The sequence below is a fragment of the Lacerta agilis genome, chromosome 9, assembly GCF_009819535.1.
Source record: "Lacerta agilis isolate rLacAgi1 chromosome 9, rLacAgi1.pri, whole genome shotgun sequence".
NCBI lineage: Eukaryota > Metazoa > Chordata > Lepidosauria > Squamata > Lacertidae > Lacerta > Lacerta agilis.
In genome coordinates this window covers 63244461-63316549 of record NC_046320.1, presented here as the reverse complement: position 1 = coordinate 63316549, position 72089 = coordinate 63244461, and positions in this window count along the sequence as shown.

Sequence of the window (72089 nt, the reverse complement as noted above, 5' to 3'; positions counted from 1 at the left end):
TTCCGGTTCTTGTAGGGATAACATCAAATCATCTGCAAAGGCGCGTAATTTGTATTCTTTCTCTCCCACCCTAATTCCTTTTATCTGTTTCTCTTTTCGTAGCATATTTAAAAGGACCTCCAGGACCGTAATAAATAATAAAGGGGAGATAGGGCACCCTTGTCTTGTTCCTTTTTCAACTTCAATTTCCTCCGATATCACACCATTTACTATTATTTTTGCTCTTTGTTCTGTATAAATGGCTTTGATACCATTTAAAAATCTTTCTCCAACTCCCATCTTTTCCAAATTCTTTTTCATAAACATCCAAGATACCTTGTCGAAGGCTTTCTCCGCATCAATAAACAATAGTGCTGCCTCTGTATTTATGTTTCTTTCCAGTTTTTCTAAAATATCCACAATAATTCTTGTATTATTACTTATTTGTCTTCCTGGAAGGAAACCCGCTTGATCTTTATGTATATAGTCTTTCAGCACTTTTTTAAATCTTGTAGCCATAACATTTGCAAAAATTTTATAATCCACGTTCAAAAGGGAAATTGGACGATAATTTTTCATTAGCGTTCTATCTGTATCTGGTTTTGGGATCAGTGTTATAAAGGCTTCTTTCCACGTCTCTGGTGCCCTATCTCCTTCTAATATTTTGTTGCAAATTTCTTTCAAAGGCTGCGAAAGCCAGTCTTTAAGAGTCTTATAAAACTTTGCTGTTAGTCCATCTGGTCCTGGTGCCTTTCCTAGTTGCATGTTCTTAATTGCATCCTCAATCTCTTGGGTCGATATTGGGTGGTTGAGGGTTACTAGTTTATCCTCTGGGACTTTTTGCAGACTATTTTGTTGCAAAAATCGGTCTATCTCTTCTTCCAGAATCTTTTGTCCCACATGTGGCTCAAACCCACAACCCCGAGATTAAGAGTCTCCTACTGTATTGATTGAGCTATCTGTCCAACCCATGCATTTCTTCTGCATGTTGCTTTTGCTAACATATGCAATTTTATGCACACTTCCCACCAAAATGCACATTTTTTGGCACACATCACTTGGCTGGAGAAGTGCATCATGAAATATGAAGAAATTGGAATTTCAAAGGATAGCTGCGTTTTTGGTTTTCACAAAGTTTCAAGAAAGTGTGAATTAGGTCATTCAAACTGAATGAAAATTATGGAAGGTCTAACTATCCATTATATGGTTAGTATAGCTATTCATCAGTGGAGCAAAACAAGCCTGACATCTAGGTGATTATTGCCACCCCACAAAAAAACCATTATGGGGTAGTAAGTAAAGAGAACTAGTGTGGTGTAATGGCAAAGTCAAGCACGGAACCTTCTCCCCTGGAACACTGAAAATCTTGCTCAGCCTCCCGAGATTCCAGCATTCTCAAGCCAATCTTCACCTTCATAAGGACTAGGAACCTGAGGGAGTTGTGCTCCATCCAGACTCCAAGTGTCCTCATTTTCCAGTGACAGCCCCAGCTTTACAGATGCCGTCACGGTTTCCGATTTGATCCCGGAATGTCCCGCTTTTCCTTAGCATGTCCCTATTTTCATCGGAGAAATGTCGGAGGGTATGGAGTTATGCGACCCCCGAGCCAAAGAGATAAGTAACTATCCAATCTTTAGAAGACACCTAACGGGTAGCCCTGTACAGCGGACGCTTGGGTTGCGAACGCAATCCGTGCGGGAGGCGCGTTTGCAACCTGCAGCTCCGCGCCTGCGCACGCGCGGGTTGTGATTCGGCGCTTCTGTGCATGCGCAAAGTGCGATTTAGTGCTTCTGCACATGTGCGAGCGCCGAAACTCGGAAGTAACCTGTTTTGGCACTTCCGGATTGGGCGCAGTGCACAACCCGAAAACGCGCAACCTGAAGCTGCCGTAACCCGAGGTATGACTGTATAGAGAAGTTTTTTAAAAAATGTTTTAATGTTTTGTTATGTTTTTATATATGTTGGAAGCTGCCCAGAGTGGCTGGAGCAAGCCAGTCAGATGGGCAGGGTACAAATAATAAATTTGTTGTTGTTGTTGTTGTTGTTGTTGTTGTTGTTGTTGTTGTTGTTATTATTATTTATGTGCCCCTATTTTTATTGGAGAAAATGTTGGAGGGTATGTGGTACATCTCCCAGGAATTACGCACTGAAAGACATGTTGGGCTTTTCCTGCAACCAATTGGCATATGAACTTAATTTTTTTTTAAAATGTGAGCTTATTCGGCATCAGGTTGCACATCAGGAATGCAATAAATGTCTGTTTTGACACCTTCCTGGAACTGCAAAATAAGGGCTTGTTGGCAGACCACAGCACTTGACTATTGCATTGGTAGCCCTTGCCTGATCTCCTGATGACTGAGTTGCTGCTGTTTGCAGGGAAGGAGAGAGAGACAGCGCTGTGTGAGTGCACCGGCAGGATAGCGTCATTGTGTGAACACAGATTAAAAACACAGTTCTGGAAATGCCGTGAGTGCGTAGCAAACAGGAGGTAGAACGCAGCCTAAACCAGCGTCTTCTCCGAAGAGAAAACAACATCTTCTGATACCACCATTCCTCTCTGTTGTTTAACCTAATTGTTATGTACTGAGTTGAATAGGATCCAAAATGCAGCAGCCTGATTGGTCCTAGCACAATAGGATTGAGATTGCAGCAGTCTGATTGGTCCTAGAACAATAGGATTGAGATTACAGCAGTCTGATTGGTCTGCAGGAGCCACCCAATCCAGCTCCAGGTGGAAGTGAATCCGCAACCTGATTGGCATACAGGAGTATCCCGGAATTAGCCAATCACGTGGGGCCCATTGTGTAAATAGTGTATATAAAGCCAGATGGGCGGGGTACAAATAATAAATTATTATTATTATTATTATTATTATTATTATTATTATTATTATTAAAGCAAACGTTTTGGGGGAACTGCATTCCTCACTACTATGAGCTGAATAAAGAGCATGAAATTCACACTTGACTCCGAGTATATTTCACTAATGCAAGGGCCCACTTTCATGGCACAGCGGCTATGGGATATGCCTCCCCCCCCCCCAGTTTTTAAGGAAAACGAAACGCCGTCAAATTTCCCTGACCACCATGTTTACACATCGAGAGCATGCTGTCAGGGGCAAAGTCTCGAAAGTCTTTGTGGGTTATGACATTCCCTCTTAAATGTGCTGAGCTTTCTTTTTAACCTTTCATAAAACGTTGTGATCTTTATGGACTGTATCATATTGTGCCGTAATGTGCTTTATTGTCCACAGAATAAGCTTTTCTTAAAGATAATTGGAAAGCTGGAAATGGCTGCTATCGGATGGTGTTTTTTTATTATTTAAAAAAATACATTATTTCTGAAATGGGGCTGGTGTGTAATAATGACCCTATCTGTTCAAGATTTAAGATTTGCCTTGGCAGAGAAAATTGATCCATTTCACCTTTGTCTAATGGAAATTTTTATCTTGGATTATCTGTTTATGTAAATGAATGTTCCTATGAAAAGAGAACTTGAGGGGGCTGTAAATCTCACTGACACTTTGGTTTCATGGGGGGGAAATTGGAAAGGAGGCTAGTATTTATCTGTCTGAAATTGGTTATAAAAACAAAATTATCTGCATGTACTTCAGCATCTGATGTTCTCTGGAATTTCATTATGCTTTTGAATAATGTGTGGCTACAATATGAACAGGAAGGATTCTTTCTCCCGCTTCCTTTTGACTAGGTTACAAGTCCCAGCCACACCACGCATCCCTTACTAATACCAGCAATTTCATGCTTAACTGTCTCTGTAGCGCAGCCATTGCCAACATGGTGCCCTCCAGATGTGGTGGATGACACCTCCCACCATCTTTCACCATTGGCCATGCTGGCTGGGGCTGATGGGAGTTGTAGTCCAAAAGATCCACAGAGCACCACATTGGGTATCCCTGCTACAGTGTCCAGCTAGTAGAGCTTTAGTATATTATGACATCATGACATTCCACCTCCTGCATGAAAGCCAATCATATGTGGAGCCCTGCTAGTAGAACTTTAATATATTTGACATCATGACATCCTGCCCGCCAGGGTCGCATTTAGGTTTGATGAGGCCCTAAGCTACTGAAGGTAATGCGGCCCTTTATATGTCCAGCTGTCCTCTGTCAACAACAAATTGTCGCTTTTTTGTGTTGAATATATGCTGTATGGTAATTTATGGACCTAATAGGTATCTAAAGCCATTTGCACATAACAAAACAGGTATTTTATCAAAGTAATTGTTGAACTGAAATACAGTTAAGAAGAAGTATATTAATAGTGAAATACAATTAAGAAGTATATCTATAGTGAAATAATTATTAAGCTCCAACTTAAAATGATTTTTTTATTCACAACAAACTTATTAATGCAAACACATTGGCATCATTTGGCAATAACAAAAGTTCCTTTAGAAACACAATTTACAAAGACTCATAGCCTAGTCTCTAGAAACTTGCTATAACGTGATATAATAATAGCAAACCAGTGATATTTTAGGGAGCAGGCTAGCAGACGGGGCCCATTACTTACATCATAAGAGCCTACCCAACACAAAACGCTGTTGCTGTATGTAGGTTTTATTTTATTTGTTTTTTATCTTATATTTTGGAAATGTACATCCAGTTTTTTTCCCCTTTAAATTTTTTTGGGAGCCCCCAAGAGAGTGGGTCCCTAAGCTATAGCTTGTTTAGCTTATACGTAAACCCAGCACTGCTGCCTGCTCCCATGACAGTCTATCATATGTGGAACAAGGACAGAGAAACTTGGAAACTGTTTTAGAGTCTGCACTGCTATTGAAGGTCTGAGAACTGCCTGTCACACTTTGCATTTGACCATCTTGTTTCCAGTGGCTTCCACACTTCTTTCCAGAACTTTAGCACAGCGGGGTCCTTTGGGGTTTTGTTTAGCAGAGCATCCTGAATACTCCCAATTACACTTGGCTACCATAGTTCAACTTTCCACATTTTCCCGCCAGGGAGTTGCAATGACACTCAGGCAATGTGGGCAGCATTAATTGTGACCTGAGCGCTTGGCAGGTGAGACGGACACCGACAGAACAAGTAAAAAGCAGTCTTGAGATACAATTGGGGGCTTAACATTCCATTTGTGTACAACCAAAAAAGGAGGCTGGGAAAGGACAAAGGGGAGAGACAATTCCTGCTATTTTCTTGAGCTAGTAGGTTCCCCTGCCGCAGGGACTCTGCAATGCTGCAAAGAGGGGTGGCCAGCCTGCTGCTAGAGACACTTCTGAATACCACACAGTTTCTGGTCTTCCCACCTGGTGTCCTCTGGGCTGGGCACCCCTGGGGCCAGCACAAAAACAGCCTCTGCTACACTTTGTCTGCCGTGGGAAGCTGAATTGCTTCTCACTGTGCACAATCGCCCAACAGGTTATTGGGCACAAACATTCAACGTAGGGGTAGGGAAGGAAGGAATTGGATTCAGTTTTCCATGTAAAGGTGAACCTAATTTGCCAGTGTGGTGTAGTGGTTAATAGGAATAGGAATAATTTATTATTGGCCAAGTACATTTTCCAACATACTTGGAATTTGTTTCGGCTACATTGCAATGTAAACATACAGACACTGCTCCTCTCACAATACAAAGAAGCAAAGAAACCCCACCCATATTTTACCTCCCCTTAAGCTATACAACTACGAATTAAACAATTTAATGGCACAAGGGAAAAAACTATTCTTGTGCCTGGCCGATTTTGTATATGAAGTCCTGTAGCGATGTCCAGATGGAAGTAAATCAAGCAGATGATGACCGGGATGTAAAGGATCTGCTACAATTCTCTCTGCTCTCTTCCTAACTCAGGTAGCATAAATTGTCTCATGCAGTGTGAGAGCCAGTGTGGTGTAGTAGTTAAGAGTGGTAGACTCGTAATCTGGTGAACCTGGTCCACGTCTCCTCTCCTCCACATGCAGCTGCTGGGTGACCTTGGGCTAGTCACACTTCTCTGAAGTCTCTCAGCCCCACTCACCTCACAGAGTGTTTGTTGTGGGGGAGGAAGGGAAAGGAGAATCTTAGCCGCTTTGAGACTCCTTCGGGTAGTGACAAAGAGGGATATCAAATCCAAACTCTTCTTCTTCTTCTTTGCGGATCAATATGTGAACCAAAACACTGCCATCCTTTATTAGGGTAAAGTGTGAAAATAAGTAAAAATAGCATACAGAAATGCATTATATTTTGTTTTGCAAAAATGTGTATAATACATTTGTTTTAAAGTGTTGAATTGTCATGAGGCCTTTTTTCTTAAAAAAAAAAAAGCAAACTGCTGTAGAAATGTGGAGAACTGAACTTAAGGTTAGAAAAATGGAAAACTGAGAAAAAGCTGAAATTGACAAATTCGCTCATTCCTGCTTAGGGCTAAACGCTGGAATTTGTTTTCAGTGGTTTAATTCAGCCCTTGTTGATAATGAAAATGAAAATAGTGTTCTTAAGTACACACAGAGGGCCTTTCTTTTACCACCTAATAACTACCATGATATAGCACACATAAATATGTCTGTCCGGTTTTTGTTTTCTAAAACAGTGTTGATTTGATGTGCTCCAGACCTTAAATTCATTTTTTTTAAAAACTGATGTTAGCTAGGAAGGTGGGATGGAAATCTCAAAATCAAACAAATAGTATCCAGGATTAGAGATCAAGGCTTTGGGTGGTGGTCAAGTAAGGTACCTGTGGAAGTTAATGGACCTTAACTTAGCCATGTTCATTAATTTCAGTAGTCTACTCTGAGTTAACCTTAGTTGAATGCCTCTGAACATGTGCAGAATCTTTTCTTCTTAAGAAATGGCGAAGGGCCATCATAGCTCAACAGAAGAGAATCCACATTCCATGCAGAAGATCTTAGGATCATTCCCCGGTTGGCATCTCCAATGGGACTGGGAGAGACCCCTGCAAGGAACCCTGGTGAGTCACTGCCAATCAGTGTAAACGGTACTGAACTAGATGGACCAATAGTCTGACTCCTATGCTTAATTACAACCAGCTGACATTTTGTGGGCGGGGGATTGGATGCAAAAAGGCTGGTCCTTGGCCTCTTCCATTGCAAAAATACGAGTACCGTTGCGTTCTAGGTCATTTCTGCCAATGAGCTATTAAAAATGGAGCAGACGTGCGGAGGTGGAAGCAGGTGGAGGGAGAGCTTGGGAGGTGGAAGAGACTAAGCCTGGCTCCTTTCCATGGCTAAAGACTGGGAGAAAGAGGTCCATCATTTCTTTGAACTCATCTTGCATTCAGCCGGCTGCATATAAATTTCCTCCGAACTCATCAAGCCCTCACTGTTTGGCCTCCACTGACTGATACTGCCTCATCATACTTAATCTAGGGTGAAATTTCCTCGTCTGAGCTAAATTACTCGCAGCCATCAAGGGAAGCGATATTTATTTTTCGCGGGGCTAATGACCTGTCCCCCGGACCCACCCACTGATGGTTATTTACTAGGCCCCAGATGCTTGAACTCAAAATGAGTGCTAATGTCAGCAGGAACCATCCCTCATCCAGCCCTCTGATTGAATTGGAGCCTTCCCATTGACATTGACTCGGTGACTTTTAAGGCCATTAGCCTCGGTGAGAGATGAACCTCTCGTCATCGCTTTGACGCTGACAGCTGATTAGCAACAAAAGACAAGTCGGAAAAGGGGGCTTTTCTTGGGCAGGGGGCAGCTGGAGAAGAACGGGTGGCCAGAGGCAGAGGCTGAGAAAGGCACAGAAATACTTGGGGGTGTAATATCACGTAGCCAATATGCGTGTGTGTTTGAAGTGCATGTTTTGCAACAGCAGCCCTGTAGGGTAGGGCAGCCCCCATCTTGCAGGTGTGGGGGCTGAGAGAGAGGAGCTTATGCACTGCGTTCAGAATATGATGCAGAATATGAACGAGGGGATTTCCCCCTTTGTAGCTCAGGGGCAGAGTACCTGTAATAGTGACAGAGCTGTTTGCTGGAACCCTAACCTGCCATGACACACATGCAAAATGGAGAGCTGGGGGGTGGGGGTGTTCAAACTAGATGTGCCAGTAAATGTGTGACTGCATACAACATAACAGCCATGGGGTTAATGGCCAATGGAAGCATCCCTCCTTGCCCAACGCAAGCTGATTTGCAAATATAGCTTCACAAGTGGGATTTAAAGTGAAAAGTCGAACCACACCTTACGTTAAATGTGCAACATCCTTCCCTTTTTAAAAATGCAAATTGAGTATGTGTGTGTGTGTGTGTGTGTGTGGAGGGGCAATGTGAGAGTTTTAACTCTTTCCTAGTGAGTCGTGACCCCCTCAAAAACTACCCTTGCACATCAAATTACCCTTAGGAATAAAAGTTCTCTGTGGTGTCAATGATGGCATTTTTCTAAGGCTAATTGCCACAGGGGGCAGTTTTCATGGGGGTGACGTGGTGGAGAAGAGGAGGATTAGACAGTAGTAACTGTCCCTCACCCACTACTCAATATCAATTAAAAAACAAATAAACCTGATGCTAGGCTGACACTTGCTGTGTGAAGTGCTCCTCTTCAGTGTACCAGCCAGCCATGCCTTCCATCAGAATACTCCAATCCGTCCCCACCCCTGACACTAGGTATGTTCACTCCTCATTGTGCAATTGTTTTTGGAGGGGCTCCCACATCTGATCCTCACAACAGCCCTGTGAGGTAGGTTAGGTGGAAAGGTATTACCTGACGCAAGCTCACTTCTGTGGTTTTCATAGCTGAGCGACTCATTCAGCCCCCATGACTGTGTAGCTTCGCTTGCCTTCTTGCCAAGAGGATGGGGAGCTGTCCAGCAGGTCAGAAAACCGATTTTTTTTTTTTTGCTAGAGCAAAGGAGCTGTCCAATTATAGGCACAGTGAGCTGAGCTAGATAGAAATAAAAAATGCTGCTTTATACGCCCTGTCTTCTTCTTCTTCTTCTTGGCATCTGTCTGTCTCGACAGACAATGGAGTGCACCTTCGGGGTGAAGCCAAACCACTGGAGAGACACAGTGCCTGCTGTGGCTGCAGAGACCGGTAATTCATAACTGCTGCCTTCTGTGTTGTTTTTGCTGCTTTAGCTGAACCAAAGTGACCTCCCTGGGGTACAACCCTGGGCAGTGTGCATGGAGGTCCCGGGCTCCCCAGACAATACAAACCCCCTCTCGACTTCACTGATGTGGGCATATTAACATCGATCCTGGTCGGACTGCACTGGCTACCAGTTAGTTTCTGGGCCCGATTCAAAGTGCTGGTTTTGACCTATATAGCCTTAAACGGCTCAGGACCACAATACCTCAGGGACCGCCTCTTTCCATATGAACCTACCCGGACCCTGAGATCATCTTCTGAGGCCCTCCTTTTGTGTGCCTTCTCCTTGAGAGGTCCGGAAGGTGGCAACATGAAAACGGGCCTTCTCTCCAGTGGCTCCCCATCTGTGGAATGCTCTCCCCAGGGAAGCTCGCCTGGCACCTTCATCGCACACCTTTAGGCGCCAGGCAGAAACATTCCTTTAAAAAAAAAAAAAAGTATTATTAAAGATTTTCTTGATTTACAAAGCTATGTGCAATGTCTCTCTTCGTATTTTTTCCATGTAACGTTTTTACAAATCAGTTTCGTTTGTTGAGACATTAGGAAGAAAAGGGGGAAAGAGGTGGGCATGATGGGGAGATGGGTGGGGTGGGGTGGGGTGACGATGTTTCTATTTTACTTAATATATGTAGGGTTTTAACCAAGCCTTTGGTTGATCTGATGGACATCCTATACCCTTTTAAAATATGGCTTTTTAGGGGGGGGAGTTATGGGGTTGTTGTTCTTATTTTGCTTTAATATATTGTGATCTTTTCTGTGAACTGCCCTGAGACCTCCGGGTATAGGGCGGTATATAAATTCAATGAATGAATGAATGAACGAACGAATGAATGTTGAGCAATACATTTGGCACCAGCATGGCTGAACGAGTTGCCAGAAGGAGGCATACAAGGTGCCCCCCAACTTTCTTAGGGACTCCACTCTGGATTTGTGTAATGTTTACTCCTTAACCCTTTCTTCTTCTGAAGGTGTTCTGCAAGGCCTCATCTGCAATGTACAGTTGAAGCACTTTAATTTTAACAGCCACGGCTTCCCCTCAAGACTCCTGGGAATGGTAGTTTGTTAAGGCTGCTGTTAGGCGGCTCCTCCTATTTCCTTCACAAAGCTACAATTCTCAGAGTGGTTTAAAAGCCAGTTCCTCTTCCCAGGAAACTCAGGGCTATATGCCAGTGGTGGGTGGAGCCAGAGATAAAAGTAGGTGGAGCAAAGCATCTAATAGGCTATTTTCTTCACACACACACACACACACACACACACACACACAACCCTCTCTGTCTTCCATCCAGGCAAGCAAGACACATTATCTGAGTTCAAGGACACAGTCCAAACAGGTGAAAATGCTCAAGGAAAATGAGAAGCAAGACCAGTGACCTTGGGAGAGACCTTGTGGCCTGTGGAGAGATTCAAAGAGGGCTCCTGTGTCCGAGGATCCCCTCTCCTGGTATAGATCCCTCCTAGAAATCATATGTATTTTTTTTGCAAGCAGCAGGACTTGGGTGGCGTCCTATGAGCTGATCACCATTATATCACCCAGCTGCATTTCTGACCACATTTGGCTCATGACAAACTCTATGCAAATCAGTCCTAAAATATGAGATCAGCAAAGAACGAGTGGCTGGACTTTGGCGGGCGACCAGGATTTTATGAACGTGGAATGCGCACATATTTTCAAAGGAAGCGTAGCCAGCTTCCCACCGTCCTATTGAGAGAATCTGTTATGGGCTTCCCTGCGTGTGGCCATGCAAATCCTGGATGGGTTTTTTATCTCGCTCTTCAGAGTGGTGGCAAACATATTTATGGGGCTCAGTACATCAGTTGGTTTTCAAGGGCCAAATCGGATCATTTCAGATGGAAGGCATACCCAGACCCAGCTGTGCTGCACTCGTACAGAACCAGCGAAGCCAGCAGATTGGTTCAGTGGCCGCAACAAACTTATTTCAGAACCCAGAGGTGCTCTTCTGGAGTTGGGGTTTTTCAAGCTTTTTGTTATTTATTAAATCAACAATCCCAGGGCAGGTTACAGCATATAAATATAGAATGACACAATCGTATTCAATGTAAACAACCCGCACAATTAAAACCATCACTGTATAACTCCTAAGTTGTCATAAAACTTCTCCATTTATCTTCTGCCCACCTGCAGTGCCAGCCTCTGCTACCGCTATTGGCCTGTTGTTTCACGGCTGTGGCTTTGCATATTATTGTGCAGAGAGTTGTATGTCAGGGGTACAGCAGAAAGTACCAGGTTCAATCCCCAGCATGTCCTAATAGGGCTGAGAGAGACTCCTGGCTGCCCCCCGCCCCCCGTAACTCCCCCAAGGCTTTGGAAGCCCTGCTGGGCTTGCTTACTGGTCCCTGGAGCCTCATAAATCCCTCCTGCACTGAGGGCATTTTGAGCAGAGATCATTATTAGCCAGGACTTGCCCTCCACCCAAAAACAAATAGATAAAATGTGAAGCCAACCTGATAAAAGTGCAACCAATACTATGACTCAATATAGAACTCCTGGCGGAAATATAAGTTCCCCTCCCCTCTCCTCTGAGAGTTCTCTGAAAATTCTTGTAATTGTGGATCCTGTGTTGTGTTCTTTTTAAAACGAGGATGGGTCTTCTTTGGTGATCACTTGTAACCGAGTAAGATTGTCTTCCATAAACACTGTTTTAACAAAATAAAAAAATAAAAAATTCCTTCCAGTAGCATCTTAGAGACCAACTAAGTTTGTTCTTGGTATGAGCTTTTGTGTGCATGCACACTTCTTCAGATACACTGAAACAGAAGTCACCAGACCCTTATCTCAAAGATCTCAAAGTAGCTGTCTTACTACAAAGGAATTTCTGAAATAGACTGGAAAGAGAAGTTGCTGAATTGCAACTCATCACCAAACTTAAAACCTTGGAAAGACCTGGTCTGAACAAAGACATTGGATTCTTATCTCATTATACATGACAAAGCTATCTTTAGCCATCTCACCCCTTGCTTTTTCCTGTAAGACCAATTGCAGTCGTTAACAGTCATCAACAGGTTTTCCACACCTATCAGCCAATCACCCATCTCCCACCACCCTTCTGAGTAATACCCCTCCCCAGTCTCTCACTATATATAAGGGACTTCTGTTTCAGTGTATCTGAAGAAGTGTGCATGCACACAAAAGCTCATACCAAGAACAAACTTAGTTGGTCTCTAAGGTGCTACTGGAAGGATTTTTTTTATTTTATTTTGTTTCAACTGTACAAAGGCAAAACTTTCATTGTTGTTGTTGTTGTTAAATTTGTATACCCCCTTGAGCTGAAGAAGCTTCCCTGCCTCTTTAAGAGAAATGCTTGCTTGCAGAAGTGAAAATATTTTAAGGTGTCTAGTTACTTATTTCTGACAGCCCTGCTGTTAGAGTGTCTTCTCAGTCCCTTTTGATCTGGCCTTACCATTCAATGCTAACACTTATGGAAGATGTGAGTAGCTTTGTCTCACTGCAGCAAACGTTACTGGCCCGTTTCTGAAGTTCCAGTCTTATTCAACATCTTCATCAATGACTTGGATGATGGGCTTGAGGGCATCCTGATCAAGTTTGCAGATGACACCAAATTGGGAGGGGTGGCTAATACCCCAGAGGACAGGATCACACTTCAAAATGACCTTGATAGATTAGAGAACTGGGCCAGAGCAAACAAGATGAATTTTAACAGGGAGAAATGCAAAGTACTACACTTGGGCAAAAAAAATGAAAGGCACAAATACAGGATGGGTGACACCTGGCTTGAGAGCAGTACATGTGAAAAGGATCTAGGAGTCTTGGTAGACCATCAACTTGACACGAGTCAACAGTGTGATGCAGCAGCTAAAAAAGCCAATGCAATTCTGGGCTGCATCAATAGGAGTATAGCGTCTAGATCAAGGGAGGTAATAGTACCACTATATTCTGCTCTGGTCAGACCTCACCTGGAATACTGTGTCCAGTTCTGGGCACCACAGTTCAAGAAGGATACTGACAAGCTGGAACGTGTCCAGAAGAGGGCAACCAAAATGGTCAAAGGCCTGGAAACGATGCCTTATGAGGAATGGCTTAGGGAGCTGGGTATGTTTAGCCTGGAGAAGAGAAGGTTAAGGGGTGATATGGTAGCCATGTTCAAATATATAAAAGGATGTCATATAGAGGAGGGTGAAAGGTTGTTTTCTGCTGCTCCAGAGAAGCGGACACGGGGCAATGGATTCAAACTACAAGAAAGAAGATTCCACCTAAACATTAGGAAGAACTTCCTGACAGTGAGAGCTGTTCGGCAGTGGAATTTGCTGCCAAGGAGTGTGGTGGAGTCTCCTTCTTTGGAGGTCTTTAAGCAGAGGCTTGACAGCCATCTTTCAGGAATGCTTTGATGGTGTTTCCTGCTTGGCAGGGGGTTGGACTGGATGGCCCTTGTGGTCTCTTCCAACTCTATGATTCTATGATTCTATGATCCCCACTGCAACTTTAAAAAAAAAATATTGGAGGGGGCTTCTGAATGCAAAGCATATCGTGTGCTGCCATGGCCCTCCCACTGCCAGCCATTCAGCCGCACTAATGGCATTACATTGATAAATAATAGCCAGGTGTATTAATCCCTTGTGTTTGCACGCGAGCTACTAGGCGAACAAACCACCAGCAGCCATCCCACTGATGGAGCGGCTGATGGTGATAATGATGGATTGACTGTCAGGCGGGCAGGTACGGCATGCAGTCAATCAGATGGCGCTTATGAACTTTTCCTTGTATGAAAGTTGCCTTTCATCATCGAGGGAAATGGATTGGAGGCGCTGGGATCCCTCTAAATAAACATGGCGGGGTCGTGTACCCATTAATTAGAGGCCAGCCCGCTGCGTCTCAACATGTCGGGCAGTCACATGCTCGGGGAAATTGCCTTCAACGCGGTGAACCAAACAGTAACATTTAAATCATGAGCAGAAGCACGATGGAGCTGATGGGCTCCGCTTGCATTTTGCTCTATCTCTTGCCTGGTTAGGCTTGTTTATTTCCCTCCTCCAGTGCAGCAGCAGCAAAAAAAGGGGGGAGGTGGAGATGTGTCAGATATAACAATTCTGAAGAATCAAATGCCCTGTTGACTCAGAAAGATATTGCTGCATTAAATGTCCTGCTTGTGCGTTTCTCATACGGGCATCCACTTGGCCACTGTGTAGGGCTGCCATACGCCTGGATTTTCCTGTGCATTACCAGGATTTCTAAGGTGGAATTGATGTCCAGGAGGAATTTCCGAAAGGTGGCACTTTGTCCTGGATCTTAGGCAAGTCAATTTTTAAAATAATAATAATAATAATAATCATGGGTTTTGGCCGTATTCACGACTGAGGATAACAAGTGTTCATTTTCCCAGTGTGGTGTAGTGGTCAAGAGCGACGTTCTCGTAATCTGGTGAACCGGGTTCGCGTCCCCGCTCCCCCACATGCAGCTGCTGGGTGACCTTGGGCTAGTCACACTTTTCTGAAGTCTCTCAACCTCACTCACCTCACAGAGTGTGTGTTGTGGGAGAGGAAGGGAAAGGAGAATGTTATCCACTTTGAGACTCCTTCGGGTAGTGATAAAGCGAGATATCAAATCCAAACTCTTATTCCTCTTCTCCTCCTTCTCCACTTCTCTCCTCACCCCTCAAAAGCCCCCCCCCCAGTGTAATTTGGAAGCTGTGTAACTTGCAGTGCAGCCTGAAGTAAACCACCACCACCACAACCATCACATTTTTTGGTGTTGTTGTTTTTTTTGTAAAAACAGCTCAAGCTCAACAACTTTGGGGGTTCAGGTTTTCCTAAAAACTTTCAGGTTTTCCTAAAAGAAGCTCAAGGATTTAGGGATCTGCCTAAAAATATGGCAACCCTACCACTGTGAGAACAGGATGCTGGACTAGACAGGCCACTGGCCTGATCCAGTAGACTCTTCTTGTGGTCTTATGTAAGGGGAGACGTGATAGTAAAGGTAAAGGGGCCCCTGACCATTAGGTCCAGTCGCGGACGACTCTGGGGTTGCGGCGCGCATCTTATTTTACTGGCTGAGGGAGCCGGCGTACAGCTTCTGGGTCATGTGGGCAGCATGACAAAGCCGCTTCTGGCAAACCAGAGCAGCGCACGGAAACGCCGTTTACCTTCCCGCCAGAGTGGTACCTATTTATCTACTTGCACTTTTGATGTGCTTTTGAACTGCTAGGTGACAGATGCCTTCAAATATCTCTGGGAAACTGTCACGCAAGATCTGAACACAAGAACATTCTCCCCTCCTGTGGTTTCCAGCAACTGCTATGCAGAAGCATTACTGCCTCACCTACCACGGAACGATATCATAGCCATCTTGGCTGTTAGTCATCAGTAGCCTTCAATAGCCTTCCAGAGACGGGAAACTCTTTTCAGGCTGAGGGCCACATTCTGTCATGGACTGGCTGGTGGAAAGCATCAGCTGGGGAACCCCCAAGGGAAGAAGGCTCAGAGTCAGGGGACTGGTGGTGGGATGACGATGAGTGGTTAGAGGGAGAAGGCTAGGAATAAGTGGTGTTGGAAGATGAAGAGGATACTGGGCTTAGTGAGCAGGAAGAGGCTGTGGCAGAGAGAAGTCCAGACCCAAAGACAGAAGCAGAGGCTGGAGAGGAGGGGGGTCAAAGTGGAAGAGTGGAGGCAGGCTGCTGAGGAAGCCAGGCTGTCTCTCCCTCCTGCGACCAGCAGCTCCCCTCCCCCCGGTCTTCCAGAAACATCAGCGGTATGAAAAGGGCGGAGCAAAGACAGGAAAGACGAAGGAACCTTGGATTGGTTGGGAAGGAACCACGGGAGGAGGATACTTAGGGAGCTGTGGGAAGACGGGGACCTCCAGTCCTCACAACTGCCTCAGTGGGACAACATCTACCGGGAAGAGTTGCTGTGCTCACTAGGCCTGGCTGTTTTGTTTATGTGAATAAAGAGAGTTCACTGGCACCATATAGGTTATTTCTGACTTGCTCCAGACACATGCCCTGACGATTCTCATCTGGGGAACTATCCAGAGGCCACATGTCATTGGTGGGCAGAGCAGGAAGTGAATGTGGGTGGAGCAAATTTTATCTTTGGACAGTAGTCTAGCTTCTAGGCACACTCCTCCCTCTCCATCCAGACAAGCCAAAGGGAGTTTGAGGGCATCCCAACCAGGCACAAACATTTGGGGGCATGAAACAGGGGCAGTGTGAGGTGTGGCCTGAGGAGAAATTCAAGACCTGGAGTTTCCCTGGCTGTCGACTTCCCGCTGCACTCAAGCACCACCGCTTCTGCATAAACGTGCACCTATTAACTGCTTAACTAAAGCACGCTACATATAAATTCAGCAGCTGTTGTCGCTTATATTCAAAGCACAAAGGTAAAAATAGATTATATAATTTTTGCCCAAGACAACATATTTTACCGAGGGCCCTTAGCAATGCACATACATCTTGCCACCACCCTGAGCTCAACATCGAGTGATTCAAAGAATAAAGTATAGAAGCTAAGGAGAGCAAGACTTGTGAAAACTCAGTCCCACACCTTTATTCTCTGTGCTGCTTGATGGTGATTAATGCAGACACCCAAACACCCAAGAAATGTTGGTGGGTTTGCTTGTTTTCTTCCTGTCGGAAAATGCCCTAATGCTATAGGTAACAAAGCATAACTTTAAACACATCCGATGTCCTACTGATTCCAGCTTGTCTCCAGAAGAAGTTGAAGCAACTTTGGCTTCCTGTAGATAAGAAAACTAGACGCTGCTGCCTTCATGTCCTGCTCTGGGGATTTCCAGAGATATCTGGGCACTGGAGGCTGGGCAAATGGGGCACTCTGTCGTCCCATACAGGGAACGAATTGTGTCTAGTGCCAAGCTGTGTCAAGCTGTTGGAATAGCTCAGTCGGTAGAGGATGAGACTCTTAATCTCAGGGTCTTGGGTTTGAGCCCCACTTTGGGCCAAAAAATAAATAAATCATGCATTGCAGGGGGTTGGACTAGATGACACTTAGGATCCCTTCCAACTCAACAATCCTATGATCCCTATCTGTGGGATAGCTTTAAAAAACTTTCTGAGGATGGAGTGTGGTCCCTCCCCTGTATGCAGCCAAAGGCAATTCTTCTGTTGCCTTTTTTTGGTGTTTTGCACTTGACACCCTGGTTCAATCCTCATTGGACACAAACAGAACTGGAATAAACACTGCTATGTGCACCTAAAAAACATGCCCAGGATACTCCTAGGTAGGCTTCCTTCATCTAGCACCCTGATGCCCCTGAGAGCTGTCATTCTTGCCCGTGCTCCTATTCAGCAGGTGGTGCTAATGCGTTTTGGGAGAGGAGGGGAAGCAGCAGCCCACTCCCAGGCCAAGCAGGATGATGCCCGAGGCAGCAAACGCATCCTGCAAAGTGGGCTAAGCCGTCCTGGTTTGCCTCAGACGGCAGAAGCCCTGTAGCTGAAGTTCCACACTGCATTTCTACAGTAGGGAGTGAAGCAGGTGGATGGATAGCCTGTGAACATGATATTCTAAGGAAGGAAGCTGAAGGCAGGCTCGGGGTGGGGTGGGGAGGAGCAGGGGCGTAGCTAGCCGCTGGGCTGCTGGAGCCGTCCCGGGGAAAGGAGAGGGGTTGGGCCAGCGAGGGGGTGTCATTCCCCTCGCTGTCCCGCCCCTCTCCTTTCCCCGCAGGCTCCGCTTCCTGAGCACAGAGGGCTGCTCTCCCTGAGCGGAGCTGTCCCGGGGAAAGGAGAGGGGTTGGGCCAGCGAGGGGGGTGTCATTCCCCTCGCTGGCCCACCCCTCTTCTTTCCTTGCAGGCTCCGCTCAGGGAGCGGAGTGGGGGGGGGAAGCCGCTGAAAGGGGGTAAGCCCCCCTCTTTCAGCGGCTTTGTTCGCCACTGGCTGGAGGCGGGGATTGCGGGGGGCGGGGCTCCACCCTGAGTGTCACCCCCCCGGGTGCTACGGGGCCCCCCGCCCCCTCCGCCCCCCTTGCTATGCCCCTGGGCAGGAGGGAGGCACAGCAGTAATGGAGAGAAACAGTAGAATAGAGAGAAGAAGAAGAAGAAGTAGCAAGGAGGCAAGGCCTATGCCACATGGCCAGATGTATAAGAATTTAAGAACATACCCTCCAACATTTCTCCGATGAAAATAGGGGTGTCCCATTCCATAATGAAAATCTTGCTATTTATACCCTACACATCTTACTGGGTTGTCCAACATACAGTGGAACCTCAGGTTACGGTGGGGATCCGTTCCGGAGGCCCTGCCACAACCCGAAAATGATGGACATCGAAGCGCTGTGCATGCGTGAAGCACGATTTAGTGCTTCTGTGCATGCGCGAGCGGCAAACCTGGAAGTAACCTGTTCCGGTACTTCCGGGTTTGCTGCGGACGTTCGCCGAAGTTGACGCAAGCGGAAGCGGACGCAGAACGAGGTTTGACTGTATATAAAAGCATAATGAAACATTAAACATTAAAGAAACCTTCCCTACACAGGATTGCCTTCAGACGACTCAGGGGTCGGATAACTCCTTACCCTGCAACATTTCTCCAATGAAAATAGGGACATCCTAAGGAAAAGTGGGGGGATGCGGGTGGCGCTGTGGTTTAAACCACTCTGCTGCTTGGCCTTGCTGATCAGAAGGTTTGCGGTTCGAGGCCCCATGACAGGGTGAGCTCCCATTGTTTGGACCCAGCTCCTGCCCACCTAGCAGTTTGAAAGCACGTCAAAGTGCAAGTAGATAAATAGGTACCACTCTGGTCGGAAGGTAAACGGCGTTCCGTGTGCTGCTCTGGCTTCGCCAGAAGCGGCTTAGTCAAGCTGGCCACATGACCTGGAAAAAACTGTCTGCGGAAGCGGACAAACGCCGGCTCCCTCGGCCTGTAAAGTGAGATGAGCGCCGCAACCCCAGAGTCGTTCGCGACTGGACTTAACTGTCAGGGGTACCTTTACCTTTAGGCTACCTTTTAAGGAAAAGTTGGACCTTCTGGGATCAAATCAGAAACTGTGATGGCTTCTCTAAATCAGGGACATCTGTAGAAAATAGGAAGTTCCAAAGTTTATGTGCCATCACCTGAGATCTACGGATAAATGACATAAGAAGAAGAAGTGTCACTTTCAGAGAGGGATCTTCCCCTGCCATACCAGGAGATGCCAGGGATTAATCCTGGGATCTTTTGCATGCAAACAGCTTGTTTTTACCTCTGAGCTCTGGCCTGGTAGAATTCTCTCTGCACAGTGATCTTGCTTCCTCTTTGTGCGGCTGGGATAAATTGCTAGTAGCCGGTGGCAGATTCTTCCTGTATGCCAGGTGAAGTACTGCACTTTTCAGCTGAACTGTGTCCTCCCTGGGAGAGGGGAGGGAAGGAGGGAGAGGGGAAAAAAACCCAATTGAGTGTGATGGGGGTTGGGGGGAGAGGGGGGGAAAGCAAGGAAAGAAATTGTCAGGTCAAACGATTGAGTACAATTTGGAATTACAGGGGGCTATTGATTTTTCATTAGTGTACCATGTAGCGCTATAAAGGTGGGAGGCGGGGCAGAGTAATTCATTGATTTGAGCTGAGGGCCATGTTCCTTTATTGGCTTCCTGCCACTTCCCATTATTCCCAGGTCTAAATGCACAGAGAAGTCAGTTTATTCTAATCGCTGCCTCCTGTCACCGCAAATGCTTCTCAGTAACTATTAGTTTAATCATTCTTTCCTTACAGTGTTAACGAGCGGCAATTCCCAGCATTACAGAAGGCATTGTTTGCGAGAGGCCAGCCTTCGCCACCCTGGTGCCCTCAAGATGTTTGGATCACAATTCCCATCAGCCCCCAAGCCAGCGCGATCGGCGAGGGCTGGTTATGGCAGATATTAATATTGTGCAGTTTGAAGCGACTGGGTGCATAAAAACAGAGCCCTTTGGGAATAAAAAAAATTGTCCGGGCCCAATAAGTTTAATCCAAAAGTTTACTTGCGGAACTTTCTTCAAAACAAAATAGAAACATCAAAGATACATCCAGAAATACCGCCTGTCTCCATATAAACCTACCTGGACCCTGAGATCATCTTCTGAGGCCCTCCTTCATGTGCCTCCTCCTTCAAAGGTCCGGAGGGCAGCAACACGAGGACGGGCCTTCTCTGCGGTCACTCCCCATCTGTGGAATGCTCTCTCCAGGGAAGTTCACCTGGTGCCTTCACCTTTAGGTGCCCGACAAAAACGTTCTTTTTTAACCAAGCCTTTGGTTGACCTAATCAACATTTTTTTGGGGGGGGGGATTATTGGGTTATTGCTTTTATTTTACATACTGCGATCTTTTTATTTCTCCAAAATATTCAGCACCATCTGGGATGGGGCAGACACTGAGTTACACGAGCCGTATGGACGGTGCATTGTGCTAGTGCTATTGGAAAGGGAAAATATTGTCATGGTCTGCTAAGGAAAAGGAAAGGCATTGCTGCCACTTACATTGCTCTGACGCACTCAATGAGGCCTGGTGAATGTGCACATTGGCCAGGTATTATGCACATTAACTGCTCAACTTAACATTCCTCTTAGTACATCGCCATCATCATAATAGAATCGTGGCATTATGGAGTCAGAAGGGACCCTGAGGGTCCTCTAGCCCAACTCCCTGCAACATGGAGGCCGATGAAGAATTCAGATGTATTGCATAATGGAAGCCTATGTAAAGGGAAGTCTTCTACAGAATGGCGAATTATTTCAGGAATGAACTACATTTCAAAAACTTCTCAATAAAATGCATTAACGAAAAACTTACACGAGGAGAAAAATGTATTTCATGAGAGTTCTCAACCATTTATAGTTCTGTTTAATGGATTAACTCATTTGCTTTTACTGCTATTTCTTGATGATTCTATGGGGGGGGGAGAGATTTCTGTATCTCAATGCAGGCAATATTTCAAAGGTATTGAATAAAGGTAACTTTATGCTAGTTCAAGGGAGAGGACAGAGAATTAAAGCCTTCCCAAAGGAATTGTGCCCAGTGGTGCACCTTAAATAGTGTTCTATGAAAGAGGAACAGTCCGCAAGGTAAAAGCAAACATCTGAAATGCATAGTGCAGATATGAATTTTTGCAAAAATCCAAAGTACTTTAAAAAAATAAATAATAATAATTAATTAATTAGGGTTACAGGCATATTGAGTTACCTGTTGGGTGTGTGTGTCAGTTGTCAGTGTTGCTTCTCTCTCTCTCTCCTACCTCCCCCCCCCCACATTTCAGGCAGGCTTAAAAAAAACACCTTAAAAACATTTCAAGGGTCAAAGTGCTATTATGTTTTAATTTCCCTCTTTATTAAAACAAACAGCTACAAAACTGGATCAGGGGAAAGGTGTCTTGTTGACATGATGGACGCTAGCCAATTGGTGCTGTCCACAAATGGCATTTCGCTGCAGTCATGCAGAACTGAGCTTTTCAGAGGTGGGCCTTGGAGAGGGAAGATACCATTGCCTTTGAGGCCATTTCCAAGCTGACCCCACAGCTCTAGAAACAGTACGCCATCCATCCTCGTCTTAATCTAACAGCACACCCTGCCTTCTATTTTATACCTTGGTGGGGGTTTTAAAAAAATGTTTAACGATTTCCCTCCTCCCCCGCCCCCAGTCCAGCCTGCTGTTTAGAGCTTTTACTGGGAGGAAAATAATAATAATTATAATTAAAGTCTTCTTCACATCTTTCAGCTGCCCACTCCCATCTGTGTCTGGGCAATGTGGCTGGCCAGAGCAATGCAGGCAAAGGTTTTTTTTTTGGTGTGTTTGTGTGTTGTGGGAGGAATCGCTGCATCATGCATGTGTGACGCTTTGTCTCCAGGAACAAGCTGGCCGACTGATCGCCGCAACAAATGAAGACAGTGCAGCCAGTGGAGATGAAAAGCACTGGCCAGCGTTACTTGTCCTGTCTCCTCCTTCCGCACCCTTCCCGCCACCCCCTTGCTTGATCTTCTGACACATTTTGGTGTCCTACCTTCCCCTTTCCTCTACTCCATCTCTCCCTCTCCCCCACACACTTTCCCTCCCCTTAAGTAGAGCTGACACAGATCAATACCTTTGATGGAAAGTAATAATCAGGCCTATTAAGTGACAAAGGTTTACTCTGTAACAGCTGTGCTGGCGGGAGAGGAGAGCTTGTCTGCCTAATGAATCATGAAACAATCAGGCAACAGCCATTTGTGTTTAGATCTGTAAATATGGTGTGGTTCAAGTGCCAAACCATCTCCGGCATTCCAGCTGGGGGCACAGATGGTCCACATTCAAAGCCGCGCACAAGTGCAAAGAAAAGGAGCCCCCCTCTTCCCGGTTCCCCCTGCCTCTCCCTTTCTCCATCCCATATTGCATCTCTCCGAGGAACAGGCCAGCGTGGTCCAGGTTGAGAGGGCTGCATTAGGAGGCTGTAATACACGAGGGCTCAGCAATGTGCAAAAGGGAAAGAAAAATAAAAAAAATAAAAATGGCTATGGCTATGGGTGGGTGGTGGTGGTGGGGAGAGATTCAAGGAGTTAAAGAGAGAGAAAGAGGGAGAGAAAGGCAGAGGTGGAGAGCTGCCACTGGTAGACTCCTGCACTTCCATTTTGTTAAAACCACGAGTGTAATTCCTTTATGCCCCCCCCCCTGTTTTAATTTGCAGTTGAACAGATTGGCTTCCCTCCTGGTGGGACAGAGCAGCCCTTCGTGTGCAGCTCCTCAAGGACGCTGAATGGCACATGAAAGAACGCAACACACACACACACACACACACACACACACACACCCAAACCGAAGCAGGCAGAGGCAGAAATGGAGAGGTCTGTTCTTGTTCTCTCTTTCAACATGTGTGTTTGTGAACATGGCTGGGTTTCGGCCAGGTAAGCCAGCGCCTCATCAGAAGAGCTTCGCCGGAACAGACCAAAGGGCCACCCAGTTCTGCATTCAGTTTTGTAACCGATAACAACTAGGCAGTTACCTCTGGGTAGCTCAAGAGCAAGGCATGACAGCCAGATTATTCCACCATTGTTTTGCATTTAAACATGGAAGCTTCATTGAGAGTGGCCAGATGCAAACCAGGACAGGGCTCCAGAACTGTTCACAGTTGTGGAGCAGTATCCTGTCCTGTAAGGTTCACTGGCTGATATTCTACATGATGATGAAAGGTTCTGGACTCCTCTTTTCGACCTGAGCAGCCTAGATGTCTCCTCCTCCTGCAGTGACAAACTCATCTTCCATACAAGTCTTCCAGAACCAGGAGAGGCATGAAGAGGGTGGAGAAAATAGCGTCGTGAAGGTACAGTCTCAGATTACTTGAGGAAAATGCTGCAGAGGAGGGGAATTAGGCAGCTGTGGGAAGGCAGTCTCCACAACTGCTTCATAGGGGCAAGACCTACAGAAGAAGACTTACTGTTCTCATTTGGTCAGACACTCCTGTGCAGATCCTGTTTCTTTCTAACAACAACAACAACAACTTATTTATACCCTGCCCATCTGACTGGGTTTCCCCAGCCACTCTGGGCGGCTCCCAACAGAATATTAAAAACATGATAAAACATCAAACATTAAAAACTTCCCTAAACAGGGCTGCCTTCAGATGTCTTCTGAAAGTTAGATAGTTGTTTATTTCCTTGACATCTGATGAGAGGGAGTTCCACAGGGTGGGCCCTCTGCCTGGTTCCCTGTAACTTCACTTCTCACAGTGAGGGAACCGCCAGAAGGCCCTCGGAGCTGGAGCTCAGTGTCCAGGCTGAACGATGGGTGTGGAGATTCTTCTCCAGGTATACTGGACCAAGGCCATTTAGGGCTTTAAAGGTCCACATCAACACTTTGAATTGTGCCCGGAAACTTACTGGGAGTCAATGTAGGTCTTTCAGGACCGGTGTTATATATCCATTTACTTCATGTGATTTGCTGCCGGCTTGATCCTGTCAGATGCCCACTATAAGGGGAATGAGAGCCAACTATAGGCAGAGCCGACTAAATCAGCTTTTGTCTCCAACCTCCTCCCTGTTGGGTTCTACAAAGGCAATACTGGGGCTAAGGTGGAGGAAGCTGACACCCGGTGCCACCCTTTGGACTGGTTGTAAGTAGAAAGGCAGGCAGGTGGGGCTTGGCTGAGGAAGACTGAACTTCAGGGCAGTGCTCCACTTGTCCACTTGAGAGCCAGTGTGGTGTAGTGGTTAAGAGCGGTGGACTCGTAATCTGGTGAACCGGGTTCGCATCTCCGCTCCTCCACATGCAGTCATGCTGCCCAAGGGAGGAGGCCAGCAGGAGCAGCCATGAAGAGGCTCACTCACCTCACAGAGCATTTGTTGTGGTGGAGGGAGGGAAGGGGGAATGTTAGCTGCTTTGAGACTCCTTAGGGTAGTGATAAAGCGGGATATCAAATCCAAACTCCTCCTCTTCCTCCTCCTCCCTTCTTCTTCTTCTTCTTCTTCTTCTTCTTCTTCTTCTTCTTCTTCCCCTCCTCCTCCTAATGGACCAGCCTCCAATGCGTGGCTGGCTGGGATCCCAAAAAGGAGAGGTCCACACTGCAACATTTCACACTTCCTTATTCTTTTTATCACTGTTTTGTCAGCTGCCCTGAGCTTTCTACTGTAGGATGGCACAAATCCACCTTCACTAAATAGATACTAAGCTTGCTTTAGATTCAAAAGCCTCCCCCCCCATCAATAGGTTTAAGGGCTCCCCACCGCCATACAACTCGGGGCTTCCCATTGCCTACAAACTTGTCAGCGGGTCAGAATTCCCCATACTGATAATATATGGAGGGCATAAAAGGCAATTGTGGTGTGGGGGGAACAAAACCAAAACCTTCCAAAGCATTGATTGTATGGGAACAATAGTGAGAGTTTCCCAGACTGCAAACCCTCTGAAATACGGATTTTGAAGATTTTCACAATACAACTATTCTTTTCCTTAAAAAAAAAAATCACATTACATCCCAGCTCATTTGAACTTCTGAATGGAATATCATGCAAGAAAGAAAGGGGTGGAGAGTTAGGGGGCAACAGAGGGGTATGTGGGCGTTTCCATTTGGGCATTATTTCCCTCCACCCCATCTCTCCAGCATGCATAGCAAGTAAGCAATAATTCTTACAATAACAAATCTCAAAAGTTATTGCATGTTACTTCGCTACCATCAGTTTGGGCTGTCTATTAAATTGTGCCCCCCCCCCCAAGCCAGGAGTGTTTTCGATGCCACTCTCCCATTTTTCTCCAATTATATTATTTTCTTTTCTGTTGAGTTTCAGTTATTTAATAATGTTATCTTATTTGCATTGTTTTATTCAACGTTGCTCAGTTTAAGCTGTTAAATTAGGTTAACTTATTTGTTTTACGCAATTTTGCATGGATTGTTTCATAGAATCATAGAGCTGGAAGAGACCACAAGGGACATCCAGTCCAACCCCCTGCCAAGCAGGAAACACCACCAAAGCATTCCTGACAGATGGCTGTCAAGCCTCTGCTTAAAGACCTCCAAAGAAGGAGACTCCACCACACGCCTTGGCAGCAAATTCCACTGTCGAACAGCTCTTTGTTTGATGGTTGTTTTTTTGAAGTTATTAACACTATGATGCGCTTGTGAGTCACTTTGGACACAGTCATAGAGGATAAGGCAGCCAATGGCTACTAACCATGAGGGCTAAGTTCCGCCTCTACTGTCAGGGCCAGTTACTGAGAATCACAAGTGTGGAGAGTGTGGTTGCGTTCAGGTCCTTCTGTCCAATTTTCCATCGACATCTGTTTGGCCTCTATGAGAACAGGATGCTGCCCTTGATAGGTCACTGGTCTGACCTGGTTGGCTCTTCTTCATCTGGTTCTTCCTGCCTATGTGCAGAACCTTACATTTCTCCCTATTGAAATTCATTTTGTTAGCTTGGCCCCACTTCTCCAATCTGTTAAGGTCATTTTGAATTCTGGTTCTGCCTTCTGCATCGTTAGCTGCCCCTCCCAGTTTGGTGTCACCTGCAGATTTGATCAGCATCACCCTCAATTCCTTCATCCAGGTCATTTATGAAGACTTGAAAAACAACGGGTCCAGGACAGACCCCTGCGGCACTTTCCCCCCAAGATTACGAGGAATCATTAACGAGTAGGGTTCGGTCCGCCAACCACCTATAAATCTACCTAAAGTAGTATGACACAGCTTTAAATGTGAGCCTTAGTTCACACTAATAACAATGGAGCATACATTGAATCATTGGGGGTTCATTTTCTATTGTTTTTAAACAAAAACGGGTTATTTTCTTACTGCTTTTAATACAATTTCTAGCTGCTTTGTGGTACGTCTGTATGCCTTACCACCCATTTAAACAACAACTTGTCCCATTGATTTCAAACGTTCAACTAACATTGTTTTAATTTTGCCACCAGCACACCAACACTGATTTCTTTCTCCCGAGTAAATTCCTTTCCTTTTCCCTCTCCCCCTTAAAAAAACGAGCTCAGTTGCATCAACCTCCCAACACCAACCCTTTTTCCAAAGGCCTCCTCTCAGGGAAGAGACAGCAAGCTGGTTTCTGAGAAACAAAACAAAACAAAAAAACTGTGGTGGAAACTTCCCGCTATTATCTTGACAACCTTCTTGTTATCAAAGTGGGCCGATATTAGGCTCGACAATAAACACTCGTGGCAGGGAAGAGGCACAGGCTGGATTGAAATGCGGAGGAAGCCTCTAACTACAAGCCCCCCTGATGTAACAGCCATCAGAACTTCATATCCTCATACTGCGAACCTCCATTTTCCACGGTCCTCTCACGACCGCTCAGCGCTTTCCCTCCTCGCTGCCCAAACCACAAGGGTCGTTGGCGGAACGTTTGCAAGACTTCAAACTGCAGGCCCTGCTGTTAATCGCTTCAGGGCAGGATTTCTGCTTTGCCGGAGAGCGAGTGATTTAACTATTAAACTGAGCTGGGCCGAGTGGCTTTTGAACGGAGTCATCTGTGAGGTTGTGTTAGGTTCAAGGTTGATTAGAGCAATAGTGCTTCTCTCTTTTTCTCCCCTCGCTGTCTAAACAACAGTCAAGTGTCCAATTTTCCAGGGATAGTCTCTGAATGGCAAAAGCCACCCCGGCTTCTGATCTGATCCCAGAATGTCCCCATTTCCCCCTCCAGTGCGGCTGTCACTGGGCTCAGGGAGGAGGATGAGCCGGCACTTGTCCAGAGAAGCTGCGACTGAGAGAAGAAGAAGAAGAAGAAGAGTTTGGATTTGATATCCCGCTTTATCACTACCCAAAGGAGTCTCAAAGCAGTTAACATTCTCCTTTCCCTTCCTTCTCCACAACAAGCACTCTGTGAGGTGAGTGAGGCTGAGAGACTTCAGAGAAGTGTGACTAGCTCAAGGTCACCCAGCAGCTGCATGTGGAGGAGCGGGGATACGAACCCGGTTCACCAGATTACAAGTCTACCGCTCTTAACAACTACACCACACTGACTCTCACCTCTTGCTTCTTCATGGCCGCTTCATGGCTGCTCCTGCTGGCCTCCTCCCTTGGGCAGCTTGTGGCAGCTGCTGGAGAGCAGGCGAGGAGAAGGAGGGACTGCCATCACTGAAGGCCAGCCCTGTGTGACACACCGGCTCTGAGGGACAGGCAGAGGGCACGACTGCCCTGGGTGGGAAGAAACGGGGAGCAGAACTCAAGGAGTCTTGAATTTTTTTAATAGAATGCGTTGTGCATCCGGATCTGATCTTGCCCCTTTCTAAAATTTATTTATTTATTGGTGTGTGTTTTTCTTCTTGTAAATCCACCAAAGAGTAAAATAAATAAAATCAGGATTTAGGAGTTTTCTAAGGACAGTGGAGGGCATGTGTGCTGTGTCCCATTAGGGTAATGGTGTTGGCCTTCGCCCTTCTTCTGATAGGAAATGCTCTGCGGGGTGGGGAGGGGACAGTACAAAAACAGGGGTTGAGGAGGATCAGTTGTTGGGGAGTGAGAAATGTCCCTATTTTCATCTGAGGAATGTTGGAGGGTAACGAAAGACAGAAGGCCTTCTCGGTATTGGCACCTGCCCTGTGGAACGCCCTTCCATTAGAGGTCAAGGAAATAAACAACTATCTGACTTTTAGAAGACATCTGAAGGCAGCCCTGTTTTGTGTCATTGTTCAGTTGTTCAGTCGTGTCCGATTCTTCGTGACCCCATGGACCAGAGCAGGCCAGGCACGCCTATCTTTCACTGCCTCCCGCAGTTTGGCCAAACTCATGCTAGTCGCTTCGAGAACACTGTCCAACCATCTCATCCTCTGTCGTCCCCTTCTCCTTGTGCCCTTCATCTTTCCCAACATCAGGGACTTTTCTAGGGAGTCTTCTTTTCACATGAGGTGGCCAAAGTACAGTGGTGCCTCACAAGACGAAATTGATTCGTTCTGCGAGTGCTGTTGTATAGCGAAAATTTCGTCTTGCGAAGCATGGTCGGAGGAAGCGCGGTTTTATGGGGGGGGGGAACAAAAAAACCACAAAAAGTTTTCGTTTTGCGAGTCGCAGCCATAGGGAAATTCGTCTTGCGAGTCACCCTTTCGTTAGCGAATGCCTTTCGTCTAGCGAGTTTTTCATCTAGCGAGGCATTCGTCTAGCGAGGTACCACTGTACTGGAGCCTCAATTTCAGGATGTGTCCTTCCAGTGAGCACTCAGGGCTGATTTCTTTAAGGATGGATAAGTTTGATCTTTTTGCAGTCCATGGGACTCTCAAGAGTCTCCTCCAGCACCATAATTCAAAAGCATCAATTTTTCGGCGATCAGCCTTCTCACTTCCATACTCTCACGTCCAGCTCTCACTTCCGTACATTACTACTGGGAAAACCATAGCTTTAACTATACGGACCTTTGTCGGCAAGGTGATGTCTCTGCCTTTTAAGATGCTGTCTAGGTTTGTCATTAATCATAGGTTTGTCATAATCATAATATATTATTGTTATATGTCAACTTGCATAACAGCAGCAAAACCTCTTGACGGTTTGATAGGCCACATTTTGGGCCAGGATTCGCAGCTTCCTCTTTGCAGGGTGTTGCTCACAGAATGAGTCACATGGCCACATTTGGATTATGCATTTAAAGCACTTTTATAGTCATGGCTTCCCCCAAAGAAACCTGGGAGATGTACTTTGTGAAGGGTGCTGAGTGTCGTTAGGAAACCCCTATCTACATCGCAGGCGTGTTTGTGTTTGTGTAGGAAAAGCTACTCGGCAATGGGCAAGGCTCACTGACAGAACAATGGGCCTCGTTTCTCCTATACATCCCTAGGTTGTAGCCACATTTTTGAAGTTTCCCCTCAGGCCAAAATATCTTGAGGTATTATGGAAGGAAGCCAAAAAGGTTTCAGTAAGAGGGGCAGCATTTCTTAGGGGAGTAGTGAGGGTAGCAGCATTTGCATAGTTGTTCATTTATTAAAATGTTTGTAGGCCTGCTCTTCAGCAATCCTCTCTGTGTGGCTGACGGCGAAATGGCAAAAACCACAACTTAAAAAACAACGAATGAAGCAAAACAGCAGCAGCAATCAAAGAGGGGGGGGGGAGATGTGAGCATAAAACCTCCAAACGTGTCAGATTCGGCAATGTAGCTCTCTATTTGACTAAAATGTTCAAAAATGCATATGCTGAGGTGAAGTGAGTACATTTGGTGACAATAGTGGAAAAACAAAGATGGTCTCAGAAGTACCTCTCAGGATGGAGAGTTCCAGAGATGGGCTGTTGCGGCAATGAAGGACCTCTCTCCTAAGGACAGGCAAATCTGTTACATTTCAGTTTCTTCCTTTTTCTCATTTTTCCAAACTTAAGTTCACTTCCTCATGTTTCCACATCCCTCCCTCCCTCCCTCCCTCCCTCCCTCCCTCCCTCCCTCTCTGTATGTCAACATAAAAAGTAATCAGCATTTTACCACAATTTTCTCCTAATAAAGACATTTTTTCTAGGCATTTTTGCTCAATATACCCAGTTTTGCAAGCGGCTTCCCCTAATATAACCCACTTTTGCATGTTATTGTCACCAACATATGCATTTTTTAAAATAATGCTTTACCCTAGCAGGTGGAGAACTGCATTGCAAAATTCAGAGACATTTCAAATTGTCAAAACAAAATAAAATAAAAAATTCCTTCCAGTAGCACCTTAGAGACCAACTAAGTTTGTTCTTGGCATGAGCTTTCGTGTGCATGCACACTTCTTCAAATTGTGTTTCAGTTCCCACATTATATCAGAAAGTGCGGATTTAACAAGTTCGTCTTTAAAAGTGGACGGAACCACATTTCCATGCTGCCTATCCCTGCTCATGCCATCACTCACCTCACCGGGTGATGGATGGGTCCTTTGGCGGTTGATCTTAAGACATGGGCAGGTTCAGAGCACAGTCTCACTCCAGAAGCATTGTCAGGGAGCACATTCTGGATTTATATACCAAATATTGGATGTTGTAACAGTAGGGGAGCCAATTCAGTGGGCGAGCACCAGCTGTTTGTGTCGGGGGCCTACCTGAGAAAAGACGTCAGGCTCATTCAAGCATTTCTCTCATCGCTGACAATATCAAGTCACCGTTTAAAATGTAAGTTGGAAGTTCCCAGGACCACAGGAGCTTGCCTCTTGTTTAACCCGCCTGCTGTCCTGGAAAAATTGAGGTCAGAGTGCACCAATTGGGTCTGTGCCTCTTTTGTCTTGCATATTGAAATGTCGTTTGATGAAAGGGGTAGTCGTGTTGCAGCCAGCGTCTACCTCCAAGCCATTTGATGGCCAAGTGTGAGTTATTATGGAGCGATATTGAAGCTGGGTGGCCAGTTGGCACCACAGAAAAGGCCCTCCTTTCTCCAAACATGGGCGCAAGGAGGGACGCTTAGGTTAGGTTAGCCAGGGCACTGAGGTTAGCACCCTTGATCTTCCTTTGTTGGAATCGGTGGGATTTTGTAGCAGGCACAAAGCAGGGATCTTCCGAGGCAGCAATAGAATCCAGCATTTCCCTGAAGCCGAAATGCAAGTGTGTGTGTGTGTGTGTGTGTGTGTGCCTGTCTTATTTCTCAGGGTGCCATTCATGTCAGAAAGAAGCAGGGGCTTTTGGCAGTGAAGCATACATCACACGACTTTATGGACGGGAACAAGTAGAGCCTGGGGAGAGAGGGTTAAGAAGCCTCCAAGGTCTCTCCTCCATTGATCCTTGCATGCTGTGAGCCTTTCCTCTGCATCCGACCAGATTTGAAGCTTCATTTCCCCCCTTAAACTACAGTATCTGTCTGTCTATCCATCTGCCGTAGTTCCCAATACTTTCACACTGTAGTTGGCTTTGGAGTATAATTCATACCCTCCAACATTTCACCAATGAGAGCCAGTGTGGTGTAGTGGTTAAGAGTGGTAGACTCGTAATCTGGGGAACCGGGTTCGTGTCTCCGCTCCTCCACATGCAGCTGCTGGGTGACCTTGGGCAAGTCACACTTCTCTGAAGTCTCTCAGCCCCACTCACCTCACAGAGTGTTTGTTGTGGGGGAGGAAGGGAAAGGAGATTGGGAGCTGCTTTGAGACTCCTTCGGGTAGTGATAAAGCAGGATATCAAATCCAAACTCTTCTTCTTCTTCTTCAATGAAGTCCTGTTCCATAATAATAATAATAATAAGTATACCCTGCCCATCTGACTGGGTTGCCCCAGCTACTCTGGGTGGCTTCCAACATATATAAAAATGTAACAAAACATTAAACATTGAAAAAACTTCCCATCAGATGTCTTCTAAAGGTTGAATAGTTACTTATCTCTTTGGCTCAGGGGTCGCATAACTCCATACCCTCCAACGTTTCTCCGATGAAAATAGGGACGTCCTAAGGAAAAGCAGGACATTGCAGGGTCAAATCAGAAACCACGATGGCTTCTGTAAATATGGGAGTGTCCCTGGAAAATAGGGACACTTGGAGGGTCTGCTATAAGTGTGCAAGGGTTCAACTTCCTGGATGATCTGAAAATGCTGTGACCATTTGGGCATGCCAGCCATTTTGAAGGAAAAGGCACAAAGATCCATTTTCAAAAGTTAGCTCAGCCGGTTAGAGTGTGGTGCTGATAATGCAAAGGTTGCGGATTTTAACCCCTTATGGGCCACCAGCACGTTCCTGCATTGCAGAGGGTTGGACTAGAAGATCCTCGGGATCCCTTTGAAGTCTACGATTCGATGATTTTTTGTTTATCAGGATACCTTGGGCTACGCATTCCACATTTTCCTTTTTTCTAGATCTTGTAGTTGAGGCTCCAGTACTTTGGCCACCTCATGAGAAGAGAAGACTCCCTAGAAAAGACCCTGATGTTGGGAAAGATGGAGGGCACAAGGAGAAGGGGACGACAGAGGATGAGATGGTTGGACAGTGTTCTCGAAGCTACTAGCATGAGTTTGGCCAAACTGCGAGAGGCAGTGAAGGATAGGCGTGCCTGGCGTGCTCTGGTCCATGGGGTCACGAAGAGTCGGACACGACTGAACAACTGAACAACAACAACAAAGATCTTGTAGGACTTTCTGACAGCTCTGCGATATATGTCTGCATATATGTTTCTCATGCATACTTACGAACATTCAAAGCAGGAATGCGGGTGGCGCTGTGGTCTAAACCACAGAGCCTAGGGCTTGCTGATCAGAAGGTTGGCGGTTTGAATCCCAGCGACAGGGTGAGCTCCCATTGTTCAGTCCCAGCTCCTGCCACCTAGCAAAGTGCAAGTAGATAAATAGGTACCGCTCTGGCGGGAAGGTAAACGGTGTTTCTGTGCACTGCTCTGGTTCACCAAAAGCGGCTTAGTCATGCTGGCCACATGACCTGGAAGCTGTACGCCGGCTCCCTCGGCCAGTAACCCGAGATGAGCGCCGCAATCCCAGAGTCGGACACGACTGGACCTAACGGTCAGGGGTACCTTTACCTTTACCTTTACCTTACCCACCTTGCCTTTTTCCAGCATCCCTCTGACCGGCACGTCATGGCGAGGTATACATCCTCATTAAAGGGGCTCATTTTCTTTGGCATGACTTCCAGCAGTAATTTCTGAAGCTCAAGGATGTGAAAAATATGGAGCGGTGCCAACGCTGAATTGACTCAATGCAACTGCTCAATGAAATGTCAGCTGCCCAACTAAATATAACCCCCCAAAAGTAGAATTTATGCCTTGTGCAGCCCTTCTGCTTTATTTATTTATTCATTGGGATGATATGAGAGGACAAGGGGGGGGGGGCGGGCGGCGGAACCCAACCAGGAAGTCAACGGGCTGTAAATGTAATAGGTAATTCCAGTCTCTGCTTACCTTTACAAGATCCCAGATATGCAGGGAAGACAATACAGTGATCAAAGCAATGATGAGATTTTTTTAGCGGCATTAACCGTCATGACCTAGCAAAATGAAAGAAAATGGTTTAACGGAACTGTCAGATCCAATATAGCTAATAAAGGCATGGATAAATGTTTATTACATACCGGAGACAGATAATTTCTGTACAGAAATTGAGAATGACCTTTCCTGATAACTCTTATCTGCCTGATATCCTGAATATGAGGGGGGGGGGCAGGGAGAGAGAGAGAGAGAGAGAGAGAGGAGAGATGTGGAACAAGGGAATAGATGTGAGGGTGGAAGGAGGTTAGACTTCTGGTGAAGCTTATGAAAGATGGAAGGAATGCAGAGGGGAATTTCAATTCTGCATGTAAGCACTGATACAAGAGAAAAGGGTGGGGTTCAAAAATTCAAATCAAACTTTATTCACGTAGCCAACAGGCCATTGCGACTAAAAATACAGATAAAACAGATAAAAATACTGGAGAAAGACCAGTCAAGTACACAAATATATAAATATACTGATAAATCATATGAAAACCCTAGGCTAAAAGGCCGTTCAAATGGTGGCCTCGTTCTCAGAGAGTCAAATGATTTTCTCTGTTATCGTTTCTGTTCCTGCTAGAAATAAGGTAGACAATGAGGCCCTAATTTGGCGGCCTGAAATAGTCAGTAAAGATGGTACGATACTCTCGTTCCTCAGAGCTATATAGATAAGCCGATCAAGACAAATATAGGGGTTTTGTGTGAAGCTGTAGAATGCCACCCACCCCTTTTTTTGGCAAGATGCTGTAAGAATTGATGGAATGGGCTGGAGAACCAAAAAAGGAATGGGAAACTGCCCGATGCATTGGGCTTTCTATACATGTTTGTAGCCTCAGACCCATGAGGGCTGGAGAACTGTGTCCATTTAGTCTCCAGAAGCTCCTTGGTGTTTTGGACCCTATAAGGGCATGTAGATGACCCCTTTTGTCCACCTGCTAGACCTGGATCCCAGGCGGTTGAGGGAACGGCTGCAGAGTGAAGATAGGAGCAGAAAGAAGAGAAAGCCAGAAGCAGAGTGCGGGTAGCAAGAGCAAGCATCCTTCCAGTTACTTCCAGTAGGTCTTAAAGGATCTACACTGGCTCCCACAATTCAAAGTGTTGCTGCTGACCTTTAAAGTCCTAAATGTCCTCAGCCCAGTATCCCTGAAGGAGCATCTCCAACCTCATCGTTCAGCCTGGACACTGAGGTCCAGGTCCAAGGCCCTTCTGGCAGTTCCCTTACTGCGAGAAGTGAAGCTACAGGGAACCAGGCAGAGGGCCTTCTCGGTAGTGGCACCCTCTCTGTCGAATGCCCTATTGCCAGCTGTCAAACAGATAAACAACTACAGGTAGGTAGCCGTGTTGGTCTGCCATAGTCAAAACAAAATAAAAAATAAAAAATAAATTCCTTCCAGTAGCACCTTAGAGACCAACTAAGCCTGTTCTTGGTATGAGCTTTCGTGTGCATGCACACTTCTTCAAGTATCTGAATGCACACGAAAGCTCATACCAGGAACAAACTTAGTTGGTTTCTAAGGTGCTACTGGAAGGAATTTATTTTTTATTTTTTAGATAAACAACTATTTGACTTTTAGATGACATCTGAAGGCAGCCCTGTTCAGGGAAGGTTTTATTTATTTATTTATTTATTTATGTATAATATATTTATTGAATTTTATAAAACCAAAGAAAACACAGTTACAACAAACACAAACCTAACAACACTAAACAAAACACCTCAACAAAAATATAAAATAAAAATCTCATTTCTTAACATAATTATTTCTCACATTGCAATTAGACTTCCTCCTGTCCCCTCTTCGTGCGTTCCTCGTCTAACATCTTTAGTAATTTCTAAACATCTTGCAAAATCATATTTACTATAAAAATTATCTACCTATTAAAACTTAACTAATTTTCTCAACTCAAATTCATCTATCTTAAACACTTAATCTTACTCGCAGGGAAGGTGTTTTTTTTTTTTTTTAAATGTTTGTTGTTTTAGTGTGTTTTTAATATTTTGTTGGGAGCTGCCCAGAGTGGCTGGGGGCAAACCAGTCAGATGGGCAGCATATAAATAATAAAATTAATTCATCATCATCATCATCATCATCATCATCATCATCATTCTGTGGCTGGGGTTGACTGGTCGTACAATGGGTGGATTCCCACCCAATATCCCTCAGATCCCCAGATCAAACCCTCCTGTGGATCAAGTCACAGCGCCAGTATTACTGACCATGTCATGTCAAGCCTTCCTTGCAGACAAAATGCTGAACAATTTTGGGAGTAAATGTATATGGTTTGTCCTTTTGTTTGAAATGTGTTTTGCCTTTAGGTGAGTTAGGCGTTGGTCTCGTGCGGGAACCATACCGATGCTGCAAAATGGCCACTTCCTTGATGCCTTCTTACCCTCTTCCACACACAAAATGTAATGTAGGATCTCAGCTGCGCAGTCTGAGGGGCCCGGTACTCCATTTCACCAAAGATCTTGAACCCGAGACCACCCTCTTTCAAGGGGATTATTTAAAGTGCCAGGGGAAACAAGCCGCGGGCTTCAAGCTAGAATATTTTGTCAAAATCAAATTTATTTCAATGAGGGAGACTCACTCTAATGCCTGGAAAGAAATGCGAAGATTCAATGAGGTATGAATAGCTGGAAGATGGGACAATTACCACCTCCTGAAACAATATATTTGTAAAGTTAATTCCTCCCGAACGTGAACAATCTCCTTACACTTGACCCTTTTCTATTGCCTCTTCCATGGTTGAACTCTCCTTGAACTTTGAAGATCCATCTTGAGAGCCTGAGATGGCCGTCTCTTTTGCATCTGGTTATTTTAGCTCCAATTTGCAGCCCTAAAACAGCAATTATAGTGATATACTGCCGAAGTCACCCGATGTGGATTAGTATCGGGATCAGCACATCTATGTACAGGAGTCATGAATGGAGGGACTAGGGCCATGATTTTAAATGACTTGATTAATTCTGAAACAACATTTCAGAGTCCATTAGGTCCGGCAGGTGTCCGGGTTCTTGTCTGCACAGCACCCCCCCCCGGCACCAAATGGCCATTTTACCCTCCCTTAAAGAGCTAAAAGTGCTTATATTTATTGCTCCTCTTCTCCTTAGGGCTTTTTCTTTGCTCCCTTCCACGAAAAGTTCAATGGCCTTTGGGGTCAATGTGGACAATGCAGTCTTTTCCTAAATCACGTTGCTGGATTCATGTCACCCAATTGTAATTTGTCCCCTCAAATATCCAGGCGTGGTTAGTCCTGGAATTGGATCCTTGCTGAGAACGACTTCTTCAGTCACAAGATGCTTTCCTTCTCTATCCAGAAAGGAAGCAGGAAACATAGGGTCCGTTTCACACATGCATGGACACCCTTTGAATTCTCTGGGCTCGTTTCCTGTACCCTTGGAATGTGCACCATTGGAAAGCATAATGTTTTGAGGTGATTTGAGGAGACCTGAAAGGTCAGTCTGTGACGTTATGTCCATGATGTCCCATCCCCTCAAGTCATCACTCCAGGTTGAAGCCAGAAGAAGAAGAAGAAGAAGAAGAAGAAGAAGAAGAAGAAGAAGAAGAAGAAGAAGAGTTTGAATTTGATACCCCGCTTTATCACTACCCGAAGGAGTCTCAAAGCAGCTAACATTCTCCTTTCCCTTCCTCCCCCACAACAAACACTCTGTGAGGTGAGTGGGGCTGAGAGACTTCAAAGAAGTGTGACTAGCCCAAAGTCACCCAGCAGCTGCATGTGGAGGAGCGGAGACGCGAACCTGGTCCACCAGATTACGAGTCTACCGCTCTTAACCACTACACCACACTGGCTCTCGTGTATGTGTGAACCAACTCACCAAGTCAAATCTTTTGGAACTCATGCGCATTCTTTCTATGTAAAAGATCTTCAATATGATCAATATAGTCACCTAACATTACAGAATGGCCCTTGTTTTTTCCATAGTGGGAGATAAACCCTTACTTACAGGACTGGCCTATTACTCAAGAGGTCAGTAGAACGCTCAAGGTGATAAATGGTCGTTGTTCATTAATTTTTGGAACAAGAAATACCAGGAAAATATTGCCATCGTCATTATCGTTTATTTGTCTGCTGCCCTTTCATAGTTAAAACCATGCTCAACATGAAAAGGTTCACATAATTACAAAAATATAAGTACTCATAAGCAATAAATATAAAACATGACAAAACGTACACAACAAAATTAAACAGTCCCCACACAAGTAATTATAAGATGTGAAAACAAACACACATCCAACTATATCCAATCATATCTCCCCCCTGCAATATTATAACTGAATATCTAAATTCATAATGATGCTGTCTTCTTCTTCTTCTTCTTCTTCTTCTTCTTCTTCTTCTTCTTCTTCTTCTTCTTCTTCCTGTTTAGTCATGTTCAACTCTTTGTGACCCCATGGACCAGAGTATGCCAGACACTCCTGTCTTTCACTGCCTCCCGCATTTTGGTCAGACTCAGGTTGGTAGCTTCGAGAACACTGTCCAACCATCTCATCCTCTGTCGTCCCCTTCTCCTTGTGCCCTCCATCTTTCCCAACATCAGGGAATCTTCTCTTCTCACGAAGTGGCCAAAGTATTGGAGCCTCAGCTTCAGGATCTGTCCTTCCAGTGAGCACTCAGGGCTGATTTCCTTCAGAATGGATAGGTTTGATCTTCTTGCAGTGCATGAGAGCCAGTGTGGTGTAGTGGTTAAGAGCGGTAGACTTGTAATCTGGTGAACCGGGTTCGCTTCCCTGCTCCTCCACATGCAGCTGCTGGGTGACCTTGGGCTAGTCACACTTCTCTGCAGTCTCTCAGCCCCACTCACCTCACAGAGTGTTTGTTGTGCGGGAGGAAGGGAAAGGAGATTGTGAGCCGCTTTGAGACTCCTTCGGGTAGTGATAAAGCGGGATATCAAATCCAAACTCTTCTCAAGAGTCTCCTCCAGCACCATAATTCAAAAGCATCAATTCTTCGGCGATCAGCCTTTTTTATGGTCCAGCTCTCACTTCCATACATCACTGCTGGGAAAACCATAGCTTTAACTATACGGACCTTTTACAGGTAGGTAGCTGTGTTGGTCTGCCATAGTCAAAACAAAATAAAAAATAAAAAATTCATTCCAGCAGCACCTTAGAGACCAACTAAGTTTGTTCTTGGTATGAGCTTTTGTGTGCATGCACACTTCTTCAGATACACACGAAAGCTCATACCAAGAACAAACTTAGTTGGTCTCTAAGGAGCTGCTGGAAGGAATTTTTTTATTTTATACGGACCTTTGTCGGCAAGGTGGTGTCTCTGTTTTTTAAGATGCTAGCTTAGCTGATATCAAATAAAGTAAGTGTGATGCTCATAATCTGAGACCCTTCACTGTGCCCCCCCATCTCCAAAGGAGAGGTAGATTGTAAGAAGAGACAGAACCTGTTCTTTACTTGTGCCAGAAAACAACCTCCCCAGAATGTTTTGTTCAGCATCTACATTACTATGGACACCAAACTTTGTTTTATTTTCTCATGTGCCTTCATTCTGACCTTTGGTTAAAAGCTTGCTTTCATGCAACCTTCTGTGACCCAGCTGCTGTTTTCATACTTCTGTGTTTGATTTCTTGATGCTTCTGCATCTGTCAGTGAGGTTATTATTTTGGGTTGTTTGGCAATTATTCACAATGCTTTGTTTGTAACCCGCTTTGAATGCCATGAGGGCAAAATTTCAGAGCACATATATGAATGAATGAATGAATGAATGAATAAATAAATGAATGTTATTTGTTCATTTATTTAAAAATTTATACCCTGCTTCTCACTTGTGTCTCAAAGTGGCTTGCAAAGACAAAATAAAACATGCCCTGCTGTCCTCATCTGACCCAGTCTCCCAAAGTAGGCCTACCCTAGCTCCTGCTAGGTTGGCAGGAGCAGGGACCGAACAACGGGAGCTCACCCCGTCACGGGGATTCAAACCGCCGACCTTCTGATCGACAAGCCCCAGGCTCTGTGGTTTAACCCACAGCGCCAATTAAGAGGCCTTATTTGTGATGGGAAAGCAGATAGCATATATCTGCATAGTGCTCCCTCCTTCCCTCTGTTTCCAAGTTTCCAGGTCCTTCTTGGTAGCCAATAGCTGTCTTCCTTCATGTCAGTCAGCTGGAATGGCCATGACACTGGTTAATATTTTGCCCATAAAAGTGGCAGAGAAACTCTCAGAAGTCTACCATTGCTCTGAGAGCAACCTGGGTGCAAGACGAGGCCTTTCAGCTGCCGAGTGTGCAGCCAAGCTGGACGCTGATGTTCTTCCCAGAGATAAAGGAAGGGCAGCAGCCCCATAGCCACTTTGTGGAGTCTTGACAACCAAGTGTCCCTCATCAATAGCTGGGAATGGAAGAGCCCCGTGCCTCTGTTGAATACCTGGAGGCCAATCCCTTCCCAGAAAGTGGGAAGCTAACTGCAAGCATGTTTTAGGTGCCAGCTCACCCACCAGATAGCATTAAAACCCTCCTTCCTCCTGCAACCCTTTTGCTATGTGAGCAGATTCTAGCACACATTCCCAAGCTAATGGCAGGCATTTGGCAGAATATCCAAATGGTTATTCTACTTTATTTATGTCCTTTTTCTCAGGACTGTCAATTTCCCCCCCGGCGGAGAGGCGAACGACAGTTAAAGGGACTTTTGGTGACAACCCCTCTGTTTAATGAAGCTTGGAGTTATGGGCAAGCGACTTGAAGTGCCGTTATTATCTGCATGAGCGGCTAAAGGCCGAGGGTCTCGAGATGTGGAAAGAGGTTTCCGCTGCAAATGGGCACATTGATCATTCATAATCAGACCAACCAGGTCAGGTGGGGTGGGGTGAGGGGGGGGAGAGCGCCGGAGAGATGAAGAGGTTTGCGGGAGGGGGGCTGGAATCTGGCGAATGAAGCGGCAGTGCTTGGGGTTAATGTAATATTCAAACAGAATGAGGTCTTCATTTTCTTAGGAGCCTGTCAGTTTCCCCTCCCTGTGATGCCTTTGCTGTGCATTGCAGTCAAGAGAGAGCAAGAGAGCGAGAGAGAGCTAGAAGGAAGCAAAGCTCACCTTATGTTCGGTAGGGAAATGAGACCAGAGGGAGGACATCAATTCCCCCCCCCCTTTCCCATTTGCACAGGCCTCTTCAATTTGGTCCAGGCTCTGTTTTTTCTTGCAGGGGTGACCCTGTGTCTTCGCTGACCTGTAGGCACTGCAGAAGAAGAAACCAAGTCAGTTGACAGATTTTATTTATCACATCCAAACCCTTGTTACTCCGCAACAACCCTGTGTGGTATAGGTTAGGCTGAAAGGTCCAGAGCTGTTTAGTGAGCTATAGTTCAATCGGGATTTGAATCTCTGGATTCCAATCTGACATGTTTAACCATCACACTACGACACTGACTCTCAGATGACATTATATTGCATTGGATAACCCTACCTTGGAACCTCTGCAAAGTAGGTTTCATTTGGCTTGGAAAAAAACCTGAAGGATTTCCATGCTGGATTAGACAACTGATTTGTCCCAGGAGTACCTTGTGCACGGAAATGTGCAGCCCAATGCCACAACCTTGTTCCAAGTGCTGGTCTTGGTTTGGATTAGCAGGTGCTGTTGCAACCAGGAGCAACAAGTTATAGTTTGAGATACAACCCTCGGTGTCAGCATGGATGTATAAACCACCCTGTGCTCTTCGGATGAAGGGCAGTACATATGGTTCCCCCCTTTGGTTATAATGATTTAATTAATAATAATAATTATTAATAATATATATTTTTATTTCTACCCCGCCCTCCCTGGCCAAGACTGGGCTCAGGGCGGCTAATATCGAATATAAATACAGTAAGGCCACTTCCGCATCAGCAGGAGGTGTGTGTAGATCCAATCTAAAACACTTGGCCAGTTCCTCCAAGACACTGCTTAGACAACTATTTTTTCTGCCTCAGCTGCAGAGTTGCTAACAATGGTTCTGAACTACTGCTTTGTTCCCTGTTCACCTTTGCTGTAGTTTCCTGTCTATTTCAGAACCCTTATCTTCCAGGTTTCTATCCAGCTCAGGTCACCACCTGCTCTTGGTAGTAGACAACACAGTGGAGCAGGACACCTACTCCGTGCCCGCCCTGTTCAAACTTTGCCCCATGCTCTGCAGGATGACAGGGCAGGAGCCAGGACTGGTGCTAGGGCTTCTTGCGCCCTAGGCGAACCACCTTCTGGTGCCCCCGCCCCCCACCAAAGCCTGCTTTAGCGGGAGGTGGGGGTGGTGGAGGACAAGCAGCAGTTTCTCTGCTGTAGCGGAGAAGCTGCTGCTCGCCCGTCCCACCCTCCGCCCCCTGCCAAAGCCTGCTTTAGCGGGAGCCGGAGGGTGGTGTAGGGGGCAAGCAGCACCTCTCCGCTACAGCGGAGAAGCTGCTGCTAGCCCGCCCCATCCCCCCGCCCAAGCCTGGCCAGCACCCCCTCCATTTTGGCACCCTACGCAATTGCCTAGTTCACCTAGATGGATGCGCCGGCCCTGACAGGAGCATAATACAAGATTCATTTTTGAAGCCCCACACCAGGAATTTCTCTCATCATTTTTGCACACTTGTAGCTTAGTGGCTCCTTGCAAAGTTAATGAATTTCAATGTTTTCCCTGGACAAATCACTTCCCACAAGGAAGATTTCGCCTGTGGAACTCTTATTCGCACACTCCTCTTTATTAAACTTTTAATCAGATCTCTGGTCTCTGCACAGTTTACAACCTCCTTCTGGTAAACAAGTTTTAAGCAAAATGCCACATCTAATTTTGCAACAGCAGACAAATGGAGGACAGCAAGGAAGGGAGCTAGCTAGTCATTCCAAATATCCCTCTTCTAAGTGTTGCCAGAACTGCATCTCCTCTCCCCTGCCAAACTTTAAAACATGAAAACTTTTGTTTTAATGAGCTACATACATTTCTGTCCACTCTCCTTGCAACAGGACAAATCAAGTAGGGTTACCTGAGCTCCAGGTTTGTCACGGAAGCATGGCAGTAGGGAATACAATAGGTGGTGCAATTGGAACAAAACTGAGGTGCCCTTCTGAAGGCCTTTCCCAACCTTGAGTCCCCAGATGTTGTTAGACTACAATTTCCACCATCCCTGTCAGGGAAAGAGGGGCTACTTGGGAGGAACAGGGAGAGAGAGAGGAGCAAGATAGTGTTTCCTCCAGAGAAGGGGGGCCGCTGGGTTACAGAGAGCAGCCACCGATAATTTCCACTGATTCATCTCCCAGCTCAAGCCCCCGTCAGGAATTGTCACTGGAAGAGGGAGAGGTGCCAGGCCATAGGAGGGCAGGGCAAAGACCAAGAGCAGTCAGTCTCAGACAGGAGGAGGAGACGATGGGGGGGGGGGGGGAAAGGCGACGCAGACGTCATTTCAAAGTTCCCAGCCGTTGGCTGTGTTGGCGGGCAAGACAGAGCCCGCCACTCCGAGAAACTGAAAGCAACTGACCAGACGCATTTCAGAGGCTCTGTAACTACATTATGAAAATAAATAGTTTTAGCTTACCGGAGAGCCTGTCATTTCTCACGAGCAACATCTAAAGGGGGAGCAATCCCTGACAATCCCTAACTGCTGAACATGCTGGCTGGGGGTGGTAAGAACACAAGAACATAAGCCAAGTCTACTGGATCAGGGCAATGGCCCATCTAGTCCAGCATCCTGTTCTCACAATGGCTAACCAGATGGGAAGCTATCAAGATGGATGTGAGCGGAATAGCACTGTTTAGGGAAGTTTTTAATGTTTGATGTTTTATTATGTTTTTAATATTCTGTTGGGAGCTGCCCCGAGTGACTGGAGCAATCGAGCCAGATGGGTGGGGTAGGGTACAATTATTATTATTATTATTATTATTATTATTATTATTATTATTAATGCCCACTTGTGATTTGTAGCAACTGGCATCCAAAGGCATAATTCCCCTTTTTGTATTTATTTATTTATGCATTCTCAGTTTTACAGTTACATACATTTTTACACTAAGTTTCATATTTGGACTGTGTGGTCTTCCCAATCTATCTATTGCTGACCTTCTAATTCATACCCTTTCATTGGCTGTAGCCTCATTGAACTGCCACCCTGTTCCATCTTTCTGTTCCCTTGTCTTATTCACTGCTGATGATATTTTTAGCCCACTTGGAAATTAACCGTAATCCTTCTCTTTTTAGATATTCTCCAAGGCAATCCCACTCACTCTTTAATTTTTCTTCGCCCCCATTTTTTATTTTAGCCATTATAGTTCTCCAAATTCTATTAGTCTATGAAGCCACCGATCCTTTGTTGAAGTTGCCTCCTCCTTCCAGTACCTTGCATATACAATTCTTAGTAGTAATAGTAATAATTTATTATTACGGTCAAAGACCAGTTCAGTATACAATTCTTGCAGCTGCAGTTGAATAAAAAAATCGGTTTCTAAACCTCCTTCGATATTTCTTCCCCAGTTATTGTTAATAGGAAAGCTCCCAGCTTCTAGGGAAAAGTATGCTGAAACAATTTTTTTTCCAGTTGCTCATAAGCCACCCCCCTCAAAATTTCTTTGCAAACCTACATGACCACCACATGTGTATTAATGTTCCTTCCATTTCCAGACACTTCCAACACAAGTCCAAGCCTCTCTTATACATTTTATAGATCTTACTGGGCATCAGATACCATCTGTTAATTATTTTTAAAATATTCACTTTAAGTAAGTTTGCCAGACGTCTCCGTTTCCTGGGGACAGTCCCCGGATTTACAGCTTTCTCAGCATTCACATGTGCATAGTGAATGATAAGTGTCCCCGGATTCATTGAAAAAAAATCTGGTAACCTTACTTTAAGGCTGAGAAGTTAATTGTCTTATTCTATGACCTTCCCCATGCCTGAAGCTCAATGTTGTGTCCAATATCGGTCAGACAGCAGAGGAACCAACCCCTACATCAGGTTGCCAGGAATGGACAAGACAAGGGAAAGTCCTAACCATCTGCTTTTATTCAATATTCACAAAGAGGGGCTTGGGAATGTGGCCTCTCGGAATAATGGCATTGCTCCGAGTGGATCTCCACCCCTTCCAATTCCTCATGAGTCATCAATACGGGTGGTGGGACGTGCCTTCTGCCTTTGAGCTCTTTGCTTTCCTACCTTCAAGGCCCACCGTGTTTTGGGAGAGGGTGGGTCTGGAATGCTCTCTAAAGACACTGAGTCCATAAGCTGTTGCTCCCCTGGTGTTTCCTCTTCCTCCTCTTCCATTATTTCCCAGCTTTCACCCTCATCTGTCTCTGAGCTGTGATCTCCCTCAAACCCCTGTTGTAATTCTGAACTGTCTCCTTCTTCTCTGGAAGGGTCAGGCTGGGGAGGCAGTCTCCACCATTCCTCCTCTGCCCAGTACCTGACAATATCTGACACCCAGTGAATCACTGCTACCTCAAAGGCATAATTCCTCTGACAGTGGAGGTAGAACATAGCCAACATGGCTATTATCCATTGACAAAGCCACTTCCGCCTATAGGCAGGAGGTGGCGTTGCGGGTATCACGACCCGAGCACAGCCCCTGCACGATTGGAGGATTCCTGACGCTTCTCCCCAGTGGCTGACCAATCCGGTCGGCTGAGGGGAGGGGCCAACAGACCTTTAACTGGAGACGGCGGGAATCCTTCCCCCTCTCCTTTCACTGCCCCCTATTGACCTTGCTATGGACTCCAGTTGGTCACCCCAGTTGGCTGGGGGGCCTGGTAGGACTTTTTCCCATTTGGACTAGCCAAATCAGGTTTTTTTCACCTACCTCGTAGCAAGTCGTCACAACTTTGGTTTTGGCGGTTAGGCATTGGATAACATCAGAGGTAAAAAGGGGAGGCAGTGCCATCACCTGCCCCTCATTGGAAGGGTATTCCGTTAAAGGTTTCCGGGGGCATGGTCCTGTCCGAAGCCTAGGGAGGTTAGGGCCTAAGCCACGCCCCAATGGTGATCACAGGGGCATTTCCCCTCGATAAACATCAGTGGGGCTACCCTTGGTGGTTAACCCTTCACGGACCACCTCCAACACCCGGGTTGGGGGTCAGATATAGTGGTTAGGATCCAATGCCTAAGCCAATACCGCTCAACATCCGTAACCAATAAAGTTGTGGCCTTTACGCCCATTTAATTCAATACAATGTGTCCTGTGTCATTATTCACCTGGGAGGGGGGGGATATTGCCACGCAACCTTGTCCTCTGTGAATTTGTCTAATCTTTATTTAAAGCCACCCATGTTGGTGGCCATTCCTGCCTCCTAGGAGAGTGGGTTCCATATTGTAGTTGTGCACTATGCAAATAAGTACTTTCTTTTATCTGTCCCGAATCTCCTCAACATTCACCTTCAGTGGACGTCCAGCAGCAACACTTTCTCCATGCAAGGCATAGTGGTGGATGTCAAGCAACATCTGGGGGCCCAAGATTGTGGGGAGGATGCCCTAGAACTAGATCATATCCACACCAAGAGGTTGCTATGTACGCCTTGCATCAGGAAGTTTGGTCTAACACTGATGGCACAACTTTTTCTGAACCCCTCAGACTAATGTGCAGGATTGCAATTATCTACCTGATTATGCTCCTCCAACATTGCAATGCCATTCTTGACAGTTTAAGTGTACCCAAATATGTTTTTTTGAAATAAAACACACGTTTAAAAATTACAATACAAATTTCAATAAATATTTTAAGTGCGTATGTGTTAAAAAAAAACTAAGGTGAATACAAAAACAGAGTTGAAGCATGAGAAAACATGCAACAGGGACATAAGCCTGAAATAGACAGATTTGCCTACCCTTATTTTAAAAGTGCAATGAGAGTCATTAATGGTCAGGGCAGTAAGTATTGTCGACAAAAACACACATCAACTCACACATCAACATTCTGCACTGCAAACCTTGCCAGAAAAAAAAAAACACAAAATGAGAACAATTTGTACAACCTGCATCCATTATGTAAACTGAGCCTATTTGCATAGATTTTCCTATGCTGCAGAATTCATTTGGCTATGTTTTATTCTAGGGACTAGATTTTTTGTCAAGATATCTCAGGCAGTTTCCTTCTTTCCCACTAGATGGCTACTTGGATCATTACACACACACACATACACACACACACACACACACACACACACCAAGTCCCCATTTTGCACACCTTGATGCAACTTAAACTTCTGAAGATTCTGTGATGGGATTTGGGCCAGAATGGAAAGTACATGGAATAGCTAGAAAAGTTCACAGATATGTGGGATTTCCTCATCTGGGATAAACACACACACACACACACACACACACACACACACACACACACTTTAAGACCTTCTGGGGTGTATGGGGTATTAGGTGAGGGGTAGTACCTTTGGTGGGGAAACATCATGCACTTTCTGAGGTAGTCTGTCCACCTTTGGTCCCCACCCTGCACTCAGCTCTCACCTGGGGCTCCTAGAAGCTGTCAGCAGGCAATAGCAGCCACACCCTGGGAAATGGCTTTGACCGGCCAGCTAAAACAAGGTGAGGGTAGCTGAAACCCTTGGTAAGTTAGGGACTTTCTCTGCATGCAAAGACAGGATTGAGCAGATGAATCCAATAGTGGGTCCAATGGTCAAGAAGGCTGCTTCTGCACATGCTGGAGAGGGAGGTGAGGGGCAGATGGGGCTCTTCAACCTGGGAAGGTAGCCCATCTAGGAGAAGGAAAATCTCTGACCCTAAACCTCTCCTGCCTTGGGAAAAAGAAAAGGCTAAGGAGTAAACCCTACACAAATCTGGAGTGGAGTCCCTAAGATGGTTGGATAGCACCTTGTTCGTCTCCTTCCAGCAACTCCGGCAGCCAAGCTGGTGCCAAATGTCTTGCTCTGCTTTCCTTTGGACCACATTAGCAAGGCCGAGCGGGGGTGTGTGTCTTGTCATCTGGACAATTCAGGGCCTCCATACACCCTGCCCAGGCTTGCGTCCAAGAGAGGTCACGTTGGTGTTGCAAACACAGTGGGTTGACTTCACCCCTGGAGGCACACCCCATTGTCTCCTGAGACAGACAGATGCCAACCATACCTTCTGCTCTGCAGAGTTAAGTGCTTCTGATATGATGTAGTTGTCAATAACAACAAGTCATTATATTCGAAACACAGGAAAGTTTACAGCTCAGATGAGTGAAAGAGTCGGCATCCTTATCAGCTGTGCTGGTTGGGACTGGTGGGAGTTGTATTCCAAAGCATTCGGAGGGCACCAGGTTGGCAAAGGTTGACTGAGGTGAACTTTGCTCAGTAGCTTCCTTCAACTGTTCACATTTCCTATCCTCTCTCCCATCTTAGAAAGAAAAAGTGTCATTGGGCAAGCCTTGAAGCAATAATGATGAAGAGACTGCGTTTTATTACTTTAAAAAAACCACCCTTCTCCGACTCTGTGTGTGTGTGTGTGTGTGTGTATGTGTGTGTGTGTGTGTGTGTGTGTGTGTGTGTGTGTGTGTGTGAGCTACGAGCCTTTAAGATCCAGCCTCTCTGTCTCTGTGCTGTTCATAGGGGAGCAGGGCTCTGGGAGTTCAGCAAGCTCAGGGTAAAATCCCTCAATCTGGACAGACCCAATTAGTGTCACTTTGGTTAAAAAAAAATGCATTTCATGAATGCTCAGAGCCAGAACCCCAGTATCACTGAAGTGCCTGTGCTTTTCCCCATGGTGGCTTGACTGTCAGATTCCGGAACGGAGAGATTTTGCACAGGGGAAAACAAATCCTCAGAAATGGGGCCAGTTCAAATGGTATCTTCCCTGAATCTGTACTGACCCTCTGGCAGTGTTACCAGCTGTGCAGAATAGCTAAAGTGAGACGATTTCTCTTGGCACTGCACAGAAAGCAGGCAAGGTAAACAAAACGGGAGGATTTGTGAGCAGCATTTAAAAAAACAAAAACAAAAAAGCCAAATGAAACACAATCTGGTCAATTGCCTTTTCTTTTTCTGCCAGTTAAACAGCCCCTTTGTTGCATGCATAGATAGATAGATAGATAGATAGATGATTGATATTTAGTTGACAGGCAACTCGTAGTGGCTGTTGGAGAGCAGGCAGGGAGGAGAAGAGGCTGTCGCCATGAAGAAGAAGAAGAGAAGAGTTTGGATTTGATATCACGCTTTATCACTACCTGAAGGAGTCTCAAAGCGGCTAACGTTCTCCTTTCCCTTCCTCCCCCACAACAAACACTCTGTGAGGTGAGTGGGGCTGAGAGACTTCAGAAAAGTGTGACTAGCCCAAGGTCACCCAGCAGCTGCATGTGGAGGAGCGGAGACGCGAACCTGGTTCACCAGATTACAAGTCTACCACTCTTAACCACTACACCACACTGCCTCTGAGGTGCAAGCAGAGGGCAGGGCCTCCTTCAGTGGGAAGACAGGGGGGAGTGGAGTGGAGTGCAAGGAGTCTTGATTTTTTAAAAAAATGCTTTGAGCATCCGCATATAATTTTGCCCATTTTCCCAGGACATTGGAGGGTGCGTATGCCATGTCCCATTGGTGTAGTGGTGGTGGAAATGCTCTGCAAGATGGGTGTCGGGGCAACAATGGGGGTGGGGATTGAATAGGGGATGGAGAACAATTCGCAATACCACATTGGGCTCCTTGGATGAAAGACTGGGTATAAATACAACAAATAGTTTGTTTGTGTGTGTGTTTTAAGGGTGGCTAACCTGGTTGCCCTCTAAATGTTGTTGGACTCCAAATTCCATCATCCCTGACCACCAGCCATGTTGGTGGGGCTGATGGGAATTGGAGTCTGACAGCCTCTGGAGGGCTACACATTCCCTAGCTTTGAGGTACAAGAGTGGTTTGTAGAAAGACAGAACAACTAAAGAAGTCATACAGAAGACTCAACGGCTCAACAGAGAAGCACACAATTGGACTTGGAGCTGCAGGTGGCTCTTTGTACCTGGGAAACACTGTCTAAACTGAAATGCCATCTCACATCACCTGCCAATGCGACCAAACATTGAAATAAATCCCGATGTCAATGCGGATTTCGAATGTTTGCTAGTATCTTAGAAAACGTTCAGAGAATGCCTGGCGAATGTTCAGCCTCGGCATACATCCAGGGGATTTACAGAAGACACCCTCCATAGCAAATCTGTTTGGACTTTCAGATGCACTCTTGGAAAACCTATGTTTGGTGCCAGTGGATTTAAATAGCCCCCTCCCCTTCATATCTTTATATCCCACAATGCCTGGAATTGTTCTCAGGGTTGGGTGCACTGGAGCAGAATGCTATCAGAAGTTCTCAGTCATCCAAAAGTTTTCAGATGCGCAGATGAAGGAGGTCAAAACAGGATTTGGCTGGCCAAGCTCTCTGGTGTAAGCCAAGCTGTCTGATTGGCTGCAGGGCTACAGAGCCATCTTGTCTATCTGGCAAGCAAACGGCCCATCCTGTTCTCAGGAACATAAGTGGAGGAGGAGAAAGAAATGAATCAAAAGTATTGTGGTGTAAAACAAGGAGCAAGAGAGGAGGGAATCAGATGTTGCACATTAGACAGAATGTTTTCTTTCAGTTGACAACACTTTGGTTCTTTACTGGGGTCCCTGACAGTAAAAGCAGGAAGTGCAATTTTTATGGTAGCTTCTATGAATACACAGATATACCAGGCATTTTGTGGTAGCTTCTATGAATGTACATACAGTATAACCAATTTTAGTTGATTAATCACCCACAAAGAATTTTTAGTTGATTAATCTCCTGCTATCAGTCAGTTCAATGATTCAATGGTGATTCATTTACATGTTGTCAGAATCTCAATATAGTTGGTTTTTTTTTAAGTATTCTAACACACCAGCAGCCCTGCTAGAGATGGGCGAGTTCATCAGTTACAGTATCTCTCACTTTCTCACTTTTCCAAACTTAAATTCAGTTCTCCACATTGGTCAGATTTTTTAAAAAGAAAAATTCCTCATGGAAGTTCATCAGAATTTTAGTGCGACTATTTAAAAATATACACACTTTTGTATGCAATTTGTGTGCAATAGACACGTTTTTGCTGAGGCATTCCACTCTTAAAAGTTGTGAACCTTTTAGTCTTTCATTATTTCAGGATGAGGACTTTTAATTTGATGTGTTTTAATTTGGTGTGTTAAAAAAAAGTAAGATAATTTTTTTGCAGTGAGCCATAAATAAATACAATAAAATAAGGATCATTTTATTATTTATTATTTATGTATTATTATATGCCTTAGTCACTTAAAAATGAAACAAAATGACTTACAAAAAATGAACATAAAAACAAGGATTAAAATGAGGATAAAATAAGCTAAAACACACCACAAACACACACACAGTTGATCCAGCTCCGTCCCAGTTTGCTAAAAAAAAAAGGGATTTAGCATTTACCTAATAAATAATTCCCCCCCAATGTTTACATTTCCCCAATTATACTGCATTTTTATATATTATTTCCACTATCATGCATTTTAATGCACACTTTGCCCTGGTATATACATTTTTTAACCTATTGCTTTGCTGGAGAACTGCATTGCAAAATTCAGAGCAGTGCAAATTTGGAAGGCTGGCTCTGTTTCGATTCTCGTCTTGTTTCACAAAGCATAAAATAGGAAGGTTCACCATGAAGTGCAAAGTGAATCAAATTTATCTCCCATCCCTTGAGGAGGGAGACTCTCCCCCCCCAAACATCTCTGCCTCCCAGCCACCTTGACTCAGAATACAAGGTGTTGCTGGTGCTCTCATTGGCCCAAACATAAGGCTATTGCATGGCTAGCAGGTGGGGAAGGCAAGTGAAAAGGCATTGGGCAGGCTGTGGAACTGCAGCCCACTTGAAAGTTGCCCCAGCCCCTCTGGTGAGAAACACTGTTTTAAGAGATCCACCTCTGAGTTCTATCAAAATGAAGTTAAGCAGGTGTTGGCTAGGGAGATGGCTTTCCTGACTGATGCACCCAGTCTGTGGAATGCCCTCCCCCAGGGAGGTTCAGCTGGTGCCAATTCTGGATTATCTTCTGTGCCAGCCAAAGGCCCTGTTTATGTGTCTGGAAATTTCAGCATCTGGCATAAGCTGCTTGCTGGGCCAGCTGATAACTGGATGGGGTAAAGTACAGTGGAGGATAAATCAAGTGATCCTCTATTTTGAAGTCGAATGACTTGCAAAGTTTGCAATACTTTATTTGTTATGATGCACTTTGAATAAGGAGATTCCGACTAAACACCAGGAATAACTTTCTGACAGTAAGAGCTGTTCGACAGTGGAACGGATTAGGGAATCCTTCCTTGGAGGTTTTTAAGCAGAGGTTGAATGGCCATCTGTCATGGATGCTTTAGTTGAGACTCCTACATTGTAGGGTGTTGGACTAGATGACCCTCGAGGTCCCTTCCAGTTTTACAATTCTATGACTCTATGATTGTCATAATGCACATGAGAGCTGGCAAAATGCAGGGAAAAGGTGTGAAATATTTCCATCAGAAAAATGTTGGAAGGTATGGACTAGGATGTCCCTATTTTCATTGGCGAAATATTGGAGGAGACACCTCTATTTTCATCGGAGAAATGTTGGAGGGTATGTGTGGCCCCCAGACGGTTGCTCAGAAAGGAATGCGGCCCTTTGGTTTAAAACATCTCCCCACTCCCGCTCTAAGGTATTGTGGCTATTGTGGTTGTAGTCCCTTTAAGCAGAAGTTTTAACCAAAACTTTCTTCTCCTGCCTTCCTCTGTTTTCCTTGCTGGTAAACCTATATTCAAAGTGGGGGTGTGTGGGAAAGAGGGGGGGTGTATTAAAAGGTACGCTGTTGCCTGCTGCCATGCCAATTACCAGATATTAATGGCAGGATGGTATGCATATGTCTGAGCTGGGAAGCAGAAGGTTAATAGACGAACAGCACCAGAAGATCCCATTTATCAGTTTCTATTTATCTCTCCTTGGGAGGTGGCAGGTTTACAGTAAATACCTTCTGTCCTCCTAATTTCCTAATGATGGGAATAATGATGGAGAATGGTGAAGTCATTAACTGGGACAGCCTCTGTGTATCACTCTGTCAACTGTGTCTCTCCAGGACCTGCAATGAAAAGTGATGGGCCCCAGCTGTTCACCAGGTCCTGAGCCCCTCCCCCATCTCCCTCCCCATTCCCCAAAGCCCCAAACTGTACGTGCAGAGAACAGCTCACCCCAAATAAAGGACAGGGGTGTTAGTAGCTGGACAGAGTAATTATCCGGAGACCCTTTGTTCTCTTAGACTCCCCCCCTCCATGTATGCTATGAGTAAAGAGAGTTTTTGCAAACTTGGAGGTTGGTGGCGAGGGAGAGAGAAGAGTTATTAGTTTGGAAAGTTATCCTCCAAGGACTGAGGAGACTCTGCTACACGCTGTCTATGGAGCTGGGTAATTGATCACTAATTAAAATGAATGGGACCCACAAGGGGTGCATTAATAACGCGAGAGACGTCAGACACAAGGCTGCCGTGCCTCCTTTGCTCTCGGAAGTTGGTTGCAATTCTGCAACTTTTGCTAAAGCCGTCGCAGCAAAAATGCCAAGCCGCTGGGTATCAAAACTGCCGGATTTCTAGGTATCGAGGGTTGGCAGATGAAGCCCAATGGTCTTCACTAACGCACAGGACAATGGTAGCATTGAGAAAACAAGGTCATGCAGAAGGTCATTGATGGCAGAGCACCAAGAAAGGAACTAGGTGTGCTGCTAGCATGGTTAAATAAAAAAAATTCCATGAATGAGGATAGGGTAAAAGACCGTGGTTGGCCCAAGGTCACCTAGGGAACATCATGGGACTCTGAATGCTCTCAGGGCCTAGTCCAACACTTTAATCAATACACCACACCTATACATCAATACACCACAGGGTATATTAAAATGAAATCATTAATGATAAGATTGATCATGTTGTTCATTCTCATTCTACTAAGCACCTTATCTGAGCAGGGATACTAGAGCTTGTGTTTTGTGATGTCTCTGGAGGAAGTGATTTTATTAAGCCGGGAAGCACTTAGAATGGCTCCTTGCAGCCCTGAAAAGCCCTGTGCTGGGACACAGAAGAAGAAATTACATGGAAGAGATTCCTTCTTCCTCCTTGGTTCTGCAGGAGTTTTGTGTGTGTGAAATCTCTTTGACCAGAAGTGCTAATTTGACACAGAAATATGGCCATGCTCCATTTTACTTAAAATCACATATAGGCCACCTTTCACTGTCATAATCACAAGACAGTTTACAAAATAAAATAAATAAAATAAAATAAAATATACAGAATATACAAACTGGGATAGACAATTCAGTAGACCCAGTAGTAACCATCAGTGCCCAGGAATGCCTGCATGGAAAGGTAAGTTTCTACCAGCCCATGGGGCACCCGCATTGTAGGTGCCTGCCATACCTGTGAGGGGAGGTAGTACCACACTGTGTGGGCTGCTGTGGAGAAGACTCTCCTTTGGATTGCCATAAGAGGAACTTGCACTAGATGGTCCCTGTATAGTTGGGGGTCCTCCAATCACTTGGGTGACTAGCCTGTTCTGTATGGCACACACTACACAGAAGGTGCACCTAGCATGCTGTTTTCAATTCCTTTGAAAATTATCACCTCTCTTGAGCCATAGGAAAGCAAAATACAAACTCTCGAATTGTGGTGGGTGGGTGGGGAGACACACTGAAAATGCCATCAGATGGGATACTTCTGCTGTAAAGTAAAACTTTGGAACACTTCTGCTGATGTTCTGGGTGGAATTCCCTCCCAACAGAGGTGCGCTTAGAACCTTCCTTACACAGCTTTCAATATGTGCTTCTTTTTTTCTTTTTTTACCCGTACCTGTTCACAGGTGAGATAGATATTTTTAGGACCAACTCTAGTGGTGGTTGCAATTTGTTTTGAACTGTTTTTAATGTTGCATTTTCCATTGTTGTGACCTGCTCTGGAACCTAGTTGGTGAAGGGCAGGCAATAAATACAACAACAGCAACAACAACAACAACAGCTTGTTCCATTGCTTCCTTTGCAAAGCTTACAAATATGACCGCAAAGAGAGAGGGCTACTTTGCACTATCAAGGAACAAGTTTATAGCAATATTCTACCCAAGGATGAGGCTATTTTATATTCCATAGATAAATAAATTAAAGATAGATAGAAGGAACTGTAGGTGGTTTTACTTTCAAGATTGTAAGACAAAGCAGACTCTAGCTAGTATCAGCAACAGGAACAACTTAATGAGTATCTGAAGAAGTGTGCATGCACACGAAAGCTCATACCAAGAACAAACCCAGTTGGTCTCTAAGGTGCTACTGGAAAGAATTTCCTATTTTGTTTCGACTATGGCAGACCAACAGGGCTACCCACCTGTAACAGGAACAACTTAATGAGTTTTCTGCTTCTCTTCTGCCCTCTTGTTTGGAAGCTGATGCAATGGCATTTAAATTTTTTCTTTATTGCTTCTGATTTGGTCCCCTTCCTTGTTCATTCCCCCACTCGTATATTCCCCCCCCCAACTGACACCCTCTAAATCACACTGTCGGCCACACTCCTATTTGACTAATTTATTAACCCCAGCTCTCACATCTGATATTTACTTAGGTCATATTTTTTCCTATTACCTGTGTAAATCTTTATTCAGATTTGTCAGTGGGGGGGGGGAATGTTGAAAGGCAAAGGATGGAAGCCTAACTAGAGAGTGGAAGGATTTTGGCCCCTGCAAATGGTTCTGCTCCGAGAGACTTTAGTAATGATGAAGGTGATAATAATTTTAATATTTCTGCTCCATCCATCTGACTGGGTTGCCCCAGCCACTCTGGTCAACTCGCTTCCCCTACAATGTCCTGAACACAGCAAAGGTGGACAGAACACAGACTAACATCTACCGGGAGTTGCCGAATGATGCAATTGATTGCCAAGGATCTAACAAAAAGCTACAAGATCAGGAACCCTGTTGGATCCGACCAGCGAGTGACCCATCTAGTCCAGCACCCTGTTCACACAGTGGCCAGCCACATGCCTGTAGGAACCTTTCAAGTAGACCAAAACATCTGCAGAGCTCCAGAGAAAGTAAGCCTCATTTTTTTGCAACGAGCGTTCCCCCACATCAAATGGGGTGCGCCTTTTGCGGGGTCGTGAGTAGCCCCATTGGATCACAGGTGCAGCTCCTGGTAGTTGGTCTTGGCATCGCCTTCCCCAGGTTGGGATACCTGTGGACTCCACCTACTCTAGCAGCTGCCCAATCCAGGCTGGGAAGGTGTTGCCAGGGGGATTGGCCAGGTAGAAGGAGGGATTATACAGTACACACAATAGAACTTGAGTCATACCTGGGAAGCAGCCGTTGGACTCAAGTGCAAATATTGTAATACAGGTCTTCTTCCGCCCACCTACATTATTCCCATCAGGGTGGTGGCTTTGTTTCGCCTTTTTCGTGATCCATCCATGTACACGGCTTGGTGTTTCCAACTCGAGACCCATTGAAGAACATTTCATCTAGTTCAGCCTCGACAACGGCTTTTGAACTTTTCTCCATTCTCCTATGTGCTACCCTCACCGTTGTGGCGGCACCGGGTTATCATTCCGTGTTCTGGACTCACGCTGCAGTGGTGCTCCGCTAGACGAATGCCTCGCTAGACGAAAAACTCGCTAGACGAACAGCATTCACTAGCGGAAGGCTGCCCCGCAAGACGAAAAAGTCAATGGGGCTGCCTTGCAAGACAAAAAAAATTTCGGCGCGAAAACCTCCGCGCTGCATTGCCGCTTCGCTAGACGAAAAATTCGCTCTACGAAGACACTCGTAGAACGAATTATTTTCATCTAGCGGGGCGCCACTGTACTTGTCATGTGATTCATTAATCCAATTTGTTTAGATATAGCTATATTTTTATCCATTCCTTGTTTCCAGTATTTGCACTTGGCACCTTAGTATGTTTGTGATTTGAATGGTTACTAGCCCATTTCTATTCTATCTATCATTCCAATAAATTTGGTTTCATATTTATAGCCAGTATGTGTTGGTGTTGTTTTGTTACATTTTTTTTGCAGCCCATCCTTATACTCAGAAGCAAGTCACACAATGCTCAATGGGACTGGCTTCTGCTGGGTGCCGCCTTCATTAGATTTACTAAACCCCTTTCCGAGTGTATGATTCTGAATTGAGAAAATTAAGTTGAGCGGGGGAGAGAAGTCAAAGGAGCCCATGAGTGAATTGCCACTGAAGCATTTCCAGGTCCATTTAAGATCATTTCTTCAATTACGCGTTGCAAAATGCAGCGTGTGACTCCAGCTTTTATCCTAACTGACAACATCTTGATCTGCTTTGAAGGGGCAGGATCTGTATAGTAACTGGGGGGCTGGTTTGAAATTCCATTTAAAAGCATTTTCTTCCCACAGTTCCTCCCCACTTTGCACCAGGAAGCAGCTGCTGCAAAGACTGGGTGCCTGATTCATGCCTCAAGGCAGATGGAAACACCCAGTATCTCTGTGAGAACATCCAATATCCATGCTAATGTTGAATGCACCCATATCTAGAAACAACAACAACAATTTCCCCATAGCTGTGTTCTGTCGTAACACTAAACCATGGCTTAAACCATAGTTTAAACACTAAACCATGGCTTAAACCATGGTTTAAACACTAAACCATGGTTTAAACACTAAACCATGGCTTAAACCATGGTTTAAACACTAGGGATGGAGAACCTTTGGCTCTTCCGGTTTTCCCCACTTGTCGCTTAGCACTATGAAGATGATCTTAGCCTTCTTCCAAGGCTCATAATGCTTGCGCACTCTCACTGCTCCTTTCCTCCTGCATGGCTGGGAGGAAGATTTCAGAAGCTGGCTAGTTGAAACTACTTGTAGTTAGTGTTAGTTAGCGTTAAGCATACTACGTTTGTTTGGATGAAACAACAACCCATGGTTCGCTAAAACTAGAGGTGAAAGCTTCCAAATGCCTCTTCTCAGATGTTAGGGCTGGCTCAGCTGCAGGCCACCATGGAGACTCAAAGATGAGCAGTAAAGTTGATTCCTTATTTAAGGAAACAGAATACAAACGGAAAAATTATGGGCAAGACTGGCCCCCAGTAAAGCAGTTGCCAGAACTGACAACCTGTGCCTCCCACTTTCCCTTAAGTCTCCTCCTTGTCTGGCTGTTTTCCCAGCAATCTTAAACTCTACCTGTGCTCTCTGTGCTCCTTGTTCTGCTACATGCAAGGCTGTGTCCTTGGAAACAAGGGAGGATGGGAGCTTAATACTGTAGGGCAAGCAGGCTCCTGTAAAACTGCTGCAGCCTCTGTCCCCTCCTCCTCAGCTGCCTGTCCTAAGTCTGCAGTGCTTTCTGCCTCTGGTTCCTCTCTCTCACTCAAGCTTGTTGCTTGTTTAGCATCCAACCATTCAGCCTCTGTCCTGTCTTCAGTATCCTATCACCACCACTCCCCTGACTCTGATCCTTTCTCCCTGAGGCTTCCCTAGGGGGTTCTCCAAATGAAGCCTCCCATCACTCCTGAAGTCCCTGAGTGGGAGGAGGAGAGGAAGAAGGAGAATTGCAAATGTTACGGGCCTTGGAGGAGGTCAGGCTCATTTACAGAGCCCCAAGCCATGATTTAATGTTGCATCTGAACGTTGCCATTGAAAATGACCATGTAATGGTGGTAACTAGTCTAGAGCATTTATCCCTGATACACTGGCTTTCTGCGGGCAGGGTCTTTCTGACAAGGGATATTGGAATGTGTGGATTGGATGTGAGAGCCAGTTTGCACATTATGCACAATGCAATGGTATTTATTTGTTCACTGAATTTATATACTGCCCTACACCCGCGGGTGTCAGAGCAGTTCACAGTCTACCACCTCTGTTCTGATGGTAGGTGGGAAGATGTTCCCTCTGTGAAACCGCCCTGGTTGCAGTAATCTAGCACATCAGTGAGAAGGCTATGCCTTCTCATACTAGCTCACATCTTGCATGGAAGAAAAGGCCCTACTTCTTTTCTCATAGTTACTCCTTGAGCCTTCAGGATGTGGCATAATGTTCAGCAAATCCTTTCATTCAAGGGGCCCAAGATGTCTTGTGCCAGCCAGGAACTCATATAAAGACTGGTCATTGAACGAGTTCTTCTGGAAAGCTCATAATCTTCTCTCATTTGGGGCCATTAACAGTGTGCTGAAAAATCCAACTTGTTTAATTCTCAAGCAAGGACTTTTCTACTCCATAGGTGTTCCTCTTTTATTTGGATGTGTGCTTGTGTTTGTGTGGTTGCAGTACAAAGCGATGTTTTCATTATTCACATTGTATTCTGCTCTTCAGCTCTATTAATGGCGAGGAGTGTGTGTGTGTGTGTGTGTGTGTGTGTAAGCCATGCAGTTATCTGTGATTATTGTTTTTCGCTGGATAAACCACCCATGACATAGTAAGATATTTTTTTCGTCGGTGCTGGAAGCGTTGGCTACAATGCTCAACAGAGTGTGCACGTAGCTTTTTCAGAGGTAACCACTGTAAAATATCAGCAACACCACGACCGTGTTATACATCCCTGTTTGGAATACAGCTGCCTTCTCTTTCCCTCAGACCCGTATAATGCGATGCACAGCCACATATTCAATCAGCCAAGCTTGTTTTGCTCCAACACGCAGGCTGTGCCGGAGACCCGCAATGCCTCTCCCCCCCCCACCCCTCTTTGCGGCATTTCAGCAAAGAGATGGAAAGGAAGAAAAAATGAAAAGCTCTTATTAGAGCAATTTCTGCATTTCCCCTCTCCATTGTCTGCGTGCTAATGGATATTTAAAAAGAAAGAAAGAAAAATACATCAAATTTACTTCTTTTCTGGTTTGGGTTGGCTCGGTTGACCTGATGTTAGCCTAGGGCAAAAAGCAGGGAAGCAGAGAAGGCAGAAAACAAACAAGGGATGTCTCAGGAAACATGCTTTGTGGAGATGAGCATCAAAGATGTCGATTCCTCTCTGCATCCAGCTCCCTCTTTGGGAACCAAAGGGGTGGGTTTGGTTGGATATTAGCAGGAAAGTGAGGAGGCTAACAATCCTTTGGGTGAAGAGTGGGTACCAATGCAAGAAACACTTCTGGAAAGGAGAAATATTCACATACGGACTTGTGAAAGGAGGTGTATGTGTTTGTTTGCATATGCGAGAGAGAGAGAGGGAAGAAAAGGGAGAGCGTGTTGTTACAAAAGTTGGTAGCAAGATTCCAGGGGGTTCCAGGTATTCACCCAGGGTCTGTACTCCTTTGAAGAAGTGATTTATGTGATTTATCCACATATTTATTCTGGAGTGAGTCCAGATCTTACAGCAGGGGTTGGCAACCTGCGGCCCATGGGCCACTTGTTTAATCATGAGGGTCGTTTAAACGGCCCAGGATCCACCTGCGAACCGAGCTGCCCGCTCGGTGAGTCCCCATGTGCGGCACTAAACTGGCGCAGCACGGAGCAGGGACTCGCTTTCGCGGAGCTGGGAATCGCACCTGCGCAGACACAGATGTCGGAAATTGTGTCTGCGCAGATGTGATCCGGCCCATGGAGCGATCTCTGTGGGAGTGAACTGGCCCAGGCAAGGTAAACCTTGCTGACCCCTGTCTTACAGTATGGCCATTTCAAGAGGGACTTGCTCCTCACAGCAGTGCAACCCTGGAGTCCAAGGCATCTCTCCCAGCCAGAAGATGGATTTCTGTCTTTGTTCTTTCCCTCTCCTTCCCAGCACGCCTTGCTCAAGACACTCTTTTCCTGTTCACTTACCCTGGCAAGCTCCCAAATCCCCAGTCTCTGTTCACACCTTAGGGCAGGCACGTCCAACTTGTGATCCACGATCCAATATAAAAACTGGCAATGATCTACCACCCAGGGATGGGTGCTGGGTGGGCGGGTGCTGTCTCTTGCATTGCCAATGGCCCTCAATGGCCCTGTATTGTTTCTTAATGGCCCAAGCTCAGCCAGGTCCCTTTGCATAGGCAAGCCCAGGAATTCCTCTGCAGCTGGTATTGCTCCCTCCATCTCAGTTAATCAAAATCCTACTATTTATCAATTTCTAAGGTTTAGGGGGAGGTCTTCCTATTGTTATATGAAGAACCTGTTGGATCAGGCCAATGGCCCAGCTGGTCCAGCATCCTGTTGTCACAGTGGCCAATCAGATGCCCATGGGAAGCCCATAAGCAGAAGAGCACAAAACTGCTCTCCCCCCCCCCGTGGTTTCTGGCAACTGGTATTCAGAAGCATTGCTGCCTCAAGGGGTCCTAACTTGAATCAAATATTGGGGGGGGAGATATCAGTTTGAGAATCAGTTACTATGTTTGGGTGGGGGGTGCCCCTGCAAAATATGGGGGTTTTGCAATGCAAAATGCTGCAGAACGATAGCAAAATGTTGGTACCAATGGGAGGGGATCGCAAATTTCAGGGTTCATAGTTAATGAAGCCCAAGTAAAGCCTACTCTTTAACCAAAATTCATAAGCCAGGCATTGCTTATTTTGCATACTAAAGAGCTCCAATAGGTCATTAATTGGGCACAGTAATTGAGAGCTGGACCATAAAGAAGGTTGATCGCCGAAGAATTGATGCTTTTGAATTATGGTGCTGGAGGAGACTCTTGAGAGTCCTGTGGACTGCAAGAAGATCAAACCTATCCATTCTGAGTGCTCACTGGAAGGACAGATCCTGAAGCTGAGGCTCCAATACTTTGTCCACCTCATGAGAAGAGAAGACTCCCTGGAAAAGACCCTGATGTTGGGAAAGATTGAGGGCACAAGGAGAAGGGGACAAGATGTTTGGACAGTGTTCTCGAAGCTACCAACATGAGTTTGACCAAACTGCAGGCGGCAGTGGAAGACAGGAGTGCCTGGAGTGCTCTGGTCCATGGGTTCATGAAGAGTCAGACATGACTAAACGACTAAACAACAACAACAACAACAACAAGAGTTGAACCCTATTTCAACAGGTTATTGGGCCCAGCTATTTCATCAAGGGAAATTAGTTTGTATAAATACACTCAGACCCAATATGCAATTCAGCCTCATTTTCTCCTCACATTTATGGTAATGGATTTGCAACTTGGGCCGGTCCCATCCTGGACCCCTGTGCTCTGATCAAATGCACTTATTTTCTCCTTTATGCACAGGCTCTGCTGAGATGCATTGGTGGTTCAAAGCTTGCGGATCAACAGGTTCGAACTGCAGTAAGTTGTGGCATATAGACAGTTCCTCTGTCAGCAAAAAGCAGTGCTAAGTGGCTCTAAAGTACGAACACTAAAATGTCATTCTAGTCCCCCAGGAGATGCTGGTGCCCTTGGGACTGTCTGTGGCTGCCAGTTTGATGGTGCCATGTGAACTGGCCTTGTCAGGAGTCACAGGGAGGGAGCAAATATGCAGAGGATAAGAGATGAAGAGAACATAAGGCAATGCACATTAGGGTAGAATCTCTCCCAGGGGACTAGTTAATTTTAAGTTTCTTTGTTAACAGTTTCATAGTGTATTAGTCTTTGACCTTGCTGGGCTCACCGGAGACTATCGTAGACATACCTTCTCCTCTTCCTTGCTCTCTGCTTTTAATTTTCTCCAAGATTAATAAAAGACACCGAAGAGCTCCTGTAGGAATTAGGGTTTGGGGCAGGGGGAGGGGAGAGATGAGTTTTGTCCCTTTTTACAGTCACTGATAAAGAATTATGGATATACAAGGTGGGGAAAGAGTTGGCGAGGATCAATGGCACACAATGGAATGGGTGGGTAGCAGATAGGACTCTGCTACATCCATGCGATTTCCGGTTGTTTGGCAAGAAGTTCTTGATTCCCAATTGTTTAACAATTTCGGCAGAACTTTATTGATTTAAAAGCAGTTATCAACCTCTCAGGATTTCAAAAACCTCTACCTGGTGTGTAGTCTAAAAAGAAAACAATATATCATTTAAGCATTCTATGCATTACACACAGAAGCACCAAAGGAATATGAGCGAAATTCAATAAGCAATGCTAGTGCTGTGTGAATGAGACAGAACGGGTGGGTGTGGGTGTGGGAAGCTCCAGCTTCCAAGCTTTCAACCCGGCTCTATAAAACAGATTTTAATTTTTTAAACCCTATAAGCAGGGCTTCTTTTTCTAGCTGGAGCTCGCCAGCACCTCTCAGTGTGCCAGTGTGGTGTAGTGGTTAAGAGTGGTAGACTCGTAATCTGGTGAACCGGGTTCGCGTCTCCGCTCCTCCACATGCAGCTGCTGGGTGACCTTGGGCTGGTCACACTTCTCTGAAGTCTCTCAGCCCCACTCACCTCACAGAGTGTTTGTTGTGGGGGAGGAAGGGAAAGGAGAATGTTAGCCGCTTTGAGACTCCTTTGGGTAGTGATAAAGCGGGATATCAAATCCAAACTCTTCTTCTTCTTCTTCATTTGACTTTATTTTGTCATTATATGAGAACAAGGGAGGCATTTGCAGTGAGTTCCGGCACCACTTTTCTAGCAAAATGTACCTATAAGCTTCCTGTATAAGGTGATCAGCAACTGGAAGTTTGTGCAATAAATACCACTCTTGCTTGGTTAGCAAATGGCCCAGCAACCAGTACTGCCTCACCCTTTGGCTTCCTCTCCCCCACCTCTTTGGTTTCCTCTCCTGTACTGTTGCCTCCATCAGGACAGGGTGGAGTAGGAACCCATAGGGAATTTTTCTCACTGCTGCACCCTGACAATTAAGAAGCAACAGGGAAAGGTGGGGTGGATCACTAGGCTGGGGCCAGTGGTGAATTTTGTGCTCCATTCAAGCTCTCCGTGGCGGTGGCGGATCCTTGCATTTCTCCCCTCCCAGACACACAGCTTTGATTTGCATCCCTAGATTATCACCGATGTGCTGGAGTGGCATTGCACAGCAAGTCTCCAAGGCCCACCTCTTTCCATTTGTGCTGAGTTGCTTTCTATTTTCCTCCGTGTGCCCTTGAAGCAAAGGCAATTGGTTCCTCCACTTCTCTTTGCATCTGGGACGTGGCTGCTCCCACCCCATATGGGCATGTGAGGCGTTGCCAGTTGCCTGGGTAAATCACATTAACAACTCAAAGGCCAGCGAGGCATTTGAATCAGGACTGAATAGGGACAGACTCCCTCTGGAGCCCCTTTCCCCAGCTCCAATGTCACCATGTCAACAGTAATGGGCAATAATAATAATAAGTCATTGCTGAATCATGGGGTTTGGGCTCCCTTTCATTTCACTTGCATGGGTACAGAACAGCCTATTGGAGAATAGGAGTCAACTTTCAAAGATTTTCAAAGGAGAAGGGCCGTAGCTCAGTGGCAGAGCATCTGCTGTGCATGTAGAAGGTCCCAGGTTCAATTCCTGACATCTCCAAGTAAGGGTGAGAAAGACCTCCTGTCTGAAACCCCAGAGAGTCGCTGCCAGTCCATGCAGACAGGCCAGAGCCAGATGGTCCATTGGTGTAAGGCAGCTGGCTATGTTCCTTCAAATGCTCCACTATGGCAAGGCTTATTATTATTATTATTATTATTATTATTATTATTATTATGGAATAGGAAGTGCCTATTTTCATCAGAGAGATGTTGGAGGGTATGCTAGCCTGCTGGCTGATAAGTAGGAACAGGAGTGAGAGAGGAGTGACCTGAGATTTACTTCGGGCCCATCCTTAAATTTCCACATTTGGTCTCATCAGCTTGGTTGAATGACTAGCCAAGGCCCAATAAAGCCAAGCAGAGCGTAGCACGTAAATTACAAGCCATTGTCTTTGTGCTTTACATGCCTAATTTGTTTACCACCTCCATTGCGCAGCCCGGCAAACAATTAAGCTTCTGCTGGGGTCAAAGGTGAAAGTGCTGAAGTCCAAACGACTCGTCTCGTGGTTCAGCATCCACCATGATTGAACTTTAGAGATCAACGCTAACAAGGGGAGCACGGCTATGGCGGTTCTCTTTGTTGCACACCCGCGGAAAATTAAGCTCATCCCTGGAATTAATGCCACTCACAATTGATGGTGAATTTATGGTTTTGCAACTGACAAATTGCAATAAAAAAAAATGGGTGTGAGGAATAAAATCAATGGACGTGGGCTGGGAAACCAGGGAGACTGTCTTCCAATTAAGTGGGATTTCAAACACCATAATTCTTTTTTTTTGGGGGGGGGGGACTTCACCTTTTCCCTTTTTCTTTCCAGGGGTATTGGAAAGGTCAGGCTTCTCTGCAAACTAATGCTGGCCGTCGATACAACTCATGATGTCTAATGAGCATTTCACGCAGCTTCATTACAGCTTCTTCATACAAACAAACAAGAAAATCCTCTGGTTCTACTTCATCTGGTATTTCATTATGGTGCAGGTTTTGGGTAGAGACTTCTTTTAGCCTGCATATACAACAAGCACATTATTCCCCCCTTCTCAAATCCTGGGAACTGCAGTTTGTGGATTGTGCTGGGGACTGTAGCAGGGCATGGGGTAAAATACAGTCCTCAGGCAGGCAGTCTAGGGGGTTTGGAAGTTTCTCCCCAAGCAAACCCCATCAGCCTTAATTCAAGCAGAGTTGCATCCCAGCACTTCCAACATACCCTACACGCTGCTTCTTTGGGCTCTGGCTAGCACCCAAAGATCCTTTTGCATGCTCCCAAACCTTATGAGGCTTCCACGACTGTCTCTTCCATCTGTGGCCCTTAGTCTTGGGCTAATTTCTAGGGTGGAGGTCATAACTTAATGGAAGAGCATATGCGTTACATTCAGATGGACAGGTGATCACCTGGAAATCTCAGAGATGAGGCCTTGGGTTCCAGAAATAAGATGAGCTTGCCGGATCAGACCAGTGGCCTATCTTGTCTAGTGTCCTGTTCTCACAGTGGTCATCCTGAAGATGAACATGAGCACAACAGGTATTCAGAGGCACATTGCCATCATAAAGGCAATATGATTGACTTCTCCTCCATGAATTTTTCTAACCCTCTTTTTTTTTATGAAGAATTTATTAGCATTTTCATAATACAACACACACCCAGACCCACACCTACAAATACAAAACAAATACAAATACATATATTGCCAGGATTCTTCTTCTTCTTTATATACCTAACAAAAAAAAAATTCTATTTCCAAATCTTGACCTTTGACTTCCCCTGCCTTTTCACCTTCGGTTTTAAATCCATATTTTACTTTCTTAACAGCTTTTCTCTAAAAAAAGGAATTTAACTTCAATTAAAAATAACACAATTATCTTAATCATCCTATTGTATCATAAATCTTATCAAAATATTCTTATAAAATCTAAACTTATTTCTTCTGTCCTTTATCATGCTGCTTTTTAACTTAAAATCCAATATCCCCTTACTTATTCAAGATAAACTTATAACTAACAACCTTCACACTCCGATTTCAGGTACCATAACAGACCATTTAAATTTTGCATTTAATACTTCACCCCACACCCCCTCTGTCCATTGTCTTTCTCTGTCTTTCGCCGGAACCAATCTTCAAGTTGTCTTCTTTTCCCAAATGTCCACAGATCAAGGCGGCATTCACAACAAACCTTGCATCGAGCTTCAGGATACACATCACATCTTTTCTGGGCTCCTCCGCTTCTTTGTACCATACTTCTTCTTCTTGTAGATATCTTAATTCTATGTCCCTTGCCCCCGAGCTCTCACCTCGGGGTCTGGATATTGCAAATTTTGCCGTTCCGGGACTGCCACCCCCAAAGAACGGTTCCTTTTCCCGGAGTCGCCCAACCATTTCAGACCATCCTTCAAGCATCCCTTCTAACTCTTTGCCAAGGTTTTCTTCCATTGTGTAAAACTTTTGAAAAGCCTCCTCTGTGGAAAATAGATTTTTTTTATTTATAATCCCACTCAAGACTTGCAATTTCCGATTAAGCAGTTCCAGCCTCAAGACAGTAAGCATTTCTTCATCCGTTAGTCCAGAATTCAAAACAAGTTCAAACACAAAGTCCAGCATTTTGGGGGAGAGGGTGAGTGTCAAATTACAGTTCCTGTCTCTTCCTTCCTTTGTTTCAATTGTTTCCCACGTCAGTCCAGATTTTCCATCGCCATTTTTTCTGAAGCCAGAGCGTAAAGACCAAAACTTTAAATGGAGATATTTTCTGCCCACTTAATCCCCAGAGGGAAATCTCAGCAGTCTCAGTTTCCAAATTCCAAACACTTTGTATCCATTATTGTAGCAGCAGTCACTTAAACTGGTTATTTTCTTTCTCTCCCGAAGGGAGAAAGGCAGGCTCCCTTTCCTCTTCCCCCCGGATCGTTCCAAAGATATAAAAGTCAATCAAGTACTCACAACCACCGGGTTCTTTCAGATCATTAAAAACAGGTAGAACTTAGACGCTCATCACAGGATTTGTCGCCGCATTTACATCCCGGTTGGGGCATGTCCCCTATAGCCCGGCTCCGTCGTCCCTTCACCCCCACTCCCCCTTTACAGGGGGAGCGAGGGAAGGGTTCGGAGCCACAACGGGCACAGCCGGGGAGCCCAGGGTGCGGGACGCTCTTCCCGCACCCCACCGGAGCCCCGCTTTGCGGTAGCGGGGCTCCAACCCCCGGGATGGACTGGGCGCTTCGCAACCGAAGCAGCCCACGACCACCCGCAATGGCGTCGCCGCCGGAAGTCTTTCTAACCCTCTTTTAAAGTCATCCAAATTGGTGGCCATTATTGCCTCCTATACTTTAACTCTGTGACTGATGAAAAACAGTATGTGTATGTGTGTGTGTGTGTGTGTGTGTGTGTGTGTGTGTGTATCTTCCTTTTTGTGTTATTCCAGTTGTAGTAGTTATAAGCTGTCTGACTTTTAGAAGACATCTGAAGGCAGCCCTGTGTGGCGGTTCGCTCAACCTGCACAGGACCCCCAGACGTTTAACGGTCCATTGATACCTGCGCTCACCACTTTGTTAATTAACCGCTGCCACCAACCAGTTTGTTTGGTATCTTACTTCACTCAGTTCAGTCAAGGAGAATATTGGAACAACTGTTTTTATTGAAGTTTAGTACATAAGCATGTGGTTTCTAAATAAACAGTTCCTTTCTTGGTTGTGTTCTTGTTAACAACAGTGCCCAACGATTTCTCCCACCCTTATACCTACTCCTTCCCTTGCCACCCTCCTTCCAACCTCTCAATACCCACAACAAGCTCCAAGACCCCCCCCCCCAAGACAAAGACCCAAAGACCAAGACACTCTTCCTTCCCCGGGAGGGGTTTATATAGCCCACTTAACTCCGCCCCACCTTAAGGTTCTTACTGGTTAACCCTTTTAACTCCTTCTATGCCATTCCTAAGTTTGGGTGATCGTCACACCCTGTTTAGGGAAGTTTTAAATGTTTGATGTTTTATCGTGTTTTTAATATTCTGCTGGGAGCTGCCTAGAGTGGCTGGGGAGGCCGGGCCAGATGAGCGGAGTATACATAAAAAATGATGATGATGATGATGATGATGATGATGATGATGATGATGTCCTAAAAGTGCAGAGCTGAAGCATGGAGCCAAGCACACTGTGCCTCTAGTGGCCAGTTCCTTCTCTTCCTCCTCCTGCCACCTAGGAGAAGGAGGACCGAAGCAGCCTCCCACTGGTGCCACTGCCAAGAGGAGGTGGAGGTGGAGCCGCCGGCCATTGAGCCACATAGCTGTCACGTTCAGCTCTGTCCCAGCTTCTCCCAACATCCTGACATCACACATGCAATGTTGCCCTCCACCCCATCGCCCCTGCAAGCTGGTGCCTCTGCCTCGAGATGTTGTTCTACTACAACTCCCATCTGCTCTCGCCTTTGGCCATTCCAGCTGGAGCTGATGGGAGGTGTACTCCCGTAACAGCTGGAGGGCACCGCCTTGGACACCTCTGGTTCAAGCAGACAGGCAAAAAGACACGTTGCAACCAAGTGACGTCATCAGCGAGCGAGGGAAATGTCTCAGCTAGCAAGGTCCATTTTAAACCTCCCCTCTTCTCATTCCAGAGAAATTGACGTTATCCAGTGAACAATTGAGTGAGCATTATTATGGCATTTCTGATTAGCTTTGTTAAGCACATGTCTAGCACTGCAATGTATGAAGCACTTCAGGGCCACCGGTTTTAATAGCAGCTCGGCAATAACGATCCATAAAAGACAAGCAGGAAGACAGTTCCTCATTTTGCCTCTTGAACTGTGGGTTGTTGGGGGGTTTTTTTGCACGGAATTTCTCTGCTTACGGAAGGCCGCAAAAATACCATTCTGTGATGGTCAAATGGTTTAGTTCTCCTGCTAGGCTGGGTCAGTGCCTCAGTGCCTAATGCAGAAGGGCTGTAGCTCAGTGGTAGAGCATTTCTTTTGCATGCAGAAGGTCCCAGGTTCGACCCCTGGCATTTCCATGCCTGGAACCCGGGAGAGAAGCTGCCAGCCAGTGTAGACAGCACTGAGCTAGGGGGGCTTAGCACTGTTGTTGTTCAGTCGTTCAGTCGTGTCCGACTCTTCGTGACCCCATGGACCAGAGCACGCCAGGCACGCCTATCCTTCACTGCCTCTCGCAGTTTGGCCAAACTCATGTTGGTAGCTTCGAGAACACTGTCCAACCATCTCATCCTCTGTTGTCCCCTTCTCCTTGTGCCCTCCATCTTTCCCAACACTAGGCAGCTCCCTATGCTCAGTTAGAGCCAGCTTAGCACTAGGCAGCTCCCTATGTTCAGTTAGAGCCCTTAGCTAGGAATTGCTCTGAAACCCTCCCTTGGTGTCAACAGCAGCTGAAGAGCATGGGCCAGGCAGCAGGCAGAGCACCATTCAAGCAACACAACTCCGAAGGGCACTCACTTTTGGGCACGCAGCATTAGTTGCTCAGCTCTTTGGATCCCGGCTGGTATTTTTATTCACCGAAGAGCGCAAGGAACCAACCTGTCTGAAGAATTCAGCGGAACATTCTGAATGCCTCCATCTGCGGCATTCAATTTGTCACTTTAAAATCAAAAAGAAGCCCAGATAAAAGCTCACTACATGTTTCCTCTTGTCTGGATGCTGGCTATCGAAGGATGGTATTTCAGAAGACAGGCAAGCCCCCACCCTCCCTCTGCCGCCAATCTTCATTTAAGGGAACTAGCAAAGTATGCCCAGTTCTTTTACCATCTGTTTATATTCACAGCCACCTCTTCGTATTGTGCCAAAGTTCTTTGGGCTTTCACAAAGCAGTCAGCTTGGATGTAGAAACCAGAGTGCGTGCATGATAGGCATGGGGCTTTCGGGGGTAGTTCACACATACATGTAACCAGTAGCAGGTCGGTCACCTGACTGCTGCTCAGTGGGAGGTGGACGGGGAAGTGGGGAGGCAGCAGCAAGGTGGGTGGCATGAGCACTGGCAGAACCAATTTGTTGCTCCTGGCCTGGCACTGCGTTTGCACTGCGCAGTGGCATAGCGTGGGGGAGGGATACCGGGGCAATTGCCCTGGCACAAAAAATAAAATAAAATAGGGGCATGCCTCTGCAGCTGCCGCCCTGGCCGGAGGTGCTCCTGTCTCACCCGTACGCCTCACCCGGGCAGCACACTGAGCAGGAGATGGGAGAGGATGGGCTCTTGCATCCCTCGGCCGTGTGGTGTCCCCTGCTGCTGGGGAGGTGGGTGGACAATGAGACTCGTGGTGGCGGCACTCACATACATGTCCCGCCACTGCTCTGTGGCAGCAGCAGTGCTGCATGGAGGCACCAGTTAGGGGGTGCAATACTTCCCTTGCCATAGGCACAGGCAACACATGCTATGCCACTGGCACTGTGCTAAGCTTGGTACCACCTTGCACCTCCACCTCCCAGTAAACAGCTGTGATGCAACCAATCAGAGGTCAAGCGAGTGCTGCCCTGCCCCCAGTCATCCGCTACTGCTTGTAACATCACCTGAAGTTTCCCACCTGGATTGTTGCGCACTTAATGATTTGTAGCTGAATGTTGTGAATCAGGAGTCACCTGTGTGGTTGACCGCTGGGAGAATAGGATGCTGGACTAGATGGGCCTTTGGCCTGATCCTGCAGGGCCCTTTTTATATGCTCTTCTTCTGTTGTGCATGGACAAAGCTGAACCTGGCCCAGGGCTCTCTTTTTCGATGGAGACAAAGCAGGACTACCAATCAGGTCTGTGTGCCAACTTTGCCCACCCACATTGTGAGCATAAATAGTTGCGCATCATGGCTTATTGATCAGCCTTCCATGTAGTCATTTATTTAATAACTCGGCTCTGCAGGCTTTGAAAGGGTGGATGGTGCAACTTTTCATACTGTTCAAGACAAATAAGAAATAAGAAGGCTGTTGCATTTAATGGTGTGTGTGTGTGTGTGTGTGTGAGAGAGAGAGATTTGTAGTTATGCTTCTTTTGTCTTTCATGTTATTTTAATGCCTGGCAAAGTGATTGCCCCCAGAGTGTAAAAGTGGTTATGACATTGCATTAACAAGGAGGTGGGGATTTGCTTCAAAGGGTATCTGTCAATGTGTACTGCTTGCCACTTCCTGGTTGCACATTAGAAGGCCTTTAAAAAGACAGTCTTCTTTACCAGCAATATGGTTGCCACCTGGCTAGCTTATAAAGGCCTGGTCTCTCTGTCCATATTTTGATGCCGTCGTTTCTGATATAAGATATGCAAAGCACTTTGAGTACAGTCATACCTCGGGTTGCATTCGCTGCGGGTTGTGTTCGTCACGGGATATGGACGCGCCGAACCCGGAAGTACTGGAATGGGTTAGTTCCGGGTTCGGCGCTTCGTGCATGCGTGGAAGCAGTGAATTGCAATCCGTGCGTGCGCAGACACGGTGCTGCGGGTTATGGACGCTGCGTGTTGCGAACACACCTCTCACACGGATCGCGTTCGCAACCCGAGCATCCACTGTACTCTTAAGTCTTATATAAAGGATGCTCTGCTGTTTTGTGATGGCGACGAACCCTCTGGTAGTGATTGGATGAGCTGCCGCTGTGTCACAGAAGGCAGGGGCAGCCACAGGCCTTCTTGATGCTTCTTGATACCACTGGCTGGTGTGTTCTGACATTTCTTTATTTCATAAATAAAGCTGGGGGGGGGAGGAGGAACCCACCTCAAAGTGGCTTACAAAATGATTAAACAAGAAAACCAAGAAAAAAATACAGCCTTACTTTAAAATAGAATAAAATTACCTCCCCTTTCTAAGCATCTGGGTAGGTCTGTCTATGCAGAAATGTTTTCAGCAAGCTCCAAAAAGAGTGCAGTGACACCACAAAACTCTCTACTGCTGAATTGGAACAAATGTCTACTGGGTTTTTGCTGGATTGATGTCTGGACTGATTTAATGCTAAAGAGCAGGTTTTCCAGGGGAAAGCAGTGGAGCAAAGGCAGAACATCCAAATGACACCAGGTTTGGGAAGATCAGGATAACTTCATAGCTTAATATTTTTGCTTAACTGAAGGTCAATTCCTATCCCTAAGATCTGAAGTGTTGGTCACACCCTTTTGCCTGAGTGGAGGCTAAAAACCAGTTGGGCCAGTAGGAATGCTCGAAGAATGTAATTTCTGTGAATTCTGATGTAAGATGAGTCTCAAACAGTTCTCCTTTATTTCGACGAGGACTGAAGGCCAAACAGTGGAGACCCACAATCGGATGCGAGATTTTAAAATGACCATGAGCACTGGAATTGAATCAGAGCAGCAGAATGAAGGGAAGATGTGTTTAACCCTTTCCTCCTTCATTTCCCCAGTGCTCGGAGTGAACTAGTTTGGCTTAACAATGTTCCTCTGAATTAGTTCATAAAACTATGGGCTACATTCGAAAGCAGTTCCCATAACTGCTGGGAGAACTGAACTTGAATTAAGTTTGCTTCAGTGAAGAACTTTGAATGATTTTTAGTTCATCTTTATGTTCATCCTCTTATCATAGCTGTCAACTTTTCCCTTTTCTTGCGAGGAATCCTATTCGGAATAAGGGAATTTCCCTTAAAAAAGGGAAAAGTTGACAGCTATGC